The sequence below is a fragment of the Camelus ferus genome, chromosome X (assembly GCF_009834535.1).
Source record: "Camelus ferus isolate YT-003-E chromosome X, BCGSAC_Cfer_1.0, whole genome shotgun sequence".
Taxonomy (NCBI): Eukaryota; Metazoa; Chordata; class Mammalia; order Artiodactyla; family Camelidae; genus Camelus; species Camelus ferus.
Genome location: NC_045732.1, coordinates 27,379,849 through 27,451,937, shown reverse-complemented (window position 1 = coordinate 27,451,937; position 72,089 = coordinate 27,379,849). Strand labels below are relative to the sequence as shown.

Here is a 72,089-nt window from a genome sequence, read left to right as displayed (position 1 = left end):
TTATTTTTATTGAAGTATAGTCAGTTTACATTGTTGCATTAATTTCTGACATACAGTATAACGTTTCAGTCATACATATACATAAGTATATTTGTTTTCATTTTCTTTTTCATTATAAGTTACTACAAGATATTGAATATAATTCCCTGTGCTATACAGAATAAACTTGTTGTATACTTACTTTATGTATAGTAGTTAGTATCTGCAAATCTCGAACTCCCAGTTTATCCCTTCCCACTCCCTTCCCCACCTTGCCACTGGTAACCCTAAGAAATTTTGCTTTTTACTGAAGTATAGTTGATTTACAGTTAGTTTCAGTGTACAGCAAAGTGATTCAGTTATACATATATATACATATATTTTTTTTCTTTTCAGATTCTTTTCCATTATAAGTTATTACAAGAAACTGAACATAGTTCCCTGTGCTATACAGTAGGTCCTTATTTATGTATTTTATATGTAGTACTGTGTATCTATTAATCTCAAACTCCTAATTTATCCCTCCCCCACCCTTTCCCCTTTGGTTAACAATAGTTGGAAAACAGGTTTTTCAATTCATTCTAATGATATACAGTATCATGAAGTATAATTATTTAGAATTCTAATTGCTGAGCTCGGATGACAATCACCTTTAACATAAAATCTTATATTTGTGATTCTCTTAAAAACCTGCTCTATATTTGGTTTAATTTTTTTATAAAGAGAAATATATGCACCTGCAAGTTTACAGCTAAACTTAACTGAGAGGGATACCTGCATATTGTTACATTATTATTTAGACTTCCTTATACTTGAATCATGATCAAATTTGGTTCCTTCAAGCAGAAATGTGCTGTCCCCACAAAAAATGCAGTTTATATATGGAAAAGACTACACTGATCCCATGTTGAAAAAAAGTTACTGCATAAAAGCATTTTTTAGTCTTTTCACTTTTATATTCCCAGTGCCTAACTCTGCCTAGAACATCCACTGTACACCATTGTACACTATTCTCTCATGACACCCTTTCAGTCAAAAAATATAATCGCCAATGAGCTAATTAGCAGCCTCTTAGTTGCTGATGAAATGGCTAATCCCTAAAATTTTTTATTTAAATTAAAAAATTTCTTACTTAAATAATTCTTATTAAATAATTTTGATTTTTTAAAATAATTATTTAAATAATTAAATCATTTCTTCTTTAAATAACTTTTTGCAATTGTACAAAATAGAAGCCACTATCCAAATGAAAGTTTCAGACTGAATGTACAGCCTTTAATTCCTGGCATGCCACTTGGCATACACACGTTCACATTTAAATGCAGCAAGAGAAATACTTCAAAGTGTAATAATAACAACAACGACGTTTCATCAAATGCCTTGAATGAGCCAAATCAGTGTTGGGTGAGTTATATATCTCAGTTCAAATCGTTTCAATAAACTTAAGTGGTAGGTATTATAAATCCTGTTTTACACACAGAGTCTATCAGTTTAAGCACATACAGATAGCAGGCAACCTAGCCAAAATACTCACCAAGCCTCCTATGTCACCAAAGAGTTACATATAATATTGTAGATATTTTGAATCACAAACACAAATACTCAATCTCCAGACTGTCAAAGTTAATAAGCATAGAGTTTTACTCAGCTTTGTGAAAAGTGTGGCATATTTCAGAAATGAGTATTCTACCTAAAGCCAGAAGGTAGAAATTTCTTGTAGAGTCTGATAAAGATTGTTATTAAGGCCCTCAAGTAGAACTTGATTATGTAGCATTGACAAAATAAACTCTAAGTGAAAAGTCTTATTTTCCAAAATATTTTACCTATTTATCTCAACGGATCTTCTGAATTCTCATACAATGGGTAAAACAACAAAACTAATTTAAAACAATTTTTACAGTGAGATAAATAAACAGATGGAAAATCCTTTCTCATTCACCAATTAATATTTATTCTTGTCCTATTAAATGTGTTCAAATTTACCTTTTGCTGAGTGAACTTAAATGTGAGACAATCAACATCATGTTTAAATACAGGATGTATTCAAAATTAAAGGCTCCTATATTCTTTACCATCCCAACTAATATAAAATGATAAATTAATTTCAAACCAGACCACGCCTAGAAAGTGGTTCACATCCTAGCCTTGTCAATAACTCTCACTATGGGCAGGACTATCAAAAATTAACAGAGGTTATTTTTCTAAACCAGCTAATAAAGATACTTCCCCTGAAATTCTGAAATATGAAGTGCCCTCAAAACGGCAGTACAATGTCATTGTTACATGGATAATGTTCATTATCTTTCATTCTTTTGAGATTATATTTAGTTGACAATCACAACTCCAAGCACCAACCAAATAAGCAGCTTGATATGGAGGAATTGGGAGCAGTTTTAAAATTAGAAAATGTAGGTTAAAGTACTGATAATGTACAGATATGATTATTTTTGACAGGTCATGGAGCCCTGCTAAGCCCTATTTCCCTATTGTTACAAATTAAATAATGACACCAAATTCAAAGAGTTATAATGAGAATAAAATGAAAAAGCACCCTGAAAGCTTACTATCAATTTTGATAAATGTGTGAGGCATTATAACATGATAGATATTGTACAAACAAATGGTAGTTCCTGCCATAGGTAACTGTTAATGTATTTTGTTTAAGTAGTTGTTTGCTGGCTAAAGAAAAGATTAATTTTGTCCATGATGAAGATGATGTTGTCCTACAAAATATGAAGTATAATAAAATCTCAACTTTTCAAATAAAAGGAACTTAAATGACAAATCCAGAAGAAAAACCTGAAATTTACTTGTGACATAGCCTAAATTTGTAATGCAACAGATCTGTTTACCTAATAAAACGTTAATAACGTTATTGTTATCATTTTGGTAAATATACACTGAACAAGGATGTAGAAAATGATCCTGGGAAGAAAAATTTAAAAGTGTATGGTTTTTGTAGGTACAGAAGAGTGATTATGCTGGAATGCAAAGGCATTAGTCATTGATTTCAATGAAGGTTCATTTGACCTCAGTACCACAAGACAAAGACTTTGAAACATTGGACTATAAAATCTAAAAAGGAATATTAATAATTACATAAAAAGCCCACAGTTAAATTGTTTCCTTATAAGTTTTAAAACTTCTTTCAAAGAAAAACATTTGATCATTTAAGAATGTGGGATTCCAGCCTATAAATAGCTGTTTTACATTTCTCATTTTCTCAGTGTCTACAAATATAAATCCACAATGTAAATAAAAATAAGAATTAGATTATTCATTAGTTACTCTAGCTTTGTCCACAACACCTTTTACTGTCCCTTGCAAGGTCATTCTGATGATACTGAATACAAAACGGAGGGGGGTAAACATGCAGAGAAAATCCTCAGAGTGAAAAGTATTCCTTAATATTTAAAATGAATAATTCATTTTCATTAGGTAATCAAGGTGATATATTTTAAAAACGACAAATGAAGTAATATGTCCAATTTCCCTAAGGCTACTGAAGTGTTTATTAAAAGCCAAAAATAATTCTGATTTTCTAGTATAGTAAATAGCATTAATTTTGATGCTGTCCAATGAATATGTGTGGGTATCATCTGGGACAAGGGGAAATGTTCTGCAGCCAACCAAATATCCAGATGTGTTTTCTTTTCCAACTGTTTCACACTGTACTTTTGGTATGGCAAACACAAATGACCACTAATATTTTCAGCTCAGCCCTGCTTAGAGATCTTGCTACAGAAAACTGGAAAGGTTAGGATAAAACAGTTGCCTTTCTGGGGGAGTCTAGAAGAAAGTTATACCAATTGGGTGAAAATAAACTCTAGTGGTTTTCCTTACATGTTTATCTTTATTAAAATAAAAATTATTTATGTTTTTAATATCTTCAATACTCTTCAGGGATAAAAACTTTAATTCATGAGGATGTGTTTTGTTTACTTCAATTCAATACATTATAGACTTACTGAGGATGTGTTGAGGATGTATGACTGAGGCAGAGTTGGTATATAGACAGAAACAAAAGTGAGCAAGACATGCCCAGCCCCTGATCCTACAGAACTTTTAAGCCCTGCAGAATCAGTTAATTTTGTCAGTTAAGTTCAAAAATTAAACTGGTGTGGGATAACTGAAGTTCACTAAGGAAAATGCAAACTATCAAAGAGAAATCCCCATTACTGTGAGTGTCAAGATCCCACTGAATCTATTCAACTCTCTGTCAAATGCATTCCTTGAACTGTATTATACAAGCAGGTTTATTTGCATCTTGGTTTCCCTTGAAAATAACCAGTCATATTTTAAAAATAAAACTACATCAATGAAGAAAATCTTAGTAGGAAGTTCTAAATCCTACTCTGTAAACATTCCTAAGGAAGAATTTTACAACTCAGAATGGAAAATGCTCCTGCTTAGACTCACCTAAACCACTTGATTTCAAAAAAAAAAAAAAAGTTGCCAATAAATGTAAAACAAACCACCATCTCCTGTGTATCAGTATGAGAGGGGGAAAAATGCTGCTAATTAAAAGATGATACATCATAGAATTTCAAATTAAAACTTGATTTCAGCAATGTTAAATATGTGCTCAGAATCAATTAAATATGGTAGTTTTCTTTTGCTTGCTTGCCCTCTTTGTATAGAACATCTAAAAGTTAACCCAATGTAAGTTCACAAGTAAATTCATCCAGTAATTGAAACTCAGCCTAACTTAGCAAATTAGAAAATTAATAGGCAATTATTATTTCACCTATAAAATCCCAGAGAACAGACTGTTGGTAAGTATAACAACAATTGTGTAATGATAATGTAAATTGTAAGTACACATCAGCCTAAACAACTAAATAAAACTTGGGGGTTGATGAGAATGACTGGTTAGCTAAAATATTAAAAATAAACAAAAAAGATAGCTTAAGAAGGTAGGCCTCACCAGACTAGATGCCGGGGCTAGGAGAAGGCTGTGATTTCACCAAGGAAGTGAAGCAGTCAATGTTACAATTAAAGGGAAGAAGATAATTGATCCAGTCATAGAAGCTGATTTTTGTCAATGAGTTACAATATCATAAAAGCCAAAAATTCCAACAGTGCCTTGTTTAGTTGGGAGAAAGTTAACCAGTGTGATATTTAAAATCATAACTTTCTTTATTCCAACCAATTCCCCAGTCTCCCAAAGTAAAAAGCTCTGCCATTATCTGTGATTTTATTTAGTTTTGTTTTGTTCTTCATTTTAGAGACAAGTGCCTGTGGAGACTCATGAAATGTCTCGTTGCAAAATGATAATATAGTTAATAGTATGCTTATCAATGTGAGATTAATTTAGAAATTAAATTAAAGCCACAAATTTAAAACTTTCAGTTCTTTTCAAAGCTTTAGTCAGTATTCAATAATTAAAATCATCACAAATCTATTAAAATCCTACAAAGTGTTAGCTACTTAGCTTATAGCTGAGGACCTCCAAGTAAATAAAACATGATTCCTATCCTCAAAAATAATCTGAAATTGAAGGACTAGTCAACAACCACATAGGTCGCGTTATATACCATTGATACCAATAATTTGGTTTCTAACAACTCACAATACGAAGAAAAAGAAATCAGTTTCCTTGCTGTCTTCTAATAGACTAGAAAGTGTTAGAACTCAATTTAGTTTACAACAGAGTTCTACAGATACAGTTTTAACACAGTAAAAGACATCATGAGTACTACTGTATCTTATGACAAAAATGCAGAAGAAGCAGTACTATTTTTGTGCCTTTTGAAAGGCACTGGATATGTTTACCATGATGAACGATGGCCACAAATACGCCCTTATATGACACCTTACCCTTCCATTTCTTCAAAGTCTGAAGGAACTGAGAAAGTGCTGAAAAATCAATTTCATCAGATAGTAAATATCAGAATGTTGTGAACACTGGATTTAGACTTAAATATGTGGGATTCATAACCAAGACCTATCATTTATTCTGAAAATTCATTTAATGTTTCAAGTCCAAGTTGCCCCTACGCAAAGGGTGACAAAATGAAATACTATATGCAAGAGCAGTTTGTAGATACAACAGATATAAAGTATCATTTTTCCATGACTGAAAATACTTGTCAATAAAGAAACCTACAAAGTCCTCAGGAGAGGAGTACATATATTCTTTCTTTCTGCATTTTTTTTCCCTTAAAGGAGTTGTCAAGCTCTAGTAGATAGAACAATGGCCCCCAAAGATGTTCATGTCCAAATCCCCAGAACCTATAAATGTTACCATACATGGTAAGAAGGATTTTGCAGATGTGATTAAGGATTTTGAGATGACTGTGGATTAGAGCCCAAAAGGATCCTTTTTTTTTTTTTTTTTTTAACAAGGATCCTTTTAAGTAAAAGAGGGAGGCAAGAGCATCAGAGAAGTAGATGTGAGGATGGAAAAAGCCAAAGTGATATGACTACGGCTATGAGGATGGAAGGTAGCCCACAAACTGAGATATGTGCACAGCCTCTAGAAGCTGCAAGAGGGAACAGATCTCCCCACCAAGCCTTCAGAAAAGAACACAACCCTACTTACACTTCGATTTTAGACCAGCAAGACCTGCATTAGACCTCTGACTTTCAGAATTGTAAAATAATACATATATGTTGTTTTAACCCACTAAGCACGTGATAATTTGTTACAGCCAATTTCCCTAGGAATACAGGTGCCATGGGAGAGTGCACAGCTAGATTCTACCCACCGGGCTATAACCACAAGGCTATGTGGCTGCAAGCCAGTCCCTCCCCATTTCAAGTAGAAAAGTTGAATTAAGGTGATCTCTCAGGTGTCCTCCATCTCAAAAATACTATAATTAAACACACTTTCTCCTTTCTTTCTCTTTTCCCATCCTGTATGCTTCCTCCCTTCCCTGGATTAAAAGAGCTATTTCCACTCTATTGTATTTTGTGCTTCAGGAAGAAGGTAATGTCTTGTGCTAGCTGGTCTGGTAGAAAGTGCTGAGGGATAATGAGGTCCATGTATCCTGACAAGCCATGTCAGCTGCTTTCCTTCACTGACAATAAGTAGGGAACTTTCGTTGCCCACTCCAATTTTCCCTGAGTCTATTTTCCAGGTCTCAAAATACACAGGCAGAAGTTACACAGGAATCCAATATGAACTGAAGATCCCTAGAGAGTAGTTAGTTTCCTGGGCAATTATATGTAAAAATGTCCTCATCAAGATGATTCCTTTAAAGGCTGTCTTCAAGCTCTAAGATTTTAAAAATTCATGATTTGTCATGCCCAATTATAAGCTAGGGCATTTATAAGAATCTGTGGTTTCTGTGGAGAAGGCTACTAACAACACATTCGACCTTGAACCAAAAGGGTCAACTAAACCACGTATAACAATAGCCAGAAACTAAAAAGTATATTTGTGCTTTCTTCAACCTAAATTGTAACAATTTTAATAGCAGTGTTGCAATCCAGGAATAAGATGACTGGAGTTTTAAGAATTTAATTCTTTAAACATCAAACTTTGCCACAATAATAAACTGAGTGTTATTTTAAAATAACAACTTGAAACTTTTATTTTTATATAATAGGGGAATATTATATTACCCTATAAGTATTCATACCCTCGTGAAAGAAGGCTGCAAAAGTTCTATAGTTAAGATGACCCAGTAATTCCACTCAGAGGTATTTACCCAAAGGAGTGGAAACAAGTATTTGAACAATTATACATGAATGTTCAAAGCATCACTATTCACAGCAGCCAAAAACTGTAAACAAGTTAAATGCCCATCAACAGATAAATGAATAAACAAAATTGATATATCCATTCAATGGAGTATTATTCACCGATAAAAATTACAACATGAATAAAACTCAAAAACATTCTAATAAAAGAATCGTGACACAAAAGGTCATGTATTATATGATTTCATTCACATAAAATATCCAGAGTAGGTCAATTCATAGAGATGGAAAGCAAAGGAGTGGTTGTCAGGGACTGGGAGGAGGGAAATGGGAATGACTTAATGCTTACAGGTTTTCTTCTTGCAGTGATGAAAATGTTTTGGGACTAGATAAAATTGATGGTTCCACAAAACTGTAAATGTTCTAAATAGCACTAAGTTGTACATCTTAAAATGGCTAATTGTATGTTATGTGAATTTCATTTCAATTTTAAAACAATGTTCTTTGGTTAGACAGAACTGAATTCCCTTTTAGGCCCTGCCACTTATAATGTACCCTTTGGCAAGTTACTTAAGCTCTCCACTCAGCTTTCAGGGTTAATGTGAAGATTAAACGAAATACTCTATTTACAGTATCTGGTGCACAGCAGATTATTGGAAAAATGAAACTTCCCTTCTCTGGACCTTTTTTCTCCTCTATTGACTGATACTTCAGAATGCCAATTTACAAACATAAATAAGCAGTAAGTTAAAAAAAAAAAAACCCAGACAGACAGACATACATGACACTGCAATCCCTAAAAATTGATCCTGAGGAAGTAATCAGATGAAAATATGACCTCTTGAATCTTTGAAACTATGCATCACACACACTCTCATAGACATTATACATATCTAAGTGTTGTTGGTACTAGAGAGAAAATGTGAACACCAAATGTTCATCAATAAGAGATTGGTTACATAAATTAAGACATAACAATTCAATACACTACTATTTGCCAATCTAATCACAATGTAGATTTGTATTTAATGACACTGACAGATATCCACACCATGGGAGGAAGCAGAAGACAATTTCAAAACTGTATACATCCCACGATCCCTTTCATATCACAAACACACAGAAAAAAAGACTGCAAGAAGATATACATAAAATGTAAACACCTTTAAATGCTGGTATTAAGGATGACATTTATAATACTCTCATAATAAGAAAGTCAATAAAAACATCTATTTTGAAAAAAAGGATATAAAGAAAAACTTTTAGTAACATACCTTTCTCATTATCAAACAGTATAAAATCCATTGACTTATAAATGAATTTCTATTTCTGATGTATAAGATTTTATAATTCTTTTGTAGGGCAGAATTTGCCTTTGTGAGAAATAAATACACCATTTATTAGCTGTGTGACTTCTGAGAAATCATTTAACCTCTGCACATCAAAACGGTGAAAAGCTGAGTTATGTAATTGGCACAAGAATATCAGTCTGTCACTATGTGTAAGAGAAAAAGAACCAGGGTCAGAATCTGAGTCCTTAGACCTAGAGAATGCTAGTAAAATTCTCTAAAAACAATACCAGCCCTCAATAAAAGTCAAAAATCCTAGAGTTACCGTTTTTGATAAGCACATAGAAGATAGAAGGATCTTGTGTAGTGTAGTACATCCATGTGAACTTTTAAACATTCTCCTTCCCTGGGTGTTTAATTTGTGATGAAGCCAACAATCTCTTAAAAAAAAAACAGCAAAGTATATAGCAAGCAATGTAGATGTGAATTCTTCCTAATGTCAAATTCTGATATTTAGATTTTTTAAGAAATTGAGGATGCTTTAAAATCATTTTAGCAGGTAAATTTAGAGGACAGAGCAATGAAGTGAAAATGCAGTGGATTAAAAATTAAGTGCGGTAGGCCTGTTAGCATTTAAGACATTTCAACAGTCAAAAATTTCCATTAACAATCATGGAGGCGAGTTGTAATTGATCCCTTTTATCAAAGCACTGTGTTTAACAATGACAATTAATGATTCAAACAGTAGTAGGACATTACAACAAAGTCAGCTGCACTCAAGCAACTGGTGGATGGAATGCAGTTACTATAACACACCCTAACCAATTAAATTTCGACAAGGCTTTGGGATTTGCTGCTGCCCAGAAACATCCTGCACCATGAAGAGTTTAATTGGCACAATCTAGGCATCATTGTCTGTGTATTTGTCCTTATATGGTTTCTAATTATTTTTAATATGGCTGTTGTTCTCACCAACAGGACCCCTTCTTTATAATTCTACTTACCATCCTCATATCTGATGCTATGTTCCCAATTCCATCCCCATATTCTTCACAGTACTTAGCAAAATGCTGGACATTTCGCAGATGCTGAACTAAATGTACTGGCTTCAGTTAAAACAGCAAGACAACATAAGAAGCAAATAGGTCTTGTAATGCAGCTTGTCTCTCAGCCTAACAGCAATGCCTATTTACACCAACCCACTGGGGCTTGGCACATACACAGAATGGCTGACGTGCTCAAGCAACCATTACGTGACGTGCTAGAGAAGGAGTGAGGGTTAAAAAAGGATGCTATGAGGATGCCCTCAAATGCACCTTTGAACATTATTACGGAACTTGGAAAGATTAGCTGCAACATTCAGTGTAGACTACAGAAAGGAGAAAGGGGATGACCTATTTTAAGCATTTAAAGCCGCAAAGTAGAAACATCAAGAAAACAACTGCTCATCGCTGCTATATTGTAGACCAAGAATTATCTTTACCAAATGGTGGCATATATTATGGTTAAGTTTCTAGTAATTTCAGCCATACCTCACGTATACCCACCACAAAAAAATATGACCATCTATCTTCCCATCATTCTCAATCATTACTTATGAATTTCCCAACATATACCAACCAGGCTATTTTTTAATATGTATTGTGCAGTAAAATTAAAATGAGAAAATATTTATTTCTTACTTATTCTAAACCCATATTGCCAGGCACACTGACCTGGGGATTTAATTATATAAAATATGCATACATGATGTGAAAATAGAGCTGGATATTTTTCAAATTCAGTGAGTTAATTTTGATGTAAAAAATCAAATTCTTAATAAATCATGCACGCTACATAAACTTATGTATTTCTCCAACTTTAAAAGGATCGTTTTCAATTTTTCTTTTTTTTCAAGCCATTAAAACACCAACTTACTTTGATCCAAGAAAAAAAGTAAAATTCTGAAGTGGTTATTTTTCCCAAAATAAATATATCTCCAAAATTAGGACAAATAACTTGAAATATAGGTAGATAATTCAGACTATTTGAAAACCAGGACAGTTAAAATAAGTCTAGGATAAATGGCCAGTGTACCTATTTTAACTTAGGTAAAGAAAACAATTGATCTATAAAATATTCCTCCCTCAAAGTATTTTGTTGGCACAAAGTCAATAAGAGAAAAAAAACACGGTAGTTGTTTTTATCACTCTATCCACAGTCTATCTCCGTATGTGACAGATATTAGACATTTAATTTACATTGTTTCTTTGAATGTGAGGGGAGGGAAAATTGTATCTGTATGTGTGTATGAGATAGAGGAAGAGAGAAATTTTTCCACAAAAGAAGCATCTTGGTCAACAGGAGGCACTTATTTTGTCTTACTGAGTCCCAAAATGATGACGCAAATATAGTCATTAGAAAAGATATAAATATGTGATTAGAAAAATACTATATTGTCAACTGGTAAGCTGAATAAGCTTCTATTTATATTGATGAGTAAATATGATTTTTAAGTAATTATTTAATTTTAAGAAAACAACTGCATTATGTAATTTCTAAACAAAATTCAAAGGACAATGGTTTGGTTTAGTGTCAATCCAACGCACCTCCACTACACTGAGAGAAAACCTGTGCTTCTCACTATGTTTCAGAAAATGAAGATTCTTATTTGATTATGTACACCCAAGTAAATATGCAGATTTGTCACAAATTTCAAAAACTGTATCCATACCCAGGGCTTTCAGAGTTTAAAGCTGGAGTAGGCCAGTGCAGCAAATAACATCCATCCTTACAGCCAATAACAGTCTTAGACAATTTATGAAATAGGCACATTCATTTATTCATTCATACATTCAACAGTGCTGATATACAATGTCGAACACACTCATTAAGTGTGGGGAAGACAGTGGTGCAGGAGAGCCAAACTTGCCGCCACAAAACATCTCTTAGGTATGCAGATTATTTCATGCTGAAAACAGTCAAGGCCCAAAAGACTCAGGAAGAACCTTTGGCCTATCCCCCTAAACTGCCTATAAGAATGTAGACAGAGGACCTGTTCCAGGAAGGGGGCTATCACAATCGGTAACTCTTGGATAATATGAAATAGGTGTGTAGACAGGGAGGCACCTAGCTGTTTGTTAAAATTCTGCTCTATGTCTCGTTGTGTCTGCATGATCCAGCAAACATTTATTTACCAAATATTTGCTTTCCCAAGTCCATGTGAATAGCCTCCCACCACAATTTGAGGTCCCAAACCACTACCCCAACATCCTCTCCTGTCTTTAGCTGAAGATGGTACTCAAGATGAGAGTTTTAGCCATTTTGGTGAGTTACTCCCTTCTCCTGGGTCTCTCACATGTATACATGTTATTAAACTTTTGATTTTCTCCTATTAATATTTCTCATGTCAACTGAATTCTTAGACCAGCCAGAAGAACCAGGAAGGGTAGAGGAAAATGTCTTCCTTCCTGATAGTGGTCAAAAACATTCATGGATCATGTCCTCAATCTGTTTATCGGGTCCCACCTCACCTCTCCCCATATCGGGGCCCAGTGCTCACACAATGCTCAGCTGTCTCTAGAGCCAGAAGACAGGGATCAGGGAAAAGCCTTTCCACATTGATAGTTGCCACTGAATGTGTTATCCACACAGAGTATTGGCCTTTTTAGAGAGGGCCTTGGAAATAAGTAGAAAGCACATAAGCATGAATAATTTTCAAAAAGGACTTTAATGAGGAAGTCCAAGCAGGACACTGGAATCAAGGGATTCTTACCAAGTGGGATGTCGAGACTGGCAGGAAGCTGGAACTTGTACTAGCACTAGAGCTTGTGGGGGTGGAGGGGGGCAGTGGTAAATATAAGGAACATGACCCAGAGCCAGGGAACAGAAGTTAGATAGGGTGCCAGAGCCCTATTCCAGGATGAAAACTGGACAGAAGTAAAACAGGCGAAATAGGGTTGAGCATCAGTGGTGAACTCAGCTGTGAAAGGCAGTGGAAGAGAAAGAGGAACCAGGATTCCTCATGCATCACTGCTCCTAGTAGGTGGTCATTAAATCTTTGTTAGAGCAAAACATTTGAGAGGAAAGATATCAGCCCCCTTCAGCTTTTATCTTTTCACTCACTCATTTAGCAGCTTTTAACTGAGCAATCAATAAAGTTATGTCTCTCATGGTAACAAGACTCCCTTCATTTATCATGTTTAGTAGTCACATAAAAACCATCCTCATTTTATTTTTTTTTTAACATTCCTTCCTTGCTTCACTAGATAAAACACATGGGAATGTGTTTGGTTTACAAAGTTCAATTATAAGGTCTGAGGGATAAACTCAGTATCATGAACATTTAAAAGTGTAATTTGTCTTTGGAACTGTTCTTAATACCATTATACCAATACAGCTACAAATGTTGATGTTTAAGCCTGTAGAGATTAAGCTCGGTGCAGGCACAAAAAACACTACTGAATATAAATTATTTTCAGTAAGAAAAAAGGGTGATAATTTTTCTTAGTTATAACAGAACACATCAGAAGATGAAAATAGAGAAAAGTTAATCAAATTGCTTACAATTCTCATCCCAAGAAAGGTGAATCAATTTAACACTATGCTCTGAATACGATAAAACTCGTTTAGGAAAGCGTTGGAAAATAAACAAATACCAATGCAGACCTACTGGTCTCAATCATATTTTGTGCACATTAGCTAGGAGGAGTAAACAGCTCAGTAACTCCAATGCTCCTTCTATTGAAAAATGCCTACATGTTGAGGATCTACAGAATGGCCTCAGATTCAGGTCTACTTCCTCTGGCAGAGTTAAGTTACTGAAAAAAAGGTTTTTAATTTCTCTGGCCAAAATAAATGTCTCTGCTCACCAGATGAGTTAAGCTTCTACTTTTTTTTTTTTTATGCAGATTCCTCTCTTGTTCAAGAGATTTAGCCCAGACAGTGGTTCTGGATGATTCTTATTACCCTGCTGCCCAGCTGGATTGGAAAGCCAGACTTCTTTGACATCACAGGTTTTTTTCTTTCTTCTTCTTTTTTTTGGGGGGTGGGGGGTGAGGGAGAAAGTTAGGTTTATTTATTTACTTATTTTTAATGGAGGTGCTGGGGATTGAATCCAGGACCTCGTGCATACTAAGCATGTGCTCCACCACTGAGCTATACCTTACCCTCAACATCATAGTTTCTTGATAGAGATCACAGACATTTAGGGATATCTCTAATGATTTTAATGTAGCTGTTTTAAGTGACACATGAGCACTGGACTACCAACTGTCCACGTTCATGACAGGAAGGTTGCAAAATACAAAATATATTACTGACTGAAATCAGTAGTATTATTTTTGCTATTAAATATGTTTTTATCCTTTTGGCTAGCAAGTGTGCTGGAAGGAATTTTTAAATTTCTGTTCTGCTTAGATACTGAAGTATAACTAGGATACTCCATTTAGCAGCTAAACATGTGGGGCCCCTGAGATTAAAATTTCATGGCATAACTTGAAGTGAGCATGTCCCTTTGTCCTTTTGATCTATTTATTAGTGTCTTTTCTGGTTTTTGAAGAGCCCTTTTGACGGACTTGAGAAAAAAAAATGCAACTGTAATTCAGGAGCAATTGAACCAGTGTGGACATTTTAGGAGGCCAAAGACAAACTTCATGAGAATTAAGTTCTACTTAATCAATGTGATTTGCTGGGAATTTTGAGCACAGAAGGGTGTTTTCTGTACTTAGAGGTATTAGTTTTTACATGTACAAGTGGAAACATCTAACTTTCGTAGTTTAGTTCTTGTCAGTATCACACCTTGGTATAATGTGAGAATTAAGAGAATTACTGCAGTTTATATTCTTAGACACTGGTTGAGCTGTGGCTGGGATTCAGTTATTCTGATTCCAAATCTCATTCTGATTTCATGACCCTGAGATGCTTCACCTTAAATGAGTGCAAGGAACAATTCTGTTATATTATGAAGTCTCTGAGGGTCCAAATACACCTGTAACCAAAAATTACAGGCACAGATAAGGACAGAATCCATCTTGTTCCAATATAACAGATAAGGCTGGCTTTTTTCATCTTAGCTTTACTTTCAGCCACAAAGCTCTATTTTCCCTAATTTTTCAGCCTTAAGGAATCAAAGTCCCTTCTAATTGACTATCTAGACAAAAATCCCAAAGCTCTGGCTAAAACTGATGGATCACCACAGTATTTATTGAACCTTGAAGGGGAGCAGATTTTGTCACCCCAAAATATGCCACTCTGGCACAAGGATTATTTTGAACTGGCTATTTTTAAGAAACAACAGACATAAGAGTAGCTCTGAAAACCAATTGGAAGTTATCCTTTTGTAAGGGAAATTTATATTTATAAAGGAAATCTTCATTTGTAAGGGTGTCTCCCTTTGTGTACCAGGAAGATAAGGACTGAATCTAGAAACTCTTATCAATAGAGAAGGCAATGACTTAAATCTGCCTAACAACCATACCCTTCTTTACTTCTCCACAAATAATAAAAAAGACTTTAGCCATCTGAGTAGACTTAAATGATACCAATTATTATTTATAAACCAGTGAGTTTTGTATTGTACCTTATTCACGACTGAAGTTTTAAAACAAATTTACAAGATCTTTGTCCACATCTACCTGTATGTATGTATCTGTATCAATGTACATAATAGGTATGGAATTTTTCTCCCTTCAGATGGTATAGCCAAAATTAATTTGTATAAGAATTCTATTTAATTGGCTTAAACAAACAAGTGCTTATATAAAATTCTCAGAAATATAAAAGAAACTAACCCAAATCAGTTTCAGGTTCACAAGATCCAGGAAAATATTTAGTATTAAACTAACAAACTTAAACTAGCTTTAACAATAAATAAGTTAAATAAATGTACATGAGACAGCACTTGTAGGCAAATTTTTAAACCATTATTATTTTATGATATATCTACTTAAAATAGTTTCCTAAATCTCTTGGTAACTTACACACTTAGAAATTGTTCAACAAGTCTAAATTTACCCACTTTTGACTTATTACAGAGAGGTGTTCGGGTCCATTAGTAAAAACATGTACCTTGTGCATTATTCAAAGATTATACTATGAAGTAGCATATGTTTCTAAAAATTACAAAATGTGTAAGTCTGCAAAGCCACAAAAAGTTAATACAATTCAAAATTACCTCTTTATTTTCACTAAAAAATTAAGATTTCAAAGGATTAAGAATACAACAAATATGTGATTAAAGCCACTAAAAATAAATAAGTAGATAAATAAGGGAAACATGTTTGTATGCAAGGAAAGTATGATGTAAAAGATTTATGAAAAAGGAATCTTCACAAAAGAATTTTATGTGTGGTCAAGCTAGATATGATTAGAGTAAATTTAATTAAGTAAATGAGCTTTAATATCAATAGTAAACTGGTGAAAAATTAAAATTAAAGTTTTTTCTTAGATTATTTTGTCTATTAACGAGAAATTTTAAACAAATATTTTCTCCACCTTTAAAATAACCTATCTAGAGAAACAAAGACTCTATATTTTATCTTTATCGGGTCTTTGACTACGTAGGTAAACAATGAGTCTTTTCAATATTAAAAGAGCTAAGGCTTAAGAAGAACTCATACCAGTCCTTCTCAAACTCTTCCATAAGACTGAAAATGAGGGAATACTCCCAAACTCATTCTATGAAGCCACCATCATCCTGATACCAAAACCAGGAAAAGACACCACCAAAAAAGAGAATTACAGACCACTATCACTGATGAACATAGGTGCAAAAATCCCTAACAAAGTATTAGCAAATAGAATCCAACAGTACATAAAAAAGATTATACATCATGATTAAGTGGGGTTCATTCCAGGGACACAAGGGTGGTTCAACATACACAAATCAATGTAATACATCACGTCAAGAAGAGAAAGGGCAAAAACCACACGATCATCTCAATAGATTCAGAAAAAGCATTCGATAAAATTCAACACCCATTTATGATAAAAATTCTCACCAAAGTGTGTATAGAGGGATGATATCTCAACATAATAAAAGCTATATATGACAAACCTACAGCCAGTATAGTACTCAATGGTGAAAAACTCAAAAGCTTCCCACTAAAATCTGGGACAAGACAAGGATGCCCACTATCACCACTCCTATTCAACATAGTCTTGGAAGTCCTAGCAACAGCAATCAGGCAAGAGAGAGAAATAAAAGGGATCCAAACTGGAAAAGAAGAGGTAAAAGTGTCACTATATGCTGATGACATGATACCATATATAGTATGCTATATATATACTATATATATAATCCCACAGCAAGCAATTCTCCAAGGAAGAAATACAAATGATCAATAGGCACATGAAAAAAATGCTCAATATCACTAATTATCAGAGAAATGCAAATCAAAACTACGATGAGGTATCACCTCACACCAGCCAGAATGGCCATCATTCAAAAGTCCACAAATGATAAATGCTGGAAAGAATGTGGAGAAAAGGGAACCCTCCTACACTGCTGGTGGGAATGCAGTTTGGTGCAGTCACTGTGGAAAACAGTATGGAGATATCTCAAAAGACTAGGAACAGACTTGCCATATGACCCAGTAATCTCACTTCTGGGTATATATCCAGAAGGAACCCTACTTCAAAAAGACACTTGCACCCCAATGTTCATAGCAGCACTATTTACAATAGCTAAGACTTGGAAACAGCCTAAATGTCCATCAACAGATGACTGGATAAAGAAGAGGTGGTATATTTATACAATGGAATACTATTCAGCTGTAAAAAATGACAACATAACGCCATATGCAGCAACATGGATGTTCCTGGAGCATGTCATTCTAAGTGAAGTAAGCCAGAAAGAGAAAGAAAAATACCATATGAGATCACTCATATGTGGAATTTAAAAAGAAAAGAAAAGAACATAAATACAAAACAGAAACAGACTCAGACACAGAATACAAACTTGTGGTTGCCAAGGGCGAGGGGTGGGAAGGGATAGACTGGGAGTCCATAATTTGTAGATACTGACAGGCGTATGCAGAACAGATAAACAAGATTATACTGTATAGCACAGGGAAATATATACAAGATCTTGAGGTAGCTCACAGCGAAAAAAAATGTGACAATTAATATACGTATGTTCATGTATAACTGAAAAATTGTGCTCTACACTGGAATTTGACACAACATTGTAAAACGACTATAACTCAATAAAAAAATGTTTTAAAAAAAAAGAGCTAAGTCTTAATTTGAGGATGGCAGAGTAGGAAGACCCTAAGCTCATATACTCCCACAGGCACAACAAAAATGCAACTATTTACAGAGCAGCTCTGATGAGAAAGATCAGAACCTAGCAAAAAAAAAAAAAAAAACTACAACAAAAGATATAAAGAAGGAACCACAATGAGACAGACAGGAGGGCTGGAGACACAGTATAGTCAATCCCAATACCCTTGGGTGGGTGTCCCACAAATAGGAGGATAATTACAATTGTAGAGGTTCTCCTCAAGCAGTGAGGGGTCTGAGCAACACATTAGGCTCCCTAGCACAGTGCAGAGGTCCTGAACCAGGAATACGAAGCCTCAGAACATCTGGCTTTAAAGTCAGTGGGGCTTACTTTCAGAAAAGCCACAGAGCTGTGGGAAATTGATTCCACTCTTAAAGAGAGCACACAAATCTGACATACTCTGGGACCTAGAGAAGAAAGAGTAATTTGAAAGAAGCTTGGGTCAGACCCACCTGTTAATCTGGGAGATCTGGGGTGTCTCCCAGAAAGGCAGGAGGCAACTGGAGCTCACTCAGGGGACACAGGCAGTGGCAATAGTCATTGTTGGGAGTTCGTTTTACCATACATACATTCAAAATATCCTCAATAAAATATTAGTAAAGAAAATCCAACAATATATTAAAATGGTCATACACCATGATCAAGTCAGATTTACCCCAGGGATGCAAGGACCATTCAACATTCACAAATCAGTCAGTGTGATACACCACATTAACAAATTGAAGAATTAAAAAATCATACGATCATCTCAATAAATGCAGAAAAAGCTTTCGACAATTTCAACAACCATTTATGATAAAAATTCCCCAGAACACAGGTGTAGAAGGAATGTATCTCAATATAATAAAGGCCACATATGATAATCCCACAGCAAACATCATAGTCAATGATGGAAAGCTAAAAGCATTCCTCAGGAACAAGGACAAGGATGCCCACTCTTGCCACTTTTATTCAACATAGTATTGGAAGTCCTAGCCACAGCACTCAGACAAGGAAAAGAAATGAAAGAAATCCAAACTGGAGAGGAAGAAGTAAAACTGTCACTGTCTGCAGATGATACGATACCAGACATAGAAAATCTTAAAGATGCCACCAAAAAACTACTACAGTGCATCAATGTATTCAGTAAAGTTGCAGGATACAAAACTAATATAAAGAAATCTGTTGCATTTATATACAGTAAAAAATGAACTGTCAAAAATTAAGGAAACAATTCCATTTACAATCACATCAAAAAGAATAAAATATCTAAGAATAAATCTATGAAGATAAAACACCTTTACTAGGAAAACTCTAAGACATTGATGAAAGAAATTGAAGATGACACAAACAGATTGAAAGACATACTGTGTTCATGGATTGGAAGAATTAACATTGTTAAAAAGACCATACTACCCAAGGAATTTTACAGATTCAATGTAATCCCTATCAAAATACCCATGGCATTGTTCACAAAACTAGAACAAATAATTCTAAAATTTGTATGAAAACACAAAAGACCCTGAATAGCCAAAACAATCTTGAGAGGGAAGAACAAAGTTGGAGGTGTTTCCTGATTTCAAACTATACTACAAAGCCACAGTAATCAAAACTGTTTGGTTCTGGCACTAAAACAGACACATAGATCAGTGGAACAGAATAGAGAGCCCAGAATGAACCTATACTTATCTGGGCAATTAATCTATGACAATGAGGCAAGAATATGTAATGGGGAAAAGATAGGCTCTTCACCAAATGATGTCGGGAAACTGGACAGCTACATGCAAAAGAAACAAACCAAAGTACTCTCTCACACCATGCACAAAAATAAATTCAAAATGGATTAAAGACCTAATTGTAAAACCTGAAATCATAAAACTTCTAGAATAAAACATAGACAGTACATTCTTTGACACTGTTCTTTGTAATTTTTTTTTTGATATGTCTCCTCAGGCAAGGGAAACAAAAGCAGTAACAAATGAAACTACATCAAACTAAAAAGCTTTTGAACAGCAAAAGAAACCATCAAGAAAATGAAAAGGCCACCTACTGAAAGAGAGAAGGTATCTGCAAATGATACATCTGATAAGAGGTTACTATCCAAAATATACAAAGAACTCATACAACTCAACATCAAAATAAAACCCACTTGCACAGGGAACTATGTTCAATATCTTGTAGCTTACAGTGAAAAAGAATATGAAAACATATGTATATTCATATATGACTGAAGCATTATGCTGTATACCAGAAATTAACATTGTAAACTGACTATACTTCAATAAAAATAAATACAATAAAATATATATATATACAAAATTTTAAAAAAATTAAAAACACGCAGAGAACCTGAACATTTTCCCAAGTAAGACATATAGATGGCCAACGGGCACATGAAAAGATACTCAACATCTCTAATTATCGCAAATTCAAACTGCAATGAGCTATCACCTCACACCTGTCAGAATGGCTATCATCAAAAAGGCAACAAATAACAAGTGTTGTGAAGGACGTGGAGAAAAGTGAACCCTAGTTCACTGATGGAGGGAATATAAATTGGTGCAACCACTATGGAAGACAGTAAAGAGATTACTCAAAAAATTACAAATACAGCTACCATTACGTGATCCAGCAATGCCACTCCTGGGTATTTATCCAAAGAAAACAAAAACACTAATTAGAAAAGATAAATGCATCCCTATGTCTACTGCAGTATTTACAACAGCCAAGATACAGAAGCAATGTTAAGTGTCCATCAACAGATGAACAGACAAAAATGATGGGTATGTTTGTGTATGTGTGTGTGTATATACACACATACACACACACACACAACGGAATATTAGCCATAAAAAAGAATGAAACCTTGCCATTTGCGGCAACATGGTTTGACCTAGTGGGTATTATGTTAAGTAAAATGAGTCAAAGAAAGACAAATACCATCTGACTTCACTTAGGTGTGGAATCTGAAAATACAAATAAACAAACATAACAAAATAAAGAGTTATATGTACAAACAGGTGTTTTCCAGAGGCAAGGGAGAGGAAAGAAATAGGTGAGAGAGATTAAGAGGTACAAACTTTCAGTTACAAACTAAATGAGTCAGGGGTATAAAAGGTACAGTGTGGGGGATATAGTCAATAATTATGTAATATCTTTGCATGGTGACATATCTTAACTAGAGTTATTGTGGTGATCGTTTTGAAATGAATAGAAATATTGAATCACTATGTTATGTAACAGAAACTAACATAGTGCTACAGGTCAATGGTATTTCAAAAACAAACCCAGAAAAAAAGTGATCAGATTTGTGGTTGCCAGATAGGGATTGGGGGAGGTGGAATTGGATGAAGGTAGTCAAAAGGTACACACTTTCAGTTATAAGAGAAACAAGTCCTAGGAATGTAATATACAACATGCTAAATATAAGTAACACTGTTGTATGTTATATATGAAAGTTGTTGAGAGTAAATTTTAAGAGTTCTCATCAAAAGAAAAGTTTTTTTCTATTTAATTCTGTACTTAGCCAGATGATCGATGTTCACTAAACATATTGTGATGACTTCATGACGTATGTAAATCAAATCGTTATGCTATATAGCTTAATCAGTACTGTATGTCCATTATATCTCAATAAAACTGTAAGGAAAAAAAGTTAAGACTTTTCACAGATATTTAACTTTCTGTATTTGCCTGTGAAGTCTTCGTGACTTTGATTAAATGCATACCTAAGCATTGTTTCACAGTGATCTATGATCCTATGTGATCGAGTGTTTTAAAAACTTTTGATATTTTTGACAAAATTCCCAAAAATCAAATTCTAAATGCAGCCTTACTTTCCTGGCCTTATAAAATACAGACATTAAACTAACCAGGCTCCTTTGATATGTTGAATTACATGGCAAGCATGGTCAAACAGATGATGATAAACTTTCTTAGGTTATACTGTATGGGTAAATATTATAAATGTTCCAGAAAATATATGAAATTCCTGCAATTTAAGTATGTCTTATTATCTAGTTACTACTGTAAAACGTTGTGTGTCACAGAAATAACCAAATTCCCCTGTCAATCCCATTATAATAAACTTTAAGATTCTCAGTTGTGGACATTTTTTAAAGCTTTCTGTCATTTACAGAAAATTATTGTTTTACTCTGATGCTTTTATAAATATGTTTCATCTTCATGGAAAGGACTCTGTCACTTACTCCAGAGTACAGGTTTCTGATAAACTTTCACATCATACCACTGAACTAAGAATTTACAGAATTCTAACAAAGGAACTGATGGTTTCTTAAACAGCTAACAAAACATCAAGATCGAGAATTGCATGGAAAAAAAAGAATTCCACGGGACTGAATGAACTGATGAGGATGACTGTAATCTTTATGACTTTTTGTTTTAAACACTGCTCACTCTTTTATATTTTGCTCTTCCAGATCTAAGGAAACCTCTTCTCTCAAGCAAATTGCTTGCAGTAATTTGATAAAGTATGCCTTTGTAAACAAAGATGAAACATTTATTTTTTTCTCCCTACTGGATCCCACCAGAACTCAGAAACTCTTGGTATTTTGTTTTCATAGCAATGTGGTTATTTGCACAAGGTCAATAATAATGTGTTCTTATAATTAGAAACACTGTTTATATTACCAAGGCTTTGGCTGGAATGTCCTATTTGAGAGAGACATGCATAGACTCAGATATGACCATACAGCTTTAAGGAAGACTGACTTTACGGAGCCAATAAAAACCCTTGGAAAATCCACCCAGTACCTTGTTTTTAGGATTGCCAGCAACCTTAACAGGTGAGAAAAGAAGATCACTTCCCGGCGGGTCCAAGAACTTCAAGATACTTGGGGGAACTCAAGAAGAGAGGAATTCACCCAAATCTATAGGTATTCCAGGTGAAGACTAATAGCAAGTCCTTGGCGTGGATTTCCTGGAGAGGCCTTTAAAAGTTTAATCTGAGATTCCTTATGAAAAGTTCCAGTAAAGTAGATTTAAAAGAGCCTATAAGATTCTTGTTGTACTTATGTAAATAATCAGGCCAAGTTTATGGAAACTAGACTTATTTTGAAAACAGAGTAGTTTTTATTTGGCTATCTTTGGTAGAAATGAGGGTGATTTTAGAGAGAAAAATTGTTTCAGTAATATATCTTTGTGGATATTAGATTCTCGTGCTATTCACTGTCTTTGAGATTTTGATATTTACCTATAAAATGGACTAGATCATTCTTCCAGTTCCCTCCAATATCTGGCTATGACTCTCTAAACTAATGTTTTGTTTTTCTCCCATCCTTTTGACTTGGAATCACTGAGAACTAAAACTGCCCTTTTCCCAAAGCCATGCAAGCCAAAAATAGACAACTTGATAAAAACTTGAGAAATCACCATAAACAGCTCAGGTACAGATAATTTTTATGCCTGCTGCTTTATGAACAACTCATACCTAAACACCTAATGACATCATCAGAGACACTTCAAACTACAGAAGAGGCTTTGATCCTGACACCTAGAAATCTTCTTCAGCTGGCTCCCCTCCGGACTTGGTGCCTTATTGTGATCTGGACTGCAACTACTTAAATTAATCACTGTTCTAATTTGTTCTCTGTTTGTTGTTTTTAAACTGTTTATGCTTTTATCTCTCACTGCTGTAACATGACACCCTCCACAGGAATAATGATAGCTTGATATCTGGAAATGATTGACTACTCCTGTGAGAGTCCTCCTAATGAAGATCCAGGAATTTCTATTCTGACCACCACCTAAGACTCACTTCCAAGATGGCTCCTTACTACTCAAATGTGGCCATAAACTCTCTAAAAGCATACCTCTCACAAAACCACCTTTTTCCCTCCTCCATGGGACATGACTCTCTGGGAATGAGACTTCCCAGCACCAAGTAAGTCAATGCTGATGCCAAATAACCAAACTGATCACAGATGCTTTCCAAAGGAAGATCTCCATTAAAAGGGAGAAATGTAAAAGGAAAATCAAAATGGAGTTAGTATTGCTAATAAGCGAGCTCTCTAAAATGGAATCAGGAGGCCATTTAGGAAGTATGGCTTATGCACATGTCAGTCTGGATAGAAAATGACCTTTGACCACCCACTGTCCTACCCAAGATACTTAACAAACCCTTACCCTAAAATAACTTGTGATTCCTTTAGGACAAATGTCTCCTGACTTGCATCAGACTCAATCACAATTCTCACCAGGCAACTTTAACAACCATGTGGCTTTTGTCTAAGCCCCTGGCTTTTTCTCTTCCCCGGAACACTCTAGGTTTTACCAGATTCTGTGTCTCCCAAATTACAACTCTCAAGACCCCAAATAAGGGTATTTGTTTCCTGCAGCCTCGATACTGGTTACTGTTCAACAATCCATCAAGTCCATATTAGTAAAAATCTCTTAAAACCATTCCCTTTCTAGCTTCAACAGTGTCTCCAAGCTCATCTTTTAATTTCCTGCATTGAAATTAACTCATTGTTATTTCTCTTTGGGGACTACATTTTTAGCTGTTTCTCTACCTGCAACCATTCCCTTTCCTCTTCCAGCCATCCTTGACTCTAACATGTCATATTTCCTATCACTATTTCTAACAAGTTTCTGGACCAGCTCACTTTAACACAGGCCTGGAATAAAGTAGCACTTAAGAAACAGTTTGTTGAATGAATGACTCAGCATTTTGAATATCTATACAACATAAAGTATGTTGGACAAAGTCCATCTTTGTTCAACATATTAGAGAAGGACAATTTTTATGAGTGTTTCCTTACTGTCAAGGATATGTCAAGCACTTAGGTTTCTTCACTTAATCCTCTTAGTTACTCTGAGAGAGAATGAATATCATTTTATAAAAATGCACAACAGACACAGAGAAGTTAAGTAACCAGTTCACTGGTGTAATACAAAGAACTTCAGTTCCAGATCTGTTTTACAACAAATCTCGTGACTATACCATATTGTCCCTATTACACAGCATATTGAAGACCTCGGCAACCAAAGGACTTCATGATAGGCAGTAACTAGTTTCCAAAGCAAGCATTTGCCAAAAGAGATCTTCAACTAGCAGGAATAGGGTACCCTGAGAGTGGGATGGATTATGACTATTTGGAATCTAAGACTAAGGACTTATGACACTAAGTCAATCATCCAAAACACATTTATTGGCTACAGCTACTCCAATTCATATACAAAGTTAGGAACACAAAACTGAGTAAGAAAACAGTTCTTGTGGATACCCAACCTGGAATCCAGTAGCTCTGACAAGGAACGGCTAGAAAGAAACCCCTTCAAGAATTTCTATAGCTACTCACAAGCCATCTGAAATAAATATGCAATTTAGGTAAAAATAGTGATTGCAGGTCTTTGAGGCAACTTGCTTTCCTCCCATATTCAAACAGCTTCCCAAGCATCACCTACATACAAAGAAATTCTAAGACTGCAACTGCTTAAGGTTGAGGTCAAAGTATCAATGACCAGAAGAGGAGGAGGCACCAGGAAAATGTTCAGAACCAGGCATATGGGGAAACCAGAAAGGTATGGAATTATGGACAAGGAGGCAATAAATACCTGTTGTCAGTAACAAGAGGGAATTACAGTTACTAGCATTAGGGCAAAAGGTTCAAATCAAGTAGGCAGCTGTAGATGAGGACCTAAGCAAAAAACACAGGTGAGGCAATGTTGCCTGCCAAAGCTGTCCATGCTGTATTACTTTTCTTCAACAAGAAGTTTTGTTTTAGTTTAGAGTTGCAGTACAAACCCACGAAACATGAGATTTATACTTAAGATTCAGGCAGACCCAGTTTGTGACCTATTTTACAAAGATTATTTTACAGGGTAACAGCATTATAAATCTAGGTAAGAAGCTAATTAGTCACCATAACTATCTTGGGCAGTAGGCACTGTATATTTCCCAAGTGTATTTTTTATAAAGGTAATTCAAAAGATATCATAGCCCAAGAATGATTCCATTCACTCCAATTTTTTAAATGACCATCTTGAAAATAAGTGTGCATTTCTTCAATATTTATACTGAATTTTAAATTATGCCTAAAAGTAGAACTGACAAGTCATTAGAAGTAGCAAGTATCTTTATGCTACAATAAAACTATCTAATTCAAGATGCAAATTGTTAACATACAGCACACTTAGAAAACCACTGTTAGATAAATAAGTAGTACTGGTAAAACTTTGCCCCCAACACATGAATGGAATTAAATCTACTTTCTCTTGCAAAAGCATAATGACTGGAGAAAAATCACAAACATATCCACCAATATCAAACAGCAATTTCTTAAGGGTCTATAACTAACGAAGCCAGGTGACAGCAATTATACAAATCAGTATTACCTGCTTGATAGAAAGTTTTCACTAAAAACAGCTGATTTTTCAAATGGGTACCTTTTTAAAACAAACTTAAAACAACAGGACAGAAGAAATTGCCTTTTTTATCAAATTAGAAAATTTTTGTGACTGTGTGGGTGTGTGTATTCCTTCATACTTTGCTACTTTTTCTGGCCTTAATATAGTGCTAAGTACAGAACAATAAATTCAGCTTACAAAACAACAAACCATTAAAAAAAAAAAAACTACCCACTAATAAACTTTCTTTTGTACTTTGGAAGTAGTAGATTAATTAATTACCCTCTTAGAAATCCAACTCATCTCTCTTCTTCACCACGTTTTCTTCTTGGGTCTCTTCCTTGACAATCTTAAAATATCCAAAAAATTATTTCTCCATATCCATTATATTTAGTAGACAGTTAAATTATTTCCACTAGCCCAATTTACAAATAAGTCGTGTCCACTGTTTTCAGCAAGATCTAAATCCACACAGGCAAGCACTGGGCTACGAGGATGTATCTGTACAGAATTCTTCACTGGATATCCTGGAACACCACAAAGAAGCATTTCTTTGCGTGTAATGCATTCCCTTTCAATTTGTGAGGTACCAGAGCCTAGAGGGGCACAGGAACCCAGGCTCGCAGCAAGACGCCATACCTACATTTTTGAACCGTCTGCAAGGCAAACGCTCGAATCCGCTGAGGTGAGCCAGGGAGAGCACGTGAAACATGGGAGGGCGTTGGCCTGCGTGGGTCTGCGTGCACCTGCGTGGGTCTGCGTGCGCCTGCGTGTGAAGCACGGACGAATGTAGGCAATCACCGGGAGAGTGCGTTCTTGCTCCACAGCTGCCGCCACTCGATTTTTTTTCGCATTCCCTCCCACTTCTACGACATTTGCAGGTATGTGAATGATCTTATTCGTCATTAATCTCAGGAAAAGTACTTTTTCAAATGATTTTTGTTGTTTCTAAAGTATCACTTACAAATAGGGTTGCCATGTTTCGGAAATAACAATACAGGACCCCCAGTGTAAATTAGTATTTCAAGAAATAAAACAATTTATTTAGTGTGAGGTTTTTTTTTTTTTCATCTCGCCGTCCTATATTTTATCTGGCAGCGCTACTTATCAAGTAAGGGTTTTTTTTTGAAAAGCATAGCTATCGTAACCAAAAAAAACCTTGCTTGGGAACAGTGTGTCAGGGTCTTGGTTGACTCCATTGCCTTACAGTTTCAGTGGTCTGTCAGTCAGCGACGCCCAGCCACAAGCCTGTATTTGTAGTACGTATTTGTGCAGTGAGGTACTGTTACCTGTGCTTTACCAGAGGACATGCATAGTTTTTAAAATGTATTCTAATAAATGTTTAACTGGGTCTAGTTCATTGGATTAAATAGATACTTTGTCCCTAAATGAAATGTCTCTAAAAAGCAAGTGGGAATGGGTACATATTCATTCCATATAGTTTTACTGACACGAATGAAACCGTCTGAAGACCTGATTGAGAGTCTAGCAAATGACCTGCAGCTCAGCTCCTCCCTTGTACACGGGAAGCCCCTGGGAGTTGCTTGGTTCACCTTCCAATAGCTGCAATCTTGTGTCATAGCAACAAGCCTGACAGGTGCAGTTTTCTGAGTTCTGAGCAAAAGTTCATTTAATCTTTCTGATTCAGTACTGAATCAGGGCAGAACATAGCTTGCAGGTGATGCACATGTGGGGAGAAGAGGGTTTTGAGGCAGGGACAATAGACAATCTTAGATGAACTCCACAGAAAAGGGTAGAAAAACCACAGGAAGTCAAAGACAAGCAGTACCATTGTTCACACTTAAAAGATTAAACCTCGGGGATGACTGGACAAAGTCAGCAATATGGAATCATCTTGGGGGAGATCAAAAAGGAAATTCAGAAGAGCTAAAAGAGACATGGTAACCACATGTCACCAATGCAAGCCAAGGATGGTTAGACAGAAATAGCCCCCTGCAGATATTTTTGACAGTCACTCCAAATAAAATCCTATTCTCTGAAGCCACAATGCAGTCTTTACTCTTGCCATATTCTCCCAAATCACAGTACTTGCATATATATATATATGGAAATTGGAAGTATTTTCTTTCATGTTCAAAAATTTTAAAAGGTACATTTTTAGAAGTATGATAGTTCAACTCAAAGCACAATTGAATTTGGGGGGACAGTTACCATGCAAAAATCAAGGTGTTCCCTGTGTATTTATACTTTTGTTTTAAAATTTAGTTACATTTCAATTTGTTGTCTTTTCTGTTGTTACAGAAAAAACAGGAAAGATGACTATAATTATGCATACTTTGCAACGATTAGGCATTTAATATTCAGTAAGATATTTGCTAGGGAAGTATGTATATGGTAAGAACAGAGAGCAGGCTCCAGGGTTATGTCAAGCTGCAAAGTGATATGTATGCGAATGAATTCCCAGGCTCATTAATCATTTTTATACTTGAAGTGCTAAACTGCTAATGTTACACTGAGAGTGAAAATGAAGTAATTAAGGAGTTTAATAGCTACAGTCTTTTGAGGAGAAAACAAGTTGATAATGCTTCTTTTAATATGTTACATAAATTGGGTTTTTTGTTAAATTACAAAAACCAGGTTCATCTGTTGTGCAGCTTCGAATGACACAAATCATTTGATTGTATTTGTTTATGAGGTCAATAGATGGCTATGTGAAGGCAGTTCACTAAACTAGCACATTTATAAGAGGAAGTCTGTGTTACCAAGAACACAAAAACACCTATCAGGTTCTCACCTTTTTCCCTTTGATCTTTTAAAGCACTCCTCAAATTATCTGTGATGAAAGGCCAGTTTTTTTTCCTTTGTTCTCAGGTCACCACAGATAAGTTCTTTTGTAAAACACAATACCAGTTACTTGAAAAGGGAAACCAAAAGACACAGAAAAGACTAGCCTGTTTTTAAATTACTGGAGTCTACATACGTCACATTACTCAGTTACATTTCTACAAAAGTTTCTAACAGCCTAACTTCGATTACCCCCGTCCCAGACCCAGAAATAGTGTGAGGACTCGCACATTGAGACTCACTGGTCTAAAAGCAAAAGGGGTTTGGTCATACACTGACACCATTTCACATCAGGGCTGCATGCTCAGGTCACTTGCAGGCTAGAGACATCAGTAAGGAGCTGATACCCTGTGTAGTCCTCCTGCCACCCTTATGAAGGACTGTGGACTTGTCTGGGTAGGGTAAGAACCCCCCATGGATAAGCATCTCTATTGGGTCCCTTTCATTGGAATTGGCTTCTTTCTTGTTTAATAACTCTAAATACAGTTTCCCCATCCCTTTCCTTTTTTTTTTTTTCTTCTTCCATTTTGGAGGCATTTTCATGCAGTTAAAAAACAGTGACCTTGGAGATGGACAGAAATGAGTTTAAATCGTGACACTGCTACATTCTGAATATGAGAAGGCAGGTCAGGAATTCAATCCTGCTAAGTCAGGATTTCTTACCTGTAAAATGGCAACAATATTATCCTTCATACAGTATGAATGAGATTCTGAAATTAGGTAAAAAAGCATAGTAGGTACTCATCAAATGCTGCTCACCTCCTCAGTTCCTTCCTCTTCTGGTTATTTTTCAGTGTCTAAGAGAGAAAGCTGCACTGTTATATATGAAAGTGAATGTATTAGTAATTATGCTCGCAGTTATAAACATGACTCTGCTCAGAAAATTAAATAAATAAAGCCAATCAATCAACCAACAAACCAGGTAAACAACTGACATTACTAAATCTTTTTCCGTCTCCCAGGTAACAGTCCTATGCTCCACAGTGGCCCAAGCCAGAGTCCTGGGAGTCAGACTCACACATACCCCAATTCCAGATGTCACCAGTGGCATAAATTATTCCCCCCAAATGGTTGTCACATCCATTTCTTCACTTTTGCCCCCCAGGCACTACTTCATTTCTTTTCTGAGGGTTTGAAACTGATCCTCCTGTATCTTTTCCTAAATCCATGCAATCGATCATTTTCAACATTGCTATCAGAAGGCTCTTTGTAAAATAAAAACCTCCTGAAGTCAGTCTCCTGCTTGAAACTTTCCCCAGAGCCTCACTCACTGTGACCTACTGGGAAGAGTTCAGAAGCCTAACATTTGGACTGATATAGCTGTTACAGTTCTTAAATAGTTAAACACTTTCCAAATTAGTTGGTAAATAACAGCTCCCCTAGATCCAGGCCATGCAGGTCATGCCCAAGACACCTTCCCCAGGTCCTGCCATCCTCCAGCATCTTTAGATGACTCTTGGTAGAGCATAGGAAGGGACCACCCACCCTCCAACAGAGCTTTCCTGGTAGGTGATATCCCAGTCTTAACAGTTGGAAATTATTTTGAATCTCTCTCCTGCTTGTATGAGTCCTTCACTAGCTAGTCTTGGACTACTTTTCTGTTTTCCAGCAGGAAAAGAGATGTATGATCCTTTTCCCTGTCCTTTTGGCACATACTGTTGCACTAACAAGCATGTAGCACAATTTGACTATATCATAAAGTGAATATTTGAAGATAAAGTCAGATTTTTCATTCACCAAACTCAGAAGTGCACAGGTATAACAGATAATAATAATATAGAATATAGAATGTTCTTTGATCAGAATGTTTTATTGTAATATATCCAATGGGTATCCTGTGTGAATTGGTTTTCCTTTCTTATGCTCAACTCTATTCTATTTTGCCTATTAATACTCATTAATTCTTGTAGTTTTGTGATAGGAATAATTGTTCATTTTATATTCCATCTCCTAGAGTTAGTATAGTAGGGGCTGGTGTTTTTACATCTAAACACAGAATATTATAATTATAAAAATCTACCCAATTTAAAATATTTTTTCACTGTGATTAATTTAGTGTAAAATATATCATTAAGCCTTCTCAGTGATCCATTTAATTTCAAAATGACTTAATATAACAAATCCCCACTATGCAAAAATATTTGGAATTGAGCTTGACCTCAATCAATTAATAAATCCATCAGCATTTACTTGTCAATGCACATGTATATGAACTTTCATATCATTAGCCAGACTTTGTTAAAGAAGTGCTAATTTTCTGTTTTCTTTTGAATGACGCAGTTGTTATCCTCAACTAAATTTTATTTTCATGCATCAGTTGCATATTAATCTTGAACATATGTATGGCACTCTGTGTGATTAGGTAGACTTTGTCAAAGAAATGCTAGAATTTTTCATTTTGTTTTAAAGACAAACTTGTCTTCCTCCATTGAATTTTAATTTTATGTATCAATTCCATATTTGACTTGAGATCTAGATGACTGGTTTTCCTGTAAGATAGAAGCAGACTTAAACATAGGATACTTAAACCAATCTAGACTTGGAACTGAGTATAAATCATGGCACCTTTTTTGGTAATATAGAGCATTTTAGGATGGAAAGAGGCCAAGGTGTACATTTAGGTCTGGCCCATCTCTGAGTTATAAATATTATTATAGCCTACTCTTTCTCCCCAACCTCTTCTTGCCAAAACTATTTTTAAATTGTACTTGTAATACTTTCTTCTTTTGCTGGCATAGCTGACTTATTCTGTGTTATCCATTCCTAGTGTGATGAATCTCTTTATATTTCTTTGTGACTTTTCTTTGATATATGCTGGTGGTGTCTGCTGGCAGTTGACATTTGCTCAAATAGTTAGCATCACTTGTCATATCTGTTCCCTAAGAACTGTGCAGATATGAAATAATCCCTTCTTAATCTCTTCATTCTCAAAATACATAGTTCTGAAATTTCCTGTTTTTTTCTGTACAACTGTGGTCTTGAATATATGTACTTTTAGTTACTCAATGTCCTGTCTGTCATTTCTAAAATAATAAATTTATAGTAAACCAAGTTGAATTTGAGGATTTCATATCTAATGTTCCATATCTTACTTCACCCTCTATTTCTTTCACCTAATATAAAACTTGCCTTTTCTATTTTAGGGGAAAATCGCAGGGTCCTCAAGAATAAATATCTATATTCTTAATTCTTATTTAAAATACTTGGTATTTAATGACTAATTTTTCTAAGAACAGTGGAAGAGGAGAACAGATAGCAAATAGCCCTTAAATCTATTATAAAATCATAACACTAATAGATTTTTTGAAATAAATCAAAAGCATCTGAATACACTAGAGATGCATTATATATCTTTATATCCTGAGCATGACATGAGAAAATAGAAAAACTAGATCAATTAAATTTAGTTAAAACCCCATAATCCCCACCACCCCATACACACACACACACACACACACACACACACACAAATACATCATCCTCACTGTGCTGTGGAATAGAAGTTTCACGAGTGAGATGTTACAGAGTGGTTTTCCTTCATATCAATATGAAAAAGCCAAACTGAAACAATGCAGGTAGAAATATTTCCCCTCCTTCCCATCTCTCCATCATCTAAAATTCAGAGCACTGATCCAGAGCATCTCTTCGTTTTTTCCTACCACATTTTTCCCTCTCTGGTTACTAAACAGTTAAATCCTTTGTTAATGCCTTAAAATGTCTTTACAAAGCCATAATATAATATAGAATACATTTTAAGAAAATATACTTAAAACTAACTGAGGAAAGTAACACTCATTTGGGGGACATAGGAATTCATTCAACAGACTTTTCTGGAGCATCTATTAAGTGTCAGGCACTTTGCTCAATGCTGGACATACAAAAATACAAAACAGTATTTTCATCACCCAAGGAACTCCAGTCTTGCAAAAGAGAGACCTAAAATGTATAAATTAAAAGAGTGTTGTCCACTATAACAAAAATTCAGACAAAAAGTTTTGTCCTAGTATAAGTGAGGTAGATAAGTTTTACTTCCCAAAACTCTATCCCTATGAGTTCTCTTCCCCAGAGTGCCAGAAGTTATAAAATCTTCATTCAGCCTCTCACCCACATGAAAACATTTGTGAACACCAAACTTCATCTTGTAGTTCAAGTTGACTCATGACCCTGAACTCCAGTTTCTTAGCTTTCTTAGATGTGTTTATTCTATTCTTACTTGTGTGCACAAAGTTCTAGCACAAGCAAGCACAAGATGAGAGGAGTGGCATTTAGATAAACAACAAAATTGTAGGTTTCAAATATCCAGCTGCCCTAATCATAAAGCCAGAATTGTCAGCGTTTTTATGCCCCTATGAGTATCAGACAGCTGATACTTACAAGCATTTGACTATTTTATTAAAGAAAGAAGTCCTTGAAATTTGAATATCAAACACTATAGAAATTTCCATCTATTTAATACTTCTTAGCTCAAGCTCCCTTTATACTGGGAATCTCTCTATCCTTGTCCCTCAGCTTCATTTCTTCTCCCCTATTGCCAGCCTATCTGGGCAAATGTTGCTGGAATAATTTAGGGAAGAAATACAGGCCAAGGTCACTAAATCTGAATTTCACTTGGAGTCACACAGAATGGAAAAGAAATGGCAAAAGTGAAATTTCAATATCTGTCTTTGTTACAGTGAAGAAAAATTAAGTGCAAACATCCTGAACTGTGAACCACCAAGAATTCACTTCTACCTTTAGATGTTACAGATTTAAATGTACCAATATTACACATCCCATATTATCTATTTATTTAACAAATATTTATTGAACCTCTATATACAAAGCCCTGTGCAAAAGGCTAAGGATATAATGATAAATAAAATATAGACATGGTATCTGCCTGGTATGGTTGGAGAACTTTAATAAACAAGTTTAAAATTGCAATTGTGCCAAATGCTAGGTTCACAACACTATGAATATAAGGAGTTTTGACCGATCTGGGGAGGTCATCAAAGACCTCTCTGAGATGAAATGTGAAAGACAAGTAGGACATAATTAAATAAAGGGAAGTACGAGCAGTCCAGGCAGAGTGCAAAGGCTCTGTGATGGGGCTGAAAGTGACAAAGATGGGGACAGATAGAAAGCTGCTGGGTCTAGAATTCAGAATAGGGTGAGCCATATAGAGAGAAGCTGGAAGATGGGTGAGGGCTGGACCACTAGAGTAGGTACTGAGACTATAAAAGTGAAAAAGGTAAATGATGTCTGGTTCCTGTCCTCCAGAACTCAGGAGAGAGCCAACCTCTAACTGAAATGGAAATTCTAAAGATACAGTGGCAGGGGTAGAGATATCAAAATGAGGCAGTGCAGTCAGAAGAGCAGGATGGAAGACATTGTGTAAGTGGCCAGGGTCTGAGTTGGATGCTGGAGGATGAGAATGACAAGGGAGGAAAGGAAAAGCAATAGCAAGAATCTGAGCCAGAAGGCAGAAAATTCTTGACGTTAGAAGCAACTGGATTACTAACTAGCTTGACATCTTATCTTACAATCTGCTTTTCTAAATGCCTATTTTTTTACTGTAGGGTTTTAACAAAACCTTAATTCCACATCGTGGCCATGTGTCTGTTTCAAAGAAATAAGGAACTTTTTACATGATCCAATATTAATCTATTCTAGGCTTATGCCTGGCCTTCATCTTCAACACTCTGTCTTTGTTTCCAATTTGCTTTTTAATTATCTTCCTTTTTTCTAGAAGTGCTCAGCAGTCATTGGCCCTCTGGAAGCATTCATCCCAATGAAATTCACTGAATTTTAAAATTCTATGTTTTCTTTCATTTCCTTTCTAATATAAAACATGCCTGTGATTTTACTGCTCAGAAAGAATGATTAAGGGCTTCTACTTAGTAGCGTCCTTCACCCGCAGACTGACTAAACACTTGCACCCTTCAACCAACTCTTCTTACAGATGAAGCAAATATAGTGTTAGCCTTTGGTTGACAGCCTAGAAGTTTCTGTCAGAAATTTTATTTTCAAAACTCTGCTTATAATATATGCTGTATTTAAGAGGAAATATATTTTTTTTAATGATCTACTTACCTTCACAAATCATAGAGTGTTTGTTTGATGTTCTTTTTGCTGATGGGAGCATCCAAAGACTTTATTTGGTATCTTCATAGGAGATATGATACCAAGAACTAGTGGCCTGCTTTGTTGCTGACATTATTCTAAGATCAATTTTTAGCCATTTTAATTCTTTTCCTTTACATTGTTGATAGTGTTATAATATGGTGCACCAAAGTACCTCACTGGTAAGGATTTTTACCACCTGAACTTTTCTGACAGGAAATAAGATTCCCTAGTTTCATCTGCTATTCCTTTTCAAGGATTTCTTATATAAGAGTGTATGTCAGGTTAATTTTTTCTGGCTTCATTTCATGTAGACCAAGGTCATGAGTTTAATTTCTTTGGAGGCAGCTCAGTGTTTTAAAAGGGAACTAAATTTGGTCCCAAACAGACCTGATTTTCCATCTCGACTCTTCCACCCTCATTCCTACCCCGCCCCACCCTTTCCCAGGTCGAAGGAGAAAAAGAACCCTTTTCTGTCTGGGTCCAAGACCCATCTAATCAGACTTTCTCTAAAACATAGTTCTCCCTATAAACCCTTAAAAACTAAGATTCATCCAGTACTAGGGGTTTACTCATACTTCTGGGTCAAGTTAAGTTATTTAGACAGTTTTCTTAATTTCTATGAGCCTCGGTTGCCTCATCTTTAAAGATTTTTTTTTGAAAAAAAAAGATGCTCACAGAGTTCTTGTGACTCTGAAGTATGTCATACACAAAGTGTAGTGCTTGGCATTTAGTAACTGCTGAACAAATGTTAACACTTTGCTTCCCTGTGCTTGAGATTTTTTTTTTCCATCTGTGGAACAGACAGATGACTAAATCATAGATTGCTGGCATAATCTTGGTAAGAATCAATCAAGTTCCATTCAGAATTGTTCTCTTCTCCCAAATATCCCAAATAGCTTTTATATCCCAAGTGTATTATTATCTATGAGTCAAAATTTTAAAAGTTACGTGTTTGAAATGATTTATATGTATTTAAGGCTAAACATTTAATCTGCCCCATAAGCTTTAGATGACTATAATAAAAACCAGTGGAAGGTTTTGTTTTGTTTTTTTTACTGAGGATAACACCTACCTCATGGATTTATTGCTAAAAATGAATAGGTTAATAAATGTAAAGCATTTACTACAGTGTAGTGCACAAAATTAACTCCTCACTAACTGGTAATGATTATTATTTTTAAAAGGGCTCTGAGTTTATTTATTTAGGAAGTACATCAAATTATAGATTGGGGAACGGTTTGAAAAAACAACAGAGATCGTAAGCACGAGAGAGAGAGACAGACAGACAGACTGAGTGAGATGGAGAGAGAAAGAGTGAGAGACAAAGTTTCCATTTATCTGGAACAGGAACTCTTTATGCCTGCCTGTGCTCCACACTACCTGAGTCACCCTGGGCAATCTAAGTCTCAGTTCTTCCCTTTAACCCCAAGGATGATTCATTTCAGCCTTCAAGGAATATTTACTAAGCACAGACCGCAGGCCAGACAGGATGAACTTTAATATGATGGCAGCTATCAGAGTGATCTGTATATTCTAAAACACAATCCAAACAAATGCAGGTACCTGGGTTTTGGTGAGAGACCTGGTTATAAAACGGGCTCACATTTGAGCTGCCTGACAAAGGAATTTGGATTTAATGCTCTGATTATCAAGATGCCATCCCTGAGAAGCTTCATGACACTAAAAAAGCAGGTCTTTCCTTAATGCCTAGTACAGGACCAGGCATAGAAGTGTGCTAAGGTAGATGTAGGATAATTGACGTGTCATTATTGTCATTTTCCTTCATTACCTCTCAAATCAGGCCGAGAGCCCCATGCTCCTCTAGCAAGGCCACAGCACCACCATTTAAATAACAGACGTACCTGAAAACCTGGTATATAAGCTGCAAGGACTTTGGTGGTACAAAATGAAGCTGCAGAGGGCAGACTGCCCCAGAGGAGGCTTCATAGAAAGAAATAAGGAGTTATAAAGTATGCTCCAATCTTTATAATGCTATAGTGAACAAATATGCTGTATTGAAAAAAAAAATCTAGATCGGCTTCCTAGAGCTAAGCTAAAATCCAAGTGCAAAAACTCATGTGACACAATTAGGTTGGCACAAGTGAAAAGATTGGCTCTCCTTGTGTTTATTGTCCTCTTTTACTCAATGTGGTATACTTCTTTACTTGGGACTAATTTAGTAAGGTGGTCTTCTGTCTGAAATGAAAAACCATTCAAGGTGGTTTTACTTTAAAATACAGCCCCTCTTATGAACCACTGAATCCCAAGTCCAACCAGTGACAAAACAACATATATTTTCTTCTGTGTTTTTTTCTCTACTGAAAGAAATTCACAGCACATTTATGCAGCTATTTCACAAAGGCTGAACCTTGTCACTGATGTGTAAATGGTATCATTTCCTTAGTCAAAAGTGTAGTTTTACATTTACTTGTCCCTCGGCATAAAGCATGACACTATGACACTATCCTCAGAGAGACATTCTTCCTGCTGCAATAAGGCGATTGTGGTCCCCCTCAGCATTGCACTTGAGGTGGAACACAATTAGCACTCCATCAGAAACCGCTCTGGAGAACACAAACACTAGTTGGCTTCCAGATCAGACTTCAGAAAAGAACTGAAGTATATAGTATAAATAAAATGCTAATTTATTGTTGATCATATGGAGAAGGTCATACATGCAGAGGCTTGGTTTCTTTCCAATATAAAGCATTCAATTAGACCCACCCTTTCTTCTTTTGAAATAAAGATACTTGCAAAGAGTTTGGGTAGAACATTTCTCCAGTAAACTCTGTGTGTGCTGTGGGAGTTAGGAAAAATGGGAAATCTTGCTCCTATCCGCAAGGATTTCACAGCATAGAAAAAAGAACAGGGCACATGACAAGAGTAGTCGTCCAAGTCCTGCTCCTTAATCAGCTCCCTGAGAAGATACTATACCTTAGTAGCTATGGTTCCCAAATTTAAGGCCCCAAGTTTTAAGAATAAAAATCAAGATTTGAGTAGCTGGAAGTACTGCCCTGTTAATAAACCATTTTAAAGCCTTTAAACGGAACAACTGTAAATAACCTTCGGTCAGACGTAGGAACTCAAGATGCAAATCATTTGACAGCTGATGCACTATAAACTGAGTGTGTGAAAATGCTCTTCTCTTGGGTATTTTAAAGACTATGGTAAACCAAAACCTTCCCAAGATAACTTAAATGGAATTCTGTTCAGAAGGAGTGGGAGAGATTAGATGGCATCTCAAGTTTCCTTACAACCCTGTAACTCTGCCATGCTGAAATACTTATAGTGCAGGGGAGCCGTGTTATTTTATGTTACTCAGCTTAAATATGATGGAAAAAAGAAATGTTCAACATAATAGAAAGTAGGAAATACCAAACACCATTTGGAATGAAGATGAGGGCAAGTGATAAGACACAGATTAGATTAGTGTATGTTCTCAAATGAGAAGTATCTTTGTAACCCCAAATAACTGAATTTTATAGCACAGTAAAAGAAAGAGTCCTGACTTTGTTTAGTTTGCCTTGAGTGGGATCTTAATACAACCAGCCAATTTGATTCCACAAACATGAACGAAAATCAAAGGGTGGTAGTAGAAGAGGATCTTAATGATCATCTAGGGGAGAAGTCAGCAAACTTTTGCTATAAAGGGCAAAATAATAAACATTTTAGGCTTTGTGGATCATACAGTCACTAAGGCAAATACTCAGCTTGGCTGTTGAAGCATGAAAACAGCCATTGGCAATACGTAAACGAGCGGGGGTGGCTGTGTTCCAGTCACAGTTTATGGACACTGAAACAGGAATCTCATATACTTTTTATATAAAATAATAATGTGAATAATATAAAATACTCTTTTTTTTTAACCATTAAAAATGTCAAAACCATTCTTAGCTTGCAAGCCATACAAAAAGCAGGCAGGGGACTTGATTTTTTTTTAGTCCAGTAGTTTTCAAACAACCCTTTTAGCAGGAATTTCCTCTCTTCAAATGAAAATATACAGAGGGAGCAAAAAAGAGCAGAATTACATAAACTTCAGGGCACTAACCTAGCCTACTTGCCACTCCCAGAGGCCTACCTATACCTCCCTTCCTTGCCCCAGAGGTAAGACTACAGTTCCTCAGAGCATAAGGCACAATCTAGTACTTGCATTCATGTCACTCGAATTCCTTCCGAAGGCTCTGAGGAATGCAAAGATTAAATAACTGTTCTGAAGCATGCAAGAAGCTCAAAGTGGACACATGCCAGAACGCGACCTCCTTCTTGTGTCCTAGTTTTAGCTTCCCAGCAACACAACAGCACAACTTTTTAGGGGTAAAAGCCAAGTTGAAGTTGTATGTGATGTCCAAATAAAAGAATAAAATGTTTGGTTACCTAGTAGAAAATTCTTCTCTTGTGGCACTACCTGTCCAAGACTCGTGATTGAGATTGTAGGATGTTCACCAACGAGGGAAACATGAAACCAGATTCTCTCTTATATCTAGGTGCTTTCTGGCAGCAAATAGGGTGCTTCTGTACAGGATCTGGGGAGCCCTACCTCTATCAGGATGGTACTGCCTCCATCTGTGCTTCTCCATGTATCGTGGGGTGACTCTATACCAAATCACTGCCAGCGAGTTCCATTCATCCAATGATGGCATACCTGACTTCGGCAATAGAACTACTTAATACAACATTTCCCAATATACACCCCAAATAACAGCCATGTCGTGTTTCCAGACATGCAAAAAAGTGTTCCCCAAGCCAAAGGAAAAAGTTTCCCTGATCCAACTAGTGTATACTATTCCCCTATTAGTCATCACAGTGCACACTAGCAGATTCAAGGATCTGACAAGCCTCACAGGGAAGAATCCTATTTAACTTTATTTAACCAGCGTTTCCCCAATGTATATTAAAATGGAACTGATTTTACTCTTTCTTTGTTCTGTTTTGTGTTCTTTTTCTGGACCTGCAGCTCTCAGTGGAGGGGGAAGAAACTGGCAACTTGTTTTGTCATACTCCGAAGTTGATTAATTTAGTCAACATATACTTTGTGGGCTTATTGTGTGTCAGGTACTGCTCCAGGCTCTTGCAATACTGTGGGGAACAAGATGGACATGTTTTCTTCTCTCACGGAGTTTATATCATAGTTAGGGGATGTAGATAATGGGTAAATAAATAAATTCATCCATTCCACCGTGATTTGTTGAGTACCTACTTTGTGCCATGCACTGTCCTAGGACCTAGGGATTCAGACAATTACCTACTCTGGTTTACATGAATATAAAAGATGGATGATAAAATTCACCTTTCTTAAGTTCTTATTACATGTCAGGCACTGTTCTATGTGTTTTACATGCTGAAAACACATGTAAAACTGCGATATTGTGAATACACATTTGGTCATTCAGATGACAAAAAGATATTTCTCATGTATATTTGATCTTTCTCCACAGTTGTCGGCTCACAGCTCCTAAAACGCTTGGAAATTTCTAAGCTGATGAAAGCCCTAAAGCCATTGTTTCTTTTGTTATGATAATGAGGTGACTTTTGGCCCACTCCTAGGGGTGGTGGAGGGGGCTGGTTGCCTGAGAAAACAACCCTGTGATTAAAGGGTTGGAACTTTCAGTCCCACCCCCTGACCTCGAGGGAGGGGAGAGGGGCTAGAGGTTGAATCAGTCTCCAATGGCTAGTGATTCAACCAGATGTGCCTCTGTAATGAAGCCTCCATAAAAATCCAGAAGGGGTGGGTTCAGAGAGCTTCTGGGTTGCTCAACACGTGGAGATTTGGGGAAAATGGCTCACCTGGAGAGAGCATGGAAGCTCCGTGCCCTTCCGGTATATTGCCCTATGCATCTCTTCCACTTGGCTGTTCTTCAGTTATATCCTTTTGTAATAAACAGATGATCTAGTGAGTAAAATGTTTCTCTGAGCCCTGGAAGCTGCTCTAGCAGATTAAGTGAACCCAAGCAGGGGGTTGTAGCACCTCTGATTTATAGCCAGTTGGTTAGAAGCCCAGGTAACAACCTAGGCTTGTCTCTGGCATCTGAAGTCCAAGGAGGGGGTTGTTGGAACCTCTGATCTATAGCCAATCAGTCATGACAACCTGGGCTTTTGACCAGCGTCTACAGTTGTGGGAGGGAGTCAGTGTGTAAGACTGAACTCTTAATGTGTGGAATCTGACCCTATCTCTAGGTCAGTAGTGTCAGAATTGAGTTGAATTTTCAGACACCTTGCTGGTGCTGATGTTTAGAGAGTCAGCATTCCACAAAGCCAAACTCATGTATGGCTCACAGGAACCCTATGAGGTAGGTTTTATCGTCTTCCTTTTTTATGGATGGGGAAACTAAGGCACAGATAGTCCGAGTAACATGCCCAAGTTTCTACAGCTAGTACAGAGCAGAGCAAAGATTTGAACCCAGGCCATCTAACTGTCGTAAATTTGTACAGGACTGAGTGCCATGAACTCTGAAATGCAGTGATGTTGAAGTTGTGAGCTGATATAAGATCTAGGAGATCTTCTCTGAGGAGGTGACATTTGAGGGAGGCATGAATGCTGAGAAAAAAGTAAAACAGCCTTATTCCAGGCAGAGGCAACAGCTAGTGCAGGGATGAGCTTGGCTTACCCAATAAGGAGAAAGGCCAGTGTGGCTGGAACATAGAGCAAGGGGGAGAGTGGAATGAACTGAAGTCAGCAGGGAGGCAAGGAACAGGATCTTCTAATCTGAGTTTGGATTTTACTGATTACGGCAGGAGGCTTTCCAAGGATGATAACCACAGATATGAAAAGCTGTTTTAAGTTTAAATACTTAAGAAACATAATTCTTTTTCCTTATGAAATTAGAACCAGGCATACTTTTCTGCCTTTATGTTGAAAAGTACCTATTCCAAGCAAAAATAATCTAGATGCTTAATCTAAGAAACACCTGTTTCTAAAAGATGACTGTGAACCAACTCAGCAACATACTTCTCAAGACTCACTTCAAGACCCTTTTCTCATGGTACCCACCAATCCAAAGATACTGTTTAATAAACTCGGTCCAATCTCAACCAGTCTCAGCCTAGCAAGACCCACCTTAAATATCACCTACCCGAAGCCCTAAAATACAATAAATACCCTACCCTTATTTCCCGGTTTTGAATGCCTACCAAGACTCTGTCGAGTTATGTTCTCCCTTACTGGAACAGGTCCAAAATTTTTCATTTGCATGATTGACAGATTTTTCTGGTGTTCTTTTGGGGAGTCAACAATGGACACACCAAACCCAGCAGACAAGAGAACAGAGAGGAATCAGGGGACTCCTGAAGGTGTGCTGGAGAGAGATGGGAACAAACTAAGATGGGGGCAGCAGAAAAGGAAGCACATGATTAGAGTTGGATACATTTTGCAGATAGAACTTTCTGAAGATGTGCTTACAGGATAGAGAGGTTTAGGGAATGAGAAGAACAAAAAATGATATCTAGACTTTTATTGTTATTTTAAAACTTACCATTATGAAATTTAACCTAGGTACCTTTGTAATGGTAGTACCGTGTACTAAGTGGCGAAACTGGAGGATGGTCAAGTCTGAGAGTGGAGGGATAAACAAGAATTCCTTTTTAGGCATGTTAAATGTGAGGAGCCTATTAGCTATCAATTAGAGCTATCAGATAATTGTTTGGAATTATGCTGCTGTGGAGATGTCACAGTCATTCAGTTTAGAATTCAGCTAACTTGGGTGTTTTTCGAGGCTACTTGGGGAACTAAGTGAAACAAGAAGTAAGAGATAAATTCGCAAGGGCCATGCAAAGGCAGCTAAATGTTATTTTTATGTTTGAGCAAATGTTATCTTTGGAATATGAAATGGAAAGATCTGAGAATAAAAATTATGAAATGAAAGGAGTACCAATTAGGAATATATATAGTGCTAGAGACAAATTGAAATTGCTACTAAGAAGTGCTCTAAAAGCATTACTTGTAGGAATTTCTCTTTATATCCATCTGACTTGTTTCTGTCCCACAAAGGAGAAAATCGCCAATTTATCGCTTTCAGCAAGTGCATGTATATTCAGAATTGCCACATTGCTCTGATCGTAAGAGAGGTAAAAGATACAATATTGCGTTGAACAAATCTCCAACTACAATTATTTTAGAAAGGATAAGTATTGTGCTGTGATTGTGCTGTCATCTGACATTAATTAAACCGTAACATCATATTAGTTAGGATCCTTATTCATATTAGTTTGTCTAATTCATTTGTCTAAGTGAATTTTTTTAAATCGTTTTTATAGTAATTTCAAGCACAATACACTCACAGGTTATATGTGCTCACCAAGGCCATTTTAAGAGCTTCAGTATTTGACAGCTGTACAAAAACATATAGTTAGTGAAATTATCAAAATGTGCCTTACAAACAACAGTGAGGTAGAAGAGGAGTCATTGATTCTTCAAATCAATATCATTATCATGTTTTCAAAGCATATTGCACAAAGCTTAGATTTCAGAACTGCAAAGGAAAAATAGAACATTAACTTGCGTTAGAATATTCATGGTCACAACTCTTCTCTCTCATTTCCAAATTTGAAATTCTCTAACTCACTCTTCTTGCTTCCAGTTTCTCCTTGCAATAACCTATCATAGACACGGTGACTTGATTAACTTTCTCCGAAGCACCATTTTCATTGTGTGACTCCACACTGCCTATAGCATCAAATCCAAAGTTTGACCTGCAACTTAAGACCCTCTAAAATCCGAAGGAAACTCCTTTTCCAGCCTGCCCTCTTACTACTTCTCCCTCTATTACATTTAGATGTATATCTGTAGTCGCCTCTGAATAGATAGCAAAAACTTGAGAGCTGGAACTTCGAACAGGTATAGCCACTAATCAACAAGAGACTCATGGATCACTGTCCTCCCTGGATCCGGAAGCCATAACAGTATAATATACAGAAAATATTTAGAGGGGAAAACCTTTCTTTTCTGAGCAAGAGAACATAATTGCCTCTCCATCCACCACCAGGAAACAGGCCTTTTGGTTGAGTAAATAGCAATAAGCCACTTTGACCTCTATTTTCCATGATAGGGCAGAGATCCCTACATTCTAAGGAAACTGAGAATGGCTGTCAGGATTTTGTTTTGCCAAGAATGTGTTAGTAAGCTCAGGACCAGAGCTGAATTATTTGACACAACAGAGGAGATTTTGGAGGCTATCTGGGAAAGAGATAAAGAGAAATGAGATAGCTGGCAGCTGAAAAGAAGGACTTTGGGAAAGGAAAATAGACAGATCTAAGGGAAATTTTAATTTCGTTTCTATTGGCTGGCATAGGATATAAATCCTCTCTTGATCTCCTTTCTCAATATTCAGTAATACCTGCATTTCTTACTAATGTGTTAAAGAATTTTTTTTACCTAGCTGCTTTTAATTAAGTTTTTCTTGGATGGGTGCAACCAAGGGCTTAGCAAATGCACAAGGAAACAGCAGGAGTGCCATACGTAGGTTAAAGAAGAAAGGAATGGCAGTGCAGTAAACAGCTCCAAGATGGCCCCCAACAATCCTTACCACCTGGTATTCATGCCCTTGTGTGGTCGGTCTTCTCATACACTGAATAGGGCTGATCTTATAATCAATAGGATGCAGTGGACCAGATGGTATGTGACTTCCAAGGCTAAGTCACAAAAGATATTGCAACTTCCTACTTGCCCTGTCTTCAAGCACTCAGTCTAGGAGAAACCAACTGCCATTACATGAGGACACTCAAGCAGTCCTGTGAGGAGGTCCATGTGGCAAGAAATTGATGCATCCTGCCAATAGCCGGCACAAATTTGACAATGATGTGAGCGAGCCACCTCAGTAATCGATCTTCCTCCATTTCCAGTTGAGCCTTCAGGTGACTGTGGCCATAGCCAACATCTTGATTGCAACCTCAGGAGAGACAGCAAGCCAGAACTCCTCGACCCACAGAAACTATAAGGATGATCAATGCTGATTGTTATTTTTAGTTTGAGAATAATCTGTCATACAGCAATAGATAACTGATACTGGTGGTTTCCTATCTTCTCACAGATTCAATTACACAATCAAAGATTGGAAGGAGGAAGGGTTTTGGATTTACATCAGCAGTCCAGTTCTAGTTTAGCTACTTACTAGCTACAGGATTTTAAAAAGTTTTCTGAGGCTCGGTTTCCTCATTACTAAAATGAGGTTTGTGATGTCTGATAAGATAGTAGGTATATAAACCACCTGGTCCATAGCTTGGTACATCCTACATATGTTTAATAAGTACTGGTTACTAAAACAATACTAATTGTTAATATAGTTACATTGTTATTGAAAACCCTTAAGGTACAATGAAATTGCCTGTTTACACTACATAACATTCAATTCAGGTAACTCCTACAATTTGGGGGCACTGTCCACTTACTAAAATAACCAATCTTCCTGGGAACTAAGAATGCTCTGATGGCCCTTGTATGATCCTTATTCAGAAACTGCCAGAAACCATGAAGTGTGTATTGAACATAGTTAACGATCTGCCCTGACCCCTTCATCTCCTTTACCAGTGCTGTGCTCATCCCACAGTGACCTTGGAAACTGGAACTGTCTCACCCTAGCTTAGAACCAGAAGTTCCTGAGAGTTTATAGTCCTTGAGGCAGCCTATAGTCCAAGACTGACTGGTCCTGGATAATAAAAGGATGGTTCCTATGCCTTGACAAAGGACAAATTTAGATGTAAAATGTATGCTCCAGGATCAAGCTGAGTCTGGAACTTCATCTGAAATGAAACCGTTGCTTGGCTTCTTCCCCTTTCCTCTTCTACTTTCCCAATCCCTCGCTAGTAGTTCCTGGAAATCCTCCCTTAATAACTTGCACTGGAGTCTTTGGCTCAAGGTGTGCTTCTGAGAATATGCAGGCTACAACAGAGAACTGAAGGTGTGCCTGTCCTCTCACAGACACTTATTTTCTGTCTTTAGGAATAAATGTGACTGATCAACGCAAAGTCAGTTCAATTGTTGGTCTGATTACTTGGAAATTAGCATAGGGTTAAGGGGGTTATTTTTTTTGCAAGTTTAAAATGACTAGAAATGCCACTGCTTCCAACCTAGCTGACAGTCAGGTAATTGAGTTGGAAGCAGCATTGGTAAGAGGAATATTGTGTCTAGTTAAATTCAAATTATACACATCACAGCTAAACTGTGTAATGCAAATAACATACTCAGTGATAATAAAGGGACTAATGAATGAATATATAAGCAATACTGCATTTTCTACAATTCTGAAATTTCTTCTCAACTAAATTACCAACTCTGAATCACTCATTGCTCCCAGGGGAAGAATAGGAAGGAAGTTAATACATAATAAGCACTGGTTCCATGCCAGGCAATATGTTAAAATGTTTTATGTATCTTTCAATCTTCATACTCACACTCTTAAGGAAAGGAGTCCCACTTTACAAAGGAAAAATCTGAGGATCAGAGTGTTTGAGTAACTTGTCCATAATTACAAACTCAGTAGTAAGAGAATAGATTGAATCTGAATTCTATTTCTGTGTAAACACCAAAATCAGGCTCTTCCAACCACAATGATCTGACATCAATAAGAAAAATGTTGATGTAACCACATGGTTGCTGCACAACTCCTATAGATGAGTGAACCCAATTTGAGTGAATTTGATACACGGAGGACACTTCTTAGTGTACATTTTAAATAAACAAAGTTGCCAAGTCCTGTCCATATATTTAAGACCATTTGGATTCACTCTAGTGAATCTAGCAATGAAGTGTTAGGATTCTGTGTGATATGCCTACATCAAGATTAGTCCTATGCTTACACATAATATAGGTATATTACTGTTTTCATCTCTCCCTTACAAGAATGTCATTCTTCCACCCTGTATTGATTATCTAATAGGTCTGAAATTAAATTGAGTGAGAAAGCAAACATACCATTACACATATATTTGTCTTATTGCCCAAATTGTTTGGATTAAGTTCATTAGTGGATATATTTCTACAGTGGTGAATTTTCAGTCAGTAGATTTACAGGGGAACCCAACAAGGAAGTAAGTAGTATGGGGAGACTGAGATAAGACAGGGTAGGTATTTCACTTGAGCAATGAAACATGAAAGTGCTCTTGGGAAGCCAGGGCAATTTTGAATTATGTTGATGGAGAACTCCGTTCAGTTCACTTGACCATGCTTCTTTCCCTGCTCCATTCCCTGACTCATGGGGATTCATTCTAACTCTACTAACCCACATTTCTTTCCTTAGCCCATTTTAAATCACTGTTTCTGGACTAGGTATATAATTTCACAATATACACCAGAAAGTCTTTAATGAAGGATAAATGGTTGTGGAAAATTCTCTCCTCTAAAATAGCCACTTCCCCTGTAGGAATTTTCCTTAAGAATTATCAAATCATTGACCTTGAAACGTCTTCTTCCCATGAAGTGGGTTATTGTATGCCCTGCTTAGAGTGCCTTCTAGTTCTATTCTGAAAAATATTCCAAGATATATGCAAAAAGAACTTTGTTAACTCCTGAGCTAAATATTTTCATAGGATTTACATGGCCTTCATATGGTTTGGGGGATGAACAATGATATTGTGGCATGGTAGTGAGAAGACAGAGGTGAAGGATTATGTCTTACAAAATTAATCATTGATCAAATGTGATCAAATATTTTCACAACCTAATTGTCTACCGTTCATCATCTGACATTCTGGAAAAAAGTACAAAAATATATTTGCATAGCAAAAAAGAGAAGGCAAGCGCAATGCTTCTTCCAACAAAAGTTATGTTGATTTTTCAATCAGAATAGAATTTGTGGCTTTTGTTTTCTGAAAATATCTAATATCCTATTGACTTGATAATCTTAGACATGATGTTCTAACAGAGGATGCTTCCGATATTAAATTTCAAGCATGCTATAAATATCTTGCTAAAGATCTAACATGATGCATCAGGCTCGGTAAAGATCAAACATGATGCATCACTTCATACCCTCTCAGCCTCTTTTCCTCCACTCTTTGCTGTGATAATCAGAACCCAATCTTATTTCCTTGTATGGAGCTTACATTCTCTTGGGTTTGGGGTGGAGAGCACACGATAAACTAGTAATGATAAAAACAAAACTGAAAATGTTACTGGTTAATAATACAGAGAGTGACTGGGAGACTATTTAATATCTGGTTGGATAGGAAAGATCTCCCTGAGGACCTTTTTTAAAGTTTAAAGTTGAGAGCTGCCTATGTGTGTTAACATTTAGGGGAAGAGCGTCCCTGGCAGAGGAATTAGAAAGTAGAAATGGCTATGATTAACAGAGGAAAAGAGAGAAACCAGTGTGGTTGTGGCACAGGAAAGACGGGGGTGGTAGATGAGACATTTTTTTTTAATGTTGCTTATTTTCAAAGCCAAATAGCCATTCCTTATCCGTATTCTAACCCATACATGTTTTCCATAGGATTTTTCCTTTAAATCTTCTAATAAAAGGCGAGTCCAAGAAGATGCTTTATATTTATTCTGTGGCTTCAGGAACCTCTGAGCAGGAACCTCTCACTGCAGCAAACTAACCAATATCTCTTGTTCCCTTATAAACAAACCTCAGATTTTGTGTAGAGTGCACATATGCTCAGTTAAATGTATTTATCTTCTCAGATTTCCTTGCAGCTAGGAGTGTTGACTGACCCAGTTCTGGTCAATGAAATATATAGAGACATACGTATACAGCATTTTTGGGAAAACGTTTGAAATTGATAAAGCTCAAGTGGAAAGATTTTGACCATTGACAGTTATCCTTTGTTCTCTCCCTTATCCTTTCTTCCTGCCTTGAACATGGCCATGACACCCAGAGGCTGATCAAGCCACTTACAATCATGAGGATGAAAGGCACATACTAACCATGGTAGAGCAGAAAACCAGATGGTTCCTGAGCTTCTGATGGAATCATTACACTATTAGACTGCCTTCCTTGTGTTTTCACTTCAAGAGAGAAAAGCCCTTGTGTACTTAAACTGTTATTTGTTGAGGAAAAAAGACACAGCTGCCTGCCTTAAAAGAATTTACAATGCAATCAGAGAGGCAATGTGAAAAAATTTTAAAGTGCTATATATCTTCAAATCCAAATACACATATATCAACTTGAGTATACGTTAATTTAGAAAATGCTAACTTTCATTATGGTGTTCAGGGTCTGTGCTGATTGCTCACCATGCCTGGAATTTATAGTAGGCAAGTACTCAATAAATATTCATAACTGAATTAATAAACTATATAAATGCAGACTGACTAAAGTAATTTGGGATTACTCACAAAAGGCTTTGTAGAAAAAGTACATTTTGAAAGAAATAAAGGTAATATATGGATGGAAGAAAGAGATAACGTCCCAAGTAGGAAAAGAATGGCACATTCAAACATCAGTTGGTGTGTGTCGTTTTGCGGGTAAGCATGACCATGCTGATGCTTTTGGAGATAATGGGAAGAATATGGATACAATGATTAGATTAGATAAATACCCTAAAAATAACATAATTTTTAATGGATCTTCTAAACCTTATGATGAGATCTGACAATGAGAGGAGAATAAAAGGTCCTTGGAGAAAAACACCAAGAAAATAATGTACTTGAGAGGGAAATTTGCCTCTGTGATATGAAAAGCAAGAACAATTATAATTCAAGACAGAATATCAGTGGATGGCCACGCTTGCCAAGCTTCAGACACACACACAATAAAATGGCAATGGGATAAAAGTAATCAGAAGATTTATCTGCAAATTCCAACCCATGTATATGTATAACAAACAGGCATCATTGTCAAGAACTATGAAGAAACAGATTTTACTGGATTTGCAAGCTAACAACTTAGCCTGCCACAGTTTCATGGATGATGACGTAAGATACAAGGCTCCTGGGTCAGAGATAAAGAATGATTTATTAATCACGGCAAAGGCATTAGCACATGTCATGGCAGTTCCTTGAGCCCTCCTTACAACAGATTAACGTGAAGAGGGCCAGATGACACCTGCACATGCAATGGGGCGCAAGACAGGAAAGGAACATTGATCTTAGGGAACTTAAATCTTTTATAATGGGCAATAAGTATGTCTGCCCTTGGCTCCAAAGAGAGACACTATTTTCTATCTCCCTCCTATCTATAGTCTGGAGAAGATAGTCCAGGAAAAATGCAGTCAGTCCCTCTTCTCAAAAAGTGCAGAGAGGTCAAGGCACATGGAGAGTTGTTCCCCAACAATCATTTGAAAATATCTGGAAGAAAAGTAGGCAGAAAGGCCATAACACAATAAAAAGAATTAAAACTTGGGAACAAAAATAGTAACTCAAAAGTAAAGAAACCTACTTGAGACAGGATGAGTTCAAAAGTGACGAGAGTGAAAAAATGGAAAGGTTAAAGGTGAGAGAAAAACAGAACAAAGGAAGGACTCAAGAATGAGAAAGACTGGGAATATGGCAGAACCTTTACCATATAAAATAATATTACATATACTCTGTTAAATTCAATCCCCAAATCATTTATGGAACACCAACTCTGTGAAATTCAACCTGGCAGGAGTTGGGGAAATTAAAACACAATAAATATGACATTCCTGTCTTTGAGGAATGAGCAAAATATATAAACATATACATATATAAAACTATAACCAAAACTCTCTATAATAAAGTTGATCTTTAAATATTTAGTATTTTTAGTAAAAACAATGAAATGTTGGGGACTTTTAATTAGCTATTAAAACTTGGCCCATTGTGGTCATTTAAAATTAAATTACCATCTACAAAAGATTAAATGAATGGTCTGTTTCACACAATAGTGGAGGAAAACTTCTCAATACATCAGTCTTAAGCTGCCTATGGCAACCAGACTTTTGAACATTAGAATGTAGTGTGTCTAAAATAGTGTCATAACACTGTTTCTGGAAAAAAAACATTCAGGGGAAATAAAAATTCCTTATTTTTGGAAAAAAAATTACTTTGGCCAAAAGCCTAAAGATTTCACAGATTCAGGACAGTTAAATAGTGAAAGGAAAACTTGCCTTTAAGCTTCAACATCTTTTGCTTTAGTAGCACTACCAACATTTGGTCATGTCAAGGAACCACGACAGTTTGAAGGAGGTTTTTCACCACATGGGCTGTGCCACTATTTTGGAGTGTGATGTACAGATGCTCTTATGACACCATTTACCTTTCAGCACTTATCACAGTTTGCAATTGTTTATTTACTTGTTTGTTTTACTTTATTACTCTCTGTACCAGCCACTGCTTGAGCCCTTTTTGTATCTTCTCAGCTCATCTTTTTACATTAGCTGTTGATGTGGCAACCAGCTGTGAGCAGGTATGGCCTGCAAGCACCTTCCCTCAGATGCACTATGTATCTATTGCTGTTTCTACCACCACTTAGTGGGAATGATTTCAGGAGACAACTGACACATTCCAAAAAGTGGAATCACAAGGAAGTGAAAGACATGTGAAGCAGCCTGAGACCCATGGGGGATAGGGCCATTAGATGTCCTAGGTAGCAAGTCTGAGGTACATTCTACATGGCTTCTCAGGAGGCTCCAGTGGGATTGAGTCCAGCTCAATGACAGACTCTTCTTTCCTTCTGTCTCTCTCACTCTTACCCATTCCCTATTCCTGATCATTAGGTTTCTGCTCCCCAAATAAACCTGCATCTAAACCCTTATCTCAGCCCTGCCTTTGGGGCAATCCAGGCTAAGACATTACCTATCTTGTCCATTTAAAGGTAAACTCCATGAGAAGAAGGAATATGTTCGGCTTCCTTGACACGAGAGGGAAGTACGCATTGATGAACATTAATTCTATGAATTAATTCATAGAAGCACCTATGACTCCAAGTACTTTCACGTATAGTTCCATTAGGAATTTCTTTACACTTGATAAATCCTTCTATAAAGCACCTTCCACAGATCTGAAATCATTCACTTCAGCCTAGAATGAATGATTTCCATCAAGAATTATTTTTATCTCCCTTAAAACTCCTAGAACAGATCAGTTGCAGTAGAAGAATGGGAAACCTGAAATAGGAAAGGGTGAAGAATGAGAAAAGAGGGATGATTAGGAGCAGGGTGTTGGAGGAGGTCATGGAGAGGATGTGATTGCCAGTTGACCTGCAAGCTGAAAACCCGGGCAATCAGGGGCCCCTCACCCCCTCCCCTGTCCTTGTAATGTAAGTCCCACCCACCTTTCCCACAGTGTGAGCCATTTTCAAGGATGCAGCCTTGAGAGAGCAGTGTGTTGTTGAGACCATTTGGACTGAATGCCTCACAACCCAGTTAAGGCCTCTGTATACACCTTTAAGATTTTAGCAGGTGAGTGCAGAGATCTGCTCATCCTGCAGCACCCAAGACAAGTCTCATAAATTTCTCTGCTGCTTAAACCTGCCATCTACCAATCTGGAGAAGCTGCCTTTCTTTGGTCTCTCCTTAGATGGGGCTGGTTTGCAAACCAACACAGGGAGACTCTCAGGAAGGGTAACCAGGGTGGCCTGAAAGAGTTGAAGGCAGAGGGAGTGAACACAACACAGGAGTAGCTGGACACCTAGGGGGAGAGAGAAAGGAAAGGCTTGCATGTGTGCACAGCCTGCTTTGCCCTTTTGTTTACCCATCTCTAAGGATAAACAATTATCTTCTTCTTGAAGATGATCAAATAAGCCCCAGGAAGAAAGTGATCAGAAGTGTCCTGATTGGACTGTTGTGAAAGCTACACCACTAAGAGAATGATAAAGAGAGTGGAGTGAACTGGGGTTTGGGAAAAGGAAATAGATATTATCTTGAAAGAAAGCTAGGGGAAATTGAAATAAAAATAAAACCAAGATTAGCGAAAGACAAGGATAAATGAAACAAAAAAGCAGAACGATCGCTGACTGCAAATCAGCAATGAAAAGAAAGATAGAAAAGTGTGCCTGGAAATCTATTTTTTTAATGACATTTTCCTCCAGTTTCTCGTATTGTTGTCATTGTTTTTTAAACTTCCTTGGTATGACTCCCTCCTGTGACAGTAATTTCCCTAGAATTAACAGACTAAGTTTTGTCTATTTTTAACACATCAGATAACTGAAAAAATTTAGGAGGCAATTTGTTGAGGAGGAGAGTAAAGTTTATGTGTGATAAAAAATACTTTGCCTTGCTGTTCAAACCTGCCACAAGTTGAATACAATGACTGCAGAGGAAGCACTTTGGCCAATTTAAAGCCTCTCTTTGCCACCCATGCCTGTTGCTAAAGGGCTTCTTTGCAGTGTCTCATTGAGATCTAGGTGGTATTTCCATAAAGGGGCGGACATGGAATTTGATCTCAGAAAATGGATGTGGACTTAGTCTTGGAAAAGTGCAGATGCACAGTTTCTGGTGTTCTCCAAGTAACTCTAATTAGTAGATATTCCCAGTGTAAACTGATAGCAATTACCATCTTTAACTTCTCCATCTCCACTATTACACCTATGTAAACAATCACCACGTTATGGCCATTAAACTGGGTAATAAATATACTTCACTCTTTGTCTCCAAGGTAGGAGTGTATTATATTTTAGCACATATCATTTTTGTTGTGATTATTGACATGCCCATTGCTTTACTACCTCACATCTTTCATGAAGATCAGACCAGCAGCACACAGGAAGACCTCTCATAGTCAATAAGCTTTTGCTCAAACACCTCCTGGCACGAAGCCTTGATAAGCCCACTTAAAAATGGATTTGGCTTCTTTAGGTATAGTAAGTTTCCCATCATTGGAAATTTCAGGCAGGACTAGATAGAAAATCACTAAGATTCCTTCAAGCCACAAACTTTATGTTTCTATACTAAAGCAAAGTCAAAAATACAAGGGCACATTCTCTTTGCATACATTTCCCTTATCTATGGTATTAAATCAGCTACGCTCCTATTCAGTGTGCTGTGCAGGGTATGATAAACCATGTGCTCAAGGCATACACTCAATAAATTTGTGTCAGGAAGGAATTATGTCTCATTGGCAATATCATCTCAGATATAATGTGCTTGCTATTTAGTAATCTCATGTAAAGTATTTTGATTGTGCAAAATGAGAGTAAGTATTATTTAATATCCACATTTATTTTGCTCATTTTCTTTCTATGATGAAATTGCACCAGCAACATAATTGGCTAGCAATGACCTTCAAAAATCTTTAATAAGTTAGAGACTAAAAGTGAAGAGGCCAGGTTAAAGGTTTTGTCTGCCAGATAATACAAGGCTAAAGGTCAAGTTTATAAAAAATAAAACATCAACCAGAGAGCTCTGTTTGCATAGCTATGAATCCAGAGGGCTGTATATGATCTGAACTCCCTATCAAGGTATTTATTTTGTCCACATGTGATGCAGAAAAAGAAAATGCATCACATTTTTCGTGCAGTTTCATGCATTTGACTTGGAATTGCTTTAATCTGATGAAAACAATACTACAGTTGATTCTTGGTAGAGTAAAAATGTTTCACTTAAGAACTTAAAGGGCTGATCTACTTAAAGCTTCAGCATTTCTTATTCTTGTGAACACCTAGGATGCCTAAATAATTCTTTCTGGGGTGCAATTTTCTTCATAAGTATGATGGATCAATATTCCCTGTGTATCAAAACAGCTGCTCTCAGAAAGAAAATTACTTGAGACTGCTACATCATGGGAGAAGCTAAGTACATATGGTAGATGGCAAAAAGACTGTAATTTGTCACCCTTCCTTGTACCCACACCCTCTGCGATGTGATTTTGCAATTCCTCTTGCTAAGGAGGCAGAGTTCATTTCCCTTCACCTTGAATCTGGATTGGCCTTGTGACTTATTTTGGCCAATCTATTGCAACAGAAGTCACAATGTGCCAGTTCTGACCCTGGGCCTCAAGAGACCTTACATGCTTATTTCTGCTATTTCCCAGAACCTTGTGACCATGAAGAAAACAAGCCCAGGCTAGCCTGCGGGATTATGAGACACATGACCTAGCCAACAGCAAGCCCACTCGTAGACATGAAAGTGAAACCATCCCAGGTCAGCCAGTCCTCTGGACACCTTGTAACTGACCAGACACATAGTCAAGCCCCAAGGAGATCAGTTTAGCCCAAACCAGAAGAACTGCCCAGACTAGTGAGCTTATTGTTTCATCCACTATATTTTGTGATAGTTTATTACACAGCAGTAGATAACCTATAAATGACAATTGTCTGAAAGAGTGTTGCTCAAAATACGCAACAGAAAATGATGGAATCCAGTAATGTAAGGAAGTGCTGGAGGACTTTTTTTTTTAATGCCAAAATTCAAAAACAAAACCCAGTGGTCCAGATGCAACTGATCCTAGAAATGGGGGACAATTGATGTAGCTATTCATAAACAAAAAAGAGTTAGCATTGAAATTATTATAGACAGGGAAATGATTGAAAGTCTGAAGTTCCAGCAACAGAAAGATTGGTGGAAAACAGAAAGCACTGAAGCTGTGATTGCTACCTGGTAAATATTGATTAAGGAAAATGGAAACTGAAAGTGTTAAAAGCACAGACTGAGCATAGGTGTTGACTGTGGGCCTTGCTCCCACCCCAGAGATTACTGCTCACTTCTTAGCACTGTATTCAGGATGAAATGACAGATTCTGTAAAGCTGTTAAAGCTATGTCTTAATGTTTTTGCTTCCCAAGCAGTGAGAGCTTTCTATTTAAATTGCTATCCCTCAGAAGAGCTGCATTAGCAAGCAGCAGAGGAGGAGATCTGGGTAAACTTGCCATCTTGGATTTACTCCCTAACCTCCCATTTTGTCCTTTAAAATCGAGATTTTTCAACACTTAAGATTATAAGTCTTAAACCTGCCTGAGTTGAATTCTTTAACACTAGATTGAACAATCAAGGCCATTTTCTTTAACATTTGCCTCACCCTCTCTACCTGCTTTTTCAATTCGGTTAAAGAGAGTCAGGAACCAAGAACTATTTAAAATGCACAGTTCATAAATCTTTTGATGTGGGAACAATTCAATACCCAAACCACATAGCTGCCAACTTCCACTTCTTCACCTTTGTTCTGTATTTTGATTTGGGAAGACACAAAGCTAAGAGAGCGTGATGTATCCCGGGGAGTGGAATGGTATAGCAACCATTAGAAAATAGGAGTAGTCGAAAGTGGGATCTTAGGCCTGTTATTAATCTACCTCACATCATTTTATTAAATTATTCTGTAGATCCATAAGCCAAGAAATGAGAAAAGCCAATTGAGGTATTAATGGCAGGGTGCTAAAAAAAAAAAAAAAACACACTATAGTGCAAAATGAATGATCACCCCTGAATGGGGCCTCTCAGAACAAAAGGCTAAGGTCTGAAGGACAGTTGTGTGTGGTTTCAGGTAGGCCATGAATGGCTCCTGCGCACTTTGAAGCTGCTATATTAGAGATCACTGGGCCTTAAAATAGGCAACCCTAGATATTCTTCCCGAAGGGGAAAATCTTTGCACACCAGTGACATCAGATAAGGGAGGGGCAGTTAAGTTTGACACTCATTATGGTAGTAGTGGTCTGAGCTGCCCCCTGGCAGACTACATAAAGTCAGGAAATGGTCCTAGAGTTAAGGAAGAAATCAACTCCTAAAAGGATTATAAACCCTGTATGTAATAAGTATATAACAGAGTAGCAAAGAAAGAGGCTGTCTAAAAGAGAAGCTTTAGCAGTATCTCTAACGTTCAGTCACTTAGGAAAAAAAACAGAAAGCTGAAGTTTCAACAATACATAACATCTGTTAAATCTGGATGTAGAGGGGTTTTTTTTCTTATTTTTCTATCTTTTATTTATGTTTAAAATAGCTCATAATAGTGTACATATAATAAAAAAGAACCAAAATGAAGTGGAATAATCTATGTCAGCCCACAATAGAACTAGCTGTCTCCTAGGAGATGTTTAATGATAACACAAAAAGAGAAGTCTGAGTGGATAGGTAGGCCTATTTTCTGGCCTACTTCTGAATGCCAGGTTGCAATGAGATTTAGAAAAAAATCCTTTATCTGGCAGGATGGTGAATCTCCTAATTCTAACTCCTATTTTCTCTGTCTTCTCTGATATGGGCCTGTTTTCCATGGTATGGTTGTAAGAATAATACACGATAACAGCAATGGTAGAGTGTAAGTCATTCTCTGGGTAGAATAAAGTTCTTATGTGCTTAAAAGCTAGAGAAATAATCCCCATTTCTCTAGCCAATGTAGCTGATCCCCTTATTATCAAAACGATAAACTCGGTAGTATGACTAATTGAAATTTGCATGAATCCTCTTAATAAAGGTATAAGAAAACATCTATATAGATGCTTGGTGAAAAACAGATATTCTGATTACTTTCTCTGGTTTCTTAGTCTACTGACATTTTATATATTTGTCACTTGGAAAATTACCACTTGCTAAACCTGGCTATTTGGTCTCCTTGCCCCTAAAGGATCTCTTCCTATGATCACATCCCCTAGGTGCCAGCAGTACACCTGGCTCTCTGCCCACTCGGCTGTGTGATATTGCTTACCTACAACAATGAGAGACAAGTTAGAAAGCAGCGAAGAGCTGCCCTTCCCATGTGTTTGCTAAACACAAAAGGGCAGGCGAAGAGCACACAGTCGGTGAGCAAGAGGCCAGCTGCCTTACAAATACGTAGTTTGAAGCATTCGAAGGAACAAGGGCCCAGTAGGTGGCTGATCTGCTGCCTCTCTACTCTGTGTGGGCCCTTAAATCCTTTCCTTTGAGCTCCCTAATATAGCTCTTCTAAGGGATAACTATTTAAATAGAAAGCTCCCACTGTTTGGCAAGTCAAAAAGCATCAGTTCACTGTTCTAACAGCTCTACAGCAGCTCTGAAAACACAGAGAAGATGGGTGAGCAGGAATCCCCAAAATAGTCTATTTGATCTACCAGAAGTCACTTAGTTACAGTGCTGCAATTGAGAAGGGAAAAGTCTTTCCCTGGCCACTCCTTTTCATCATTAATATCCTCAGAGATATCCAAGTAATAAGTTACTTTGGAGACACTCTGCTTCTTGTTCACCTGCAAGTAGGACTTCCCAGTGATTCTATCCTCTATCAGGGCATTTATTTTATGTCCCAACTATAATACTAAGCCATGCTCCACAGCCGAGGTGAAGAATCTTTCTTCATTCATGGTGACGTAATTATTCCAAAGAAAGGTTGGAAGTATGCAAGAATTGATCTGTAAAAACTGTTGGTATTTAAAAACTCAATACAAACTGTTGGGTTAGATTCACTGGGAACTATACAAGTGTAAGGAATTGGGGGAGGGGGAACCAACATATACAAAACAGCTCAACAAATAATAAAAGCAGGTGTTTAGCACCCTGTGCTATGTTACAGACTATAAATTCAGAGGTCACATAAGGGAAAGATTACTGAGGGACAAATGGATAAAAGCTTCATAGAGTTGCTGATGAAAGATGTGAAGTTTGATGTGAGTACCAGGAAAGGGTTCAGTAAGATGGGAATAAGTCTAATGGTGGGAATAAAATGGGCTGTAGGAAGAAACAAGCACAACCATAAGGCACTGAAGATAAAATCAGCTTGGTGTGTGTGTGTGTGTGTGTGTGCAAGCGCGTGTGCAAGTTTGTGGGATAGTTGTGGGTAGTGGAAACAGGAAGAGTATGAATTGATGTCTGAGGGCCAGTGTGACTCAGTGATAGTTTCTCTAAGGAAGTTTTGGCTAAAAATACAGTGGACTTTCAACAAAAGTGATGCTGTAGGAAACAAGGAGACATAAATTTTGGGAGTGTCTTCACCTATTGATAAACAAAGTGGATAGCTGGAAAGAGCATAAATGAAGCATGCAGTTATCGTGTGGTTTCCCCATTTGTCTCAGGTGTAGTAATGGGAGAAAAAAGTAGGAGGACCATTTTATCACTAATTCTCCTGTAAATATTCACAATTAACTGAAGAATAATAAAGGAGAACAAAATTGAGGATAGAGAATAGCAAGGACAAGGAGCAAGTGACATGTACAAATCTGCAAAATTTGACCCTATTATCTAAACTCTTCCTAAAATATATGAAATGTTCAAATGATTTTTTTTCCTTTACACACTTGAAGGGAAACAAATCCTGTGTCTTTGTGGTAACAGGGTATCACAGCAAGTAATGAAAAGAAGTACCAAATGTCCTCAGTGCTAGTTGACACTAAAGAATTTCTAAATGTAGCCTCAAAGGTTTTTTTTTTTTTGTACTGCTTGTTAACTTAAAGGATATGTAAAATCATCCCAGCTACTGGCGAATGATCCATGACAAAGAAAGATATATATTTAGAATTTGTTTGAACAGAGAACTTTGCAATTGCTATTCTGCCGTGTCACTTAGACACAAGGGCACAATCCCCAAAGCCAGACTTTTCAAGTTTTGAGATAAAAGGTATGAAGGAAAGAGTAAAAAGTCATTCCTTAACTAATAATCCAATCTTCTCTTTTTCTTCCATTCTCCTTTCTACAAACACAGTACAGTGTATTCAGGTGATAAAGCCACACTTTCAGTATCACTCCAGTCAAATGCTGTCTGTCTTGCTACAAGTCACACAGAGTAACATCAATTAATTTACTGAAAATGGCTTCCAACCTAGTGCCAGGCCATTATGGAATAACCTTATAAATTCCTCAAGTTTGGTATCTGGTACAACACAATCTGTGATTTTATCCATACTTAACAATTTTCTTCTTGATCTGCACAAGGAGAATGAATGAAAACATTTTAATTTGACAAGGACGAAGGGTGCGTAGACAGTATAATGGCTCTCAGAGATTCTGACCTGACTAGCCCTAAAATGGATATTTTTGTGACATGACCCATATAAGGAAACCCAGGGGATAAGCTGAGCATAAGGGCCACAACCCCCAAAACACGGCTGTTTTATATTATATTTATACATACACACACACACACACACACACACACACACACACAATCCCCTATATAACTAATGAAGTTAGGGGTGTGTTTCTGGGATAGGAAAGGAATGAAAGCTGATAATTTGGCTAGTCTGCCTATTTTTTCCATGGAATAAAAAAAAATCTAATCATGTTATATCCCATTTTTACCCTACACAAAAGTGTTTAACTCTCAATTCTAAGTTATAAGCTCACTACACAGTAGATATTAGTTTGGAGAGATATGAAATCTTTGTCTATGAAAGTGTGGCTTTTCAAAATGACTCAGTTATTCTTTAAGAAACTGAGAGTCAGAATTGAAAATTAAATGTGAAAAACAAATGAATATCCAGGAGTGTTCTCAAATTTGATCTTTGACCACAAGCGGAATTTTAGCCTTTAAAAGTCTTCGGATAGTGATTAAGTTTTGTTGGTGATTTAATTCACAGAAAAGAACTGATTGGAATCAATTCACTTGTCTACACAGTAGCATTTTTTTTACCCCCACGTAATGTTCACTAAAACATAAAAACATTTATAGGTTCTATGTTTCCTTTTATAAACTTTGCGAAAAAGCTATAACCCACTTTTGCTGACAGGATTACTTTTCTGACTGATTAATAAAAAGCATAAATGAATTTTATGATCACATAGATAAAATTTTAGTGAGAAATATATATTGCTACTGTTGGATTCCATTTGTCTTTTTTATTTTTAAGCAATCCATGAATAAAATTTTTGTAGGTTAGAGGAATAAATGTTTTCCATGGGAAAATACCGTTTTTTAAAAATTTGGTACAGTTTGGCATTGTTTGAATTTATGACCACAAACATGAACTTCTTAGGTAATAATAACTTTAAATGATTTTTGTATTTGAAGAAAAGCCAGAACATAATATTACATGCAAAATGTTTTAGGAAAACTGGTTTTTTCTAAGATCATCAAAGTAATACATCCTAATTTCAGAACACTAAAGACAGAAAAATATTTAAGAAGGCAATTTACTCATGGATTATATTTTTTAAATCTCTTTGTTTTCTTAACTTGGTTTAGTATTCTTATAGTACTTTCATAATGTAAAGATACATCTTTAAATACCTTAATTGTGGAGAAAACCATAACAGGAAGCAGCCCTGTCCAAAGAAAGGCACATATAGAGATCTGCCACCATCCCCTTCCTTCCTAATTTTAGTAATAATGAGTAAATAATATAAGTGGCTCATCTAAGATCATTAATTAATACTGATGCTGTGCTTTTCAGTAGGTATTGTCTATCTCTGGACATGCACATATTTATCAAAGAGCTGAAATATAGTGAATTCAAGAAATGTCTTGGGTGCTATTAAAAAATAAATTAATTAAAGAAGGATATGGCCTGGCTCCTGCCCTAAAGATGTTCCTCATCTGCTTAATGATGCAATATACATTGAACAGGAAGAAAACAAGGACTGTGAGAGGGTATAGCTCAGCGGTAGAGCACATGCTTAGCATGCACGAGGTCCTGGGTTCAACCCCCAGTACCTCCATTAAAAATAGAAGAAGCAAAAAGCAAAAGAGGTATAAGAAAACAGGAATTTAGCTGGTAGTTTTGGCTAGCGCTGCAACATCAAAGCAGAGAAGGGAGCATTAGGATTAAGCTCTCAGTGTCAAAGAAGACTATATAGAAAGGTTTTTGCCATAGAAGTAAAATTTTAGTCTAGGAAAGGATGCAGTTTCCAAGGTAGTGTAATATAAAATGACATGAAAGATTAACCCAGACCCACAGAAGAACCAGAGAATTAGAGATAAGAAAGGAAGGTGGACTGTCATATGGAGTAGTGTGAGAGTAATCAGAGTGGAGGAAGGAGAGTGACACAGTGCAGGGGATGGCTGCAAAGGGTGGCTGAAGTTTCTGGTAAAAAAAGATCAAGAAAAAGCCAAGAAAATAATAGACATGAAAAGGCAAATATACGTTTCATTCATTCAGTTATTATCTGTAGAGTCTGTATTATTTCCCAGCAGTGTATTAGGTACTGGGGGAGCAAAGAAGAACTATATAGAAATGTCCCAGCTCTCATGGAACTTGGATTCTTGTTGGGAGAGACAAAAAGCTATATAATAAAGTATCAAATAATAATAGATGCAATTAAGAGAATGATGATAGGTAATGTTGTAGTGAGGGTCTAGGTGTACACTTTGGTCTGATAGTCAGGGAAGACTTCTCCAAGGAGTTGCCATTTAATCTGAGACCTTGTATTTCGAGAAAAGCAGGAAAGATGTTGACAGAGGGGACAGCAGAGGCCCAAAGGTGGAAAATGAATTGAGGGCCTGGCTGGCTAGAGCTTAGTGGGCAAGGTGGAGAGTGCTATAACTTGAGAGATAGATGGGGCCCAGGACAAAGTCATGTAAAAGCAACAGATAAATGAAGATGATGCCTTTTCAATTATATAATGGTCTAAATATTTTCAGACTCTTTTAATATGGAATTTTAACTTGTTTTTCTTTCCCTCTAAATTGGAAAGAGAGAATGGAAATCTGTTCTCATACTAACTTGAAGCTTAGAAGATTAAGCCCTCCCTGAACACAAAGAAAAGGGGGATGAATTCAACTTTGGGTTAAATGAGCCATTTAAGTCTATGGTAAAATAAATAGAAGTAAAGTCTGAGGGAAGAGGCAGAGTAGCTTAGAAAGCAAGAATTCCAATGAGATATGGGACTCACAATGCTCATCAGTCCTCAGTGCTCCTCACCTTCTCCTCAGAGGGGGAGACTGACCTAGAGGTGATGGATTTGAGGTGAGGCAAAAAAGTGTGGAAAACCAGACATGTAGGCCTGTTCCTGTCTGGAAAGCAGCCAGGACAGCAGAGAGGAAGGTTCTCTGGTAACTATCCTTGGGGAGACAAGAGGTCCTCCCAAGTGATCTGGTAAGATGGAATGAACTCTGTTTAAGAAAACATTGAAATGCAACATATTTCTTGCAAACCTTACTTTATGTAATTAGATTCATTTTAGTAAAAATACATAGACAAATTCAAATTTATACAATCATGTTGAATGTCTAAATTGGCATTTCCCAAAATTCAGTGGGATGACAAGGCTTTATGGAAAAACAAAGAGTGCCCCCTGGTCAAAAACATACAGGAAACACTGGGTTAAAAACTCTTCAGTGTTTTTTTTTAGGTGCAGAATTTCTCAGAGCCTTTAGTTACACTTTTGTCTCTTATGAACCTCCAAGTAGGAGACACAGAATTCAGCATTTTCCACTGTTAATTGATCAAAGAATCAGAATATTTCATAGAACTAATCTTTCTAGAAAAATGCATTGGTATGTAAATGCAGGACTAAACTGTATCATCAACTAAAATGTGAAAAGAGATGTGGACAATGGAGACAAGTCAATAAACACAACGCAGGTTAACTTGTAGAGTCAGGTACCCACTGCATAAGAGCACTCAAAATGTTAAACCTTGTTTAGTTCAATATGATAGTCCTTACTGTAAATTACGTATAAATCATATGAAGAGAAGCAAGGTTTATGATCAGAATTATTCCATAAATATTTTATGCCACACTCAGCTATTGATATTTGTGTGGCTCAGCTCACTTAAACAATACCATCTTCCACTCTAACCTCTTTAAAAGAGAAGGTTGACATTTTACATCATGTTCTCTATTTACTACCTCCATTTTTATAGATTTTAAAATGTATGAAATAATATAAAGGATAAGAGAGCCATATGGTAAAGATTAATTTAAATAACTTTTATTGCATCTGTTAAAATCAGATAAATAAAACCCTTATCTTAGTTAGTAAAATTAACTATTGCGTCTCTGATGTGTAGATCAAGATCTACAAATGGACCTGCAAATATCCTTGAGTAGGTCCTGGAGCCATATACCACTGGCACTGGCCCTTCTCAGTCAACTTCACCCCATCTTGCTTTGCTGGGATTTCCTGTGGGGAAAAGAAGGTTCAGCCAGCAAGGTTACATTCTTGCTGAGTCTGTGACTTCAGTCACTGTGATTACCCTTCCCTTCATCACCCAAAAAATAATCTCAAACTACATGGGATTCCCCCTCCCCCATTGTAGTCTACCCAGAGAGTCTTTCAGTGGCTTAATCTGGAATATGCCTTCCAAATATGCCTTCCAAATTCTGCTAATAAGAAACTGAAACATTAACTTTATAATCTCAGAATAAGAAATAAGAAGAGTTTATAAAAATATTTTTACAATTAAGTTTCCCTGGCATTTTTGCTGAAAATAAAATTTGCTCTTGATCAAATATTCATTTAGTCCAATCCAACTAGAGTTAACTTTTGTTACCCAGGTCACCAGAAAGTGCAATTAAACCAAAGTCAAAAAAACAAACAAACCAAAGTGATGTTGAAGTAGTACATAATGGTCACTGTTATTAAGATAACTTCCATACACTGTGAGTCTCCTAGGAAATCTTTTGTTAAAATAGGCAATTGTACTATAATACATTAAAATATAACTTTAGTAACCCATGTATTGTATATATTAACCTACTCCAAATATTCAATCTTCATTCTTTTACTATTTAATATAAAGGTTGAAGGCCACAGGACCGTATTACTTCACTTTAGAATCGTTGTGTATTGATGTAGCATGTTAAAATCAAATAGTTATATGTTTCATACCTTGAACAAGTAAGATGTAACTATCCCCAAAGAAATTAACTTTCAAGTCTAAAGCATAAAACAAAGTCCTGACAAAATCGTGTTTATACAAACTATATCACTGAAATGTCTCAAATAAATAAGTAGAATCATATACTAGAAGAGACAGGTGTCGGTGGTTAAAAAAGATATCTATTCTTGGAGTATTGGCATGGAGTGCTCACCCATCCCTGTAGGTTCCAGAAAAATGGAGATGTCAAAGATATGGAAGTGTGACTTTTTAATCTACCATCTTTTAAGTAGCCTCCGAAGTGGACTGGATGGTTGACTGGGATAAAAAATGCTAGTGATGCAGAAGCACAGAGAGAGAATTGATACTAACTTGCCTCCCCATTTTGAGAATTCAGTTAAAATGGTTTGCAAAATTTCAAGAGTGGAACAGAAGAATAATTTACTCACTGCCTTCTTCCCTTGCAAATTACCTGAATGTATTAATACCTGAAATTTCAAAGTATTAGTTCATTTCTATTAACTACTCTAGACAAAGCAGAGGAAAGGCCCTGCCTAAGTTCAGTAAGATAGTAAGAGCCCATACCTGGTTGAACTAAGGTTTAAAAATAAGTGATGCCATTGAAAGAGTTCTCTCAACAACTGCCAGTTACCAAGCACTTTCTATGAGCTACCCTCTGCTGAAGGTCCATTATCCATGCCAACTTTTTTAATTCTTAAAGCAATCCTTTGATGTCAGTACTATTATTATCCTCATTGTAAAGATGAGGACATATTGATAATATACAGCAGAGCTGAAATAGTTTAAGAATAAAAATGTAACAGAATTATCATCTATTCATTTATTCAGTAGAATTTGGAAAGTAACTACAGAGAACAGTATGGCAAAGAGCAGGGATTTGTCATTGACAGACCCCTGTCCAAAAGGAGTCTGTAACTCTTGTTAGGGGTGGCATGGGGTGGGAAGTGATAGTATGGTGCTTACTACCAAATCCACTAAAGATTTTATAAAAGCAGTTTACAGATGAATCAGCCACTTTGGCACCCGAGGATGTTACCTTTTTTGTCCAGTCACCTTTGTTTTTTCTTTTCCTCCTATTATCTGTTCCTTTCCACTGCCTCCTCCTCCAACATTATTACTCTTGGTTTTTGTTTTCCTTATTCCCCAGGTACTTAAAACATTATTGAAAGTTTTAAAGTTCTCTGAAGTGTGTCTTGAAATCCCCTGGGTGAAAAACAATGCAAATATCAAGTGAAGTAAAGAAAGAAAATTGTAAAGTTTCACAATTTATGAGCACTTCCCTATGACTGTATATTCTATATTTTTCAGCTCTCTATGCATTCTCATCAATTCGCTTCCATTGTGGATTTAGTTATAGATAGCTTTTTTTTTTATACTGCAATTGTTTAAACCACTTCACGTTGAAATCCATTCCAATTAAAGTTAGATATTGTTCTAAAGTGACAAAAGAGGTAAGGCTTATGAAAAATGCTCCACTACGAAGAGAAAAATGCTTTTAGTATAAACAGAAAACCATGCAGCTTTTTAATGTGAATTCTAGAAAATAACTGTCAGTCAGGCTGCTATGATCTGTACAAAGATCTAGGAACAAATCATCACTTTGTAAACACCTACCGAAAAATGGAGGTGGTAACCAACAGGGTTTGTGAGAGGTCTGCCTTATCAGAAACTTCTAATTTCATTTTATGACACAATGCTAAAACTAAGAGACATCAGGAAAACCATAAATGTAATCTGTTTGGGAGTCCATACTGCTTCTAATATATTTACATCTGACATGAGGATCAACTATCTCAAGCTCCATATGTGAATCTGTCAAATTTCCTGGGGGTACTCCTTTCTCAAAGAGTCAAAACAAGGAATTGGGGGAAGAAATGCCACTTAGGAACTCTACTTCCATAAAAGGTTTAAATCAATAAAGGATCACTGACAAATAAATATGACCTTAAAACAGAATTATTATTATTATAGTTGCTATGATTATTATTTTAAATATTTTAGATATTTGAAGTATAATCCAGCTTTGAGGCCAGTGGAAGAAGAGATCTGTCCAGGGCCTCAGTCAAATTTCAATCACTTAGAGTTGATATGTGTGTAGCTCTCATTTCTGCCTTTAATTTGACAGATCTGAGTGTGATTGCTACGTTTCTCCTATTGTCAGTATTTCAAATGTAGATGTCTCATATCTCATGGCAATGGACACACCTGCAGATCTAAGTGGCTTGCATTTAAGAGTTAAATCTGAAAAAAAACCAGTTAAATCTGGAGGTGACCCCAACACATACAGTGTCTGACCTTCAAGCTTCCGTGGCCTTTGAGAGGCTAGCTGAGCTGTTGGCTTCATAGGGAAACTCAGCAGGGCGAGGGCCTGTTGATGGCTTTTATCATTTTGTTAAGAACTTGGAAGTGTGTTTATTATTTATAGGCCGGTTTCAAAAATGTGGCTATGCTTATTTTTTTTAATTGACTTTAACAAATTAATGCATATGTCTATATGCACAATGGAGATAAGGTATTTCAATTAAAGGAAGGCATCCTTTGACAATTGGTTTTTAGAAAGAAAATTATGAAACTATGGTTAAAATATTGCTAATATCTACATTTATTAACCACTTGCTGTATATTACACAGTACTAAGCCCTTGGCATATATGCTCCATTTTAATCCTTATATCAACCCTATGAGTGCTTTTACTCATTTTAGATGAGAGGACAGACAATAGTGTTTATGTAAAGGGGCCCAAGGTCACAGAGCTAGGATGAGATCTCAAGCAATGGCTTCTTGGGCCTTCATCGTTAACTACAATTAGTATTGTAACGTAGCTTTAAGAGGTCAACCTTCCAAACACTAAACATTTCTATCTTACCTCAGATTTATTAGTATTTATAATTTATTACTAGTTAATTTATTAGTATTTTTGAAACATTAATGCATATTACCATATGGGTCACACTTACCCATTATCACCAGCCTTTTTACATTTCACCTTCCATTTCCCAATATTGTTGTAGGACCCAGAAAAAGGGATTCTGGTACTACTTCCAACATGGGGAGGTGTGGTTCCTCCTACACCACCATTAAATTCTTCAGATACCAGCTGAATGTGCTACAATTCAACTCAATTCTGACGCTATCTACTTGGAGATAGCATCAGATTCCACAGGTTAAGGGTTAAATCTACAAGACTTCCCCCTACCACGCCCTCCCCCACACTTTAGATGTCAATCATAATTGTTAAATTATATGGGCTATAGACATCTGTGGTTCCCATGACCCCCTCCTTGGGTTCAATTAATTTGCTAGAGCAGCTCACAGAACTCAGGAAACCCCTTTACTCACTAGACCACTGGTTTATTATAAAAGGATATCATTCAGAACAGCCAACTGGATGAGATGCATAGATTAAGGCATAGGGAAAGGGTGCAGGGTTCCCATGCCTGCTCCCAGCGGGGCCCCTCTTCCAGAATCTCTGAGAGTCTCAACCTGGCCCCAAAGGTCAGGGGTGGGACTGAAAGTTCCAACCCTCCAATCATATGATTGGCTTCCCTGGCACCCAGCCCCCCTCCTCCCTCTAGTGCTTTCCAGTAGTCACTTCATTAACATAAAAAGTCTTTATCACCCTTATCATGTAGGAAATGCAAGGGTTTTAGGAGCTGTAAGCCAGGAACTGTGGAAGAAAACCAAATATGTATGAGAAATAAATTTTGGTCATCCGAATAACCAAATATATATTTCTTATAAATCATAATATCACAAACTCACTTATACGGGACCTGATTCCACCGTTAATTTTTTTAAAATCCATAGTCTCATCGTAAGTACAGAAAATTATTAATGCTAACATAATTTCTTATAATGAAAGAGAATACGGTATCATTTGAATTTCTCTATTTGAAAAAGTCTCATCCAACATTTAAATTGTGTAGTATTTTAATGAAATATCTGCTGAAAGTGGGAGTTGTGTGTATGTGTGTGTACTCTCTTCAGTTCCAAAAAACAACTGTGCAGTATTTTTACCTCCAAATTTTTCCATTTGGTCAAATTTCAGAGCATTTGTTTTGTGGAAAGTTATTTCAAAATATATTTGATATTCGTTTAAGGTCAGACTCTTCATTCTAAAAAAACAAACAAACAACCCACAAACAAGCACAAAAGAAAGCTTAGAGTCTACCTAAGAGCCCAAGACATATAGCCTATTTTTTCCATTAACTTTCAATGTGATCTTTTAGGAGAAACTTGCTCATTGATGGCCTCTGTGTTTCCTGCTGGTGAAATCCCACCTTCTCTACTTCAGTGATCAGAGGAAGAAGAAAAGGTAAGGGTGACCAGGAGAATGTATGAGGAGCATACATTAGGAGCAGCTCAAAGTTTGGGAGCTAAAATAAATTTGAGGACCTAACGCTTCTGTAATGTTCTGTGCCAGCCTAAATTTAACTTGTGTTGAAAAGCCCATGTTCTCTCAGAGTTAAAATTAATCTGTCTCCATGGTGAGTTCCAATAGAACTGTGGCTGGTTAGCTCAGCGAGTTAAGAGTATGGCAATGATAAAATCAGAGAAGGTCCCAGAGAACTGCCTTTTGTCCCTTGACCAGCATTGACTCCCCAACTCCAGTCTCATTTATGGGCACACCACAGACCTCAGGGGAACTGGGCAAGATCTTGTGAATGGGTCACCACAAGTCAGTCATCTTCTCTGGAGAAATAGCTGGAAATAGCTGAGGTCTGCAACGCACTAAAGGCACTTCGATAGAGGGCTACCGTCCAAAAGGAAAGGAAGTACACTGTAAGCCACTGCTTTTCTAAATAAATCCCAGGGACCACTTTCATCCACATTTCCACTGGTGCTTTTTAAATGCATGTTTCCAGGCTCTGAGCAGACCTTCTGAATCAGAGTCCCTCTCATTTGCTCAAGGAATCAGCATTTTAGAAAGCTCACCAGAGGATTATTGTTTTCCCCAAGATATGAAAACCACTGGTCTAATACATCCCTTATTTCCCTCTGGTAAGAATGTATCCGGTGTCACATTTGCTGATTATGGAATCTGGTATAGAGAACAAGCAACACAGGGCCCAAAGTCATGAGGATTATTTTCTAATTCCAGTTCAGACACTAATTAACTATGTCATTTTATTTAAGTCTAACCTTAAAATAAAAGCAACTTGAGCCATTTTCTAGACTGAGCACAGGTTCTCCACTTACAGCTGATTCTTCTTTCCCTTCTCTCCCAAATTCCATTCCAACACATCTAAAGCATAATACAAGTTCCTGTTATTAACAGTGATACCCCCTACATACTTCAGAATCATAAATCTAGACTAGAATAGCTCCTGATCTTTGAAACTGACAGGTAAAAATATTAAGAGATTGGTTCAAGATGTACTTGATAGTGTTGCCATTGAAACAAGCATTCAGGTTCCAGGTTCTGATTTTAACTAATATAAAATTCACCTTTCACTCCTTGAAGAGAAAAATGCCCATACTGACCATAAGAGATGACTGTGAAGACAAAATGAGTGAGATATTATCTATTTTCATAGGTAAAAAGTATCCATCTTTTCTAGCCATTTCCCACTAGTGCTGAAAGCTTTTGCATCTTTGACTTTGCTCATTGTTTTTGTTCCATAGAAGACCTCTCTTGGCCATTTATGTACAACATAATTCTCACAATCACCAAGGTCTAATCTTCGAGTTGTGCATAACCCAAAATCAATGTAGGGAGAGCAGGTTTCCCTCACACTACCACATAATTATTGGACACTAGGTGGGTGTTTTACAATTCAGCTTAATTCTGACCCTATATACCTGGTGACAACATCAGATTCCACAGGCAATAGGCTCAGTCTTACATCTTATAAGACACCCCCTCCCTTTGGCACTTAAGACAGCAATCACACACCTAAGTTGTTACCTGTGCTTCCGAGTAACTGGCTATAGATCAGAGGTTCCAGTGACCCCTCCTTGGGTTCATTTAATTTGCTATAGAGGCTCACAGAACTTAGAGAAACATTTTACATACCAGATCACCAGTTTATTATAAAAGGATTCAACTCAGAAACAGCCAGATGGAAGAGATGCATAGGGAAAGGGATGTGGTAAAGGGCACAGAAGCCCCATGCCCTCTCCACCACATGCTCACCAACCCAGAAGATCTCTGAACCCCTTCCTTAAACCCGGGTTTTAAGGAGGCTTCATTACAAACACATGATTGATTAACTCACTGACCACTGCTGATTGATTCAACCTCCAACTGCTTTCCCCTCCAGGGAGGTTGAAGGAGTTGGGATTGAAAGTTCTAACCCTCCAATCACCCAGTAGCTTCCCTACTACACAGCCTTAGGTCCTTTCTAATAGTCACCTCATTAACATAACAAAAACATTGATCATTCTTATCACTTAGGAAATTCCAAGGGTTTCGGGAACTCACTGCCAGAAAGGGGGACAAAGACTATGTATGTATTTCTTATTATGTCACAATGTCACACTTAACTAATAGACTTTCCTAATATTCCTCTTGCCCAGCTTCCAATTTAAGTGAGACTCCTTAGCATATCAGCCTTAGACCAGGCAGAGAGGCCCTGCCCTATCCTTCCCTTGAGAGGGTCTAGCCCTGGCCCTGTTCCTGCCACGTCACTGCCCTTGGGGCAGGGAATCTAGGGGAACCAAGGATGCGTGTGCATGCTCAAAGCCCTTGTCTCCCACCTTCCAGACCATATCTAGTACCCCCAAACTTTAAATGTCCTGCCCAGCAGGCCCTGGGCCCACTACTAGGGCTTCCATGGGTCTCTTCTTCGGTTGCCTTCCTGAGGACAGACCCCATAGTGCTTTGTGTGCACCTCTACCCTTGAAGAAAAGTCAAAGTACAGGTGTTTGTGAAACAGGGACGTTGGGGGCGGGGTGCTGGATGAAACTTGGATGTGACTGAATGTTTGCTTGGCCCTTTGAAATGCAGGAGAGAGCCAGGTGTGGGAAGAGCAGAGGGGTGGGCCACAGCTGGAAGGCCTCTTTTTGTTCAGACCTGAGGCCCTGACCCCACAAATATTAGTACACCTAAATTTACACAATGTGTCAATCGTAGCTCAATAAAGCTGGAGGGGAAATAAAAAGGAAAAAAGAAGCCTACTTCTTGGATTCTAAGGGAGTCAGCAAACTTTTTCTT

The 72,089-nt window shown here is 36.8% G+C and overlaps 1 long non-coding RNA gene across 1 annotated transcript; it reads left to right on the top strand.

The window, feature by feature from the left end:
- The first annotated feature begins 46,715 nt into the window (after nt 1-46,715).
- Nucleotides 46,716-61,763, top strand: LOC116662107. Its single transcript, XR_004318090.1, has 3 exons — nt 46,716-46,791; nt 57,280-57,284; nt 61,752-61,763. It is a non-coding gene; the product is annotated as an uncharacterized LOC116662107 (long non-coding RNA).
- The last annotated feature ends 10,326 nt before the right edge of the window (nt 61,764-72,089 follow it).